The 70,586-nt window shown below is 39.9% G+C and overlaps 6 protein-coding genes across 8 annotated transcripts in view; 1 reads left to right on the forward strand and 5 right to left on the reverse strand.

Annotated features, from left to right (window-relative positions):
• Positions 1-5,343: 5,343 nt before the first annotated feature.
• Positions 5,344-16,513, reverse strand: eefsec (eukaryotic elongation factor, selenocysteine-tRNA-specific). The gene is made up of 7 exons (XM_034138774.1): positions 15,732-16,513; positions 14,349-14,556; positions 13,996-14,092; positions 13,400-13,564; positions 10,923-11,567; positions 9,283-9,439; positions 5,344-6,201 (listed from the first exon to the last, which is right to left on the reverse strand). The coding sequence occupies exons 1-7, from the start codon at positions 16,033-16,035 to the stop codon at positions 6,020-6,022; spliced, it is 1,758 nt and encodes a 585-aa protein (XP_033994665.1). The 5' UTR covers positions 16,036-16,513; the 3' UTR covers positions 5,344-6,019.
• Positions 16,514-16,627: 114 nt separating this feature from the next.
• On the forward strand, positions 16,628-22,346 carry ruvbl1 (RuvB-like AAA ATPase 1). Its single transcript, XM_034138775.1, has 11 exons — positions 16,628-16,938; positions 17,529-17,615; positions 17,992-18,124; positions 19,136-19,287; positions 19,601-19,690; positions 20,275-20,424; positions 20,536-20,599; positions 20,704-20,902; positions 21,017-21,119; positions 21,420-21,511; positions 21,964-22,346. Exons 1-11 carry the CDS (start codon positions 16,798-16,800, stop codon positions 22,121-22,123), a joined length of 1,371 nt encoding a protein of 456 aa, XP_033994666.1. The 5' UTR covers positions 16,628-16,797; the 3' UTR covers positions 22,124-22,346.
• A 14-nt stretch (positions 22,347-22,360) lies between these two features.
• Positions 22,361-24,154, reverse strand: mustn1a (musculoskeletal, embryonic nuclear protein 1a). Its single transcript, XM_034138776.1, has 3 exons — positions 23,968-24,154; positions 23,758-23,884; positions 22,361-23,311 (listed from the first exon to the last, which is right to left on the reverse strand). The coding sequence occupies exons 1-3, from the start codon at positions 23,974-23,976 to the stop codon at positions 23,205-23,207; spliced, it is 243 nt and encodes an 80-aa protein (XP_033994667.1). The 5' UTR covers positions 23,977-24,154; the 3' UTR covers positions 22,361-23,204.
• Positions 24,155-25,262: 1,108 nt separating this feature from the next.
• On the reverse strand, positions 25,263-29,302 carry rft1 (RFT1 homolog). Its single transcript, XM_034139066.1, has 10 exons — positions 29,240-29,302; positions 29,074-29,159; positions 28,821-28,943; positions 28,307-28,598; positions 28,093-28,227; positions 27,713-27,973; positions 27,484-27,628; positions 27,272-27,377; positions 26,096-26,345; positions 25,263-25,589 (listed from the first exon to the last, which is right to left on the reverse strand). The coding sequence occupies exons 1-10, from the start codon at positions 29,300-29,302 to the stop codon at positions 25,425-25,427; spliced, it is 1,626 nt and encodes a 541-aa protein (XP_033994957.1). The 3' UTR covers positions 25,263-25,424.
• An 818-nt stretch (positions 29,303-30,120) lies between these two features.
• prkcda (protein kinase C, delta a) lies at positions 30,121-45,339 on the reverse strand. Its single transcript, XM_034138921.1, has 18 exons — positions 45,193-45,339; positions 42,235-42,364; positions 41,904-42,103; positions 41,739-41,805; positions 40,840-40,996; positions 39,948-39,979; positions 39,698-39,783; positions 39,043-39,172; positions 38,860-38,960; positions 37,656-37,752; positions 36,533-36,663; positions 36,115-36,288; positions 35,920-36,011; positions 33,580-33,642; positions 32,634-32,772; positions 32,302-32,490; positions 31,302-31,430; positions 30,121-31,175 (listed from the first exon to the last, which is right to left on the reverse strand). The coding sequence occupies exons 2-18, from the start codon at positions 42,341-42,343 to the stop codon at positions 31,017-31,019; spliced, it is 2,055 nt and encodes a 684-aa protein (XP_033994812.1). The 5' UTR covers positions 42,344-42,364; positions 45,193-45,339; the 3' UTR covers positions 30,121-31,016.
• Positions 45,340-54,479: 9,140 nt separating this feature from the next.
• Positions 54,480-70,586, reverse strand: part of LOC117489867 (FYVE, RhoGEF and PH domain-containing protein 5-like) — a 21,201-nt gene continuing 5,094 nt past the window's right edge. Inside the window, exons 3-21 of one of the 3 annotated variants that reach the window (XM_034139422.1) lie at positions 68,248-68,401; positions 67,599-67,657; positions 67,461-67,491; positions 66,850-67,001; positions 66,581-66,737; positions 64,784-64,868; positions 64,622-64,672; positions 63,214-63,272; positions 61,163-61,234; positions 60,887-60,955; positions 59,495-59,578; positions 59,179-59,258; positions 58,938-59,034; positions 58,195-58,332; positions 57,961-58,063; positions 57,173-57,306; positions 56,922-57,047; positions 55,982-56,136; positions 54,480-55,574 (exon numbers count right to left, since the gene is read on the reverse strand). In XM_034139422.1, coding sequence (XP_033995313.1) covers positions 55,538-55,574; positions 55,982-56,136; positions 56,922-57,047; positions 57,173-57,306; positions 57,961-58,063; positions 58,195-58,332; positions 58,938-59,034; positions 59,179-59,258; positions 59,495-59,578; positions 60,887-60,955; positions 61,163-61,234; positions 63,214-63,272; positions 64,622-64,672; positions 64,784-64,868; positions 66,581-66,737; positions 66,850-67,001; positions 67,461-67,491; positions 67,599-67,657; positions 68,248-68,401 — 1,843 coding nt within the window. In that variant the 3' untranslated portion in view covers positions 54,480-55,537. Of the gene's footprint in view, positions 55,575-55,981; positions 56,137-56,921; positions 57,048-57,172; positions 57,307-57,960; positions 58,064-58,194; positions 58,333-58,937; positions 59,035-59,178; positions 59,259-59,494; positions 59,579-60,886; positions 60,956-61,162; positions 61,235-63,213; positions 63,273-64,621; positions 64,673-64,783; positions 64,872-66,580; positions 66,738-66,849; positions 67,002-67,460; positions 67,492-67,598; positions 67,658-68,247; positions 68,402-70,586 lie in introns of all 3 variants that reach the window. The other 2 variants (XM_034139423.1, XM_034139421.1) reach the window with 2 other exon arrangements.

Raw genomic sequence — 70,586 nt, forward strand, 5'->3', positions numbered from 1 at the left:
GCTGTATAATACATACATACATTAAATGAATATATATTTTGTATTTATCCACCTTCATAACAATAAGCCTGCAGAACAATAGAATAACTTTTGGTAGAGAGATAATTTAAAGCCGCTATTAATTAGCCATCGTCATTAAAGATTAAATGACAACATTTATCTGTACGTTTTGGGACAACCAAATAACTATGACTCCACTCTGCTGTTCTGGTCAGCTAATGGAGCAATTTAGCGTCTTTCAGCGTGTAGTTTTGGCTAAAGCTCAGTTCACCGTTCTCAGTCATTTTTGCAGCAGCAGCTGTTGTGAGCACAAAAATAAATCTATTTACACCCGATGCATCACAGAGTTTACAGACAAAGTTAGTGAATTGCTGTTATAGAGTGAATATAGTGGATATTTTCTCCCTATTAAGCACTTTTATGTTAGACACATTGACGTGAATAAGACACTCTTTGAACTTCACTGATAAATTAAACAAGTCGCTAAATATATTTTAGGCTCAGCGGATTTGGGAAAGCTAGCGATACAGGCTTTAGACACATAAGGAGTGAGTTAGGACTTTGTTTATGACTATCATGTTTGGTCCCTTATCTAAACACAACATCTACCTCTGGGTTGCAGCAGACCAAAAGGACTCCCCTTGAGACATTTCATTAGATTGTGAAACAAGCATGAAAATCCAAGAATAGCTGACATCTCTTTGACATGTCTTAAAGTGGAAGTGACTTTTTCACATGACCCTACACATCTCATGACCCCACCAGCAGCACTTTTAGTTGAACTGCACCCCCAGTTTAAAGCGCACGTCCCTGCAGCCTGAAGTCTCCTCAGCAGTAACACAACGCTCAAAAGGGAACAGCTTCAGGCTTTTCCTTCAAATTCATTACTATGTTGGTTTAGCATAATTATAGCGAAAAATGTTGTGCCGACAAACGACCTCAAACTAAAAGTTTAATACTAGTTTAAGCTCTACACTGAGCTGAACGCAATCTTGACAAAAATTCAGACTAAGAGAGTATAAGTAAAATCAACTGAATCCTATCGTTTTGCAGAAAATTTCAATTTGCTTGGGAAAAAAACACATTTTGAAAGACTTCAATGATGTTGGCATGTGTTATCTGGGATGTAATGTTTAACTTAATTTACATTCAGATAGTTTTAATAGTTATAAGGGATTATTGGCCATTAGATAAGTGACTATCAGTGTGTAATATGACATAACTGTCCACTTCATTAAATAAAAATAGAGAACAGAGTAATTTATAACATACGACTTGGCTTGTTTGATAATTTAAGCATGTACTTTTCTTTGTTTTCTGTAGTGTGTATTTCTTTGTTCTATTTCATGGGAGTAAAAAGGATGTGTTATTACCTGGTGTAGTAGAATAATAAATAAAGGGAGGCTGTAGGAGGTGCTTCCTCACTATTTCGCTAGTGTGAACATTTATCTCTGCCTCCTCCTCTTCTCTACAGTATGTGAACGTGAGTGACAGGGTACAGGCAGACATTTTTTAAGGTGATGCTGCAGGCGACCTCTGACCTGAACATCTGGACTCTGCTGAGCTCAGCTGTAATGATCGCTATTCTTCCCCCATCAGCCTCGGCCTTTCACTGACTGTCCTGAGGTGACGAGGAGAGAGATGAGAGGTTGACAGCAGCAGTGAGAACAAAAAAACAGTGTGTGTGTGTGTGTGTGTGTGTGTGTGTGTGTGTGTGTGTGTGTGTGTGTGTGTGTGTGTGTGTGTGTGTGTGTGTGTGTGTGTGTGTTTCAGGGTATGAAAGCAGAATATCAATACATTGCTTTTATTGAGGTGCCAGCACTAATTAGCATTTTTTTTGTCTGCGTAAATGAGACTAGAACAGAAGTGCAAACAATACAGTGGTTTTGTCTAAAACTAACTGACACACTTTGACTCAAAGAATCTGCACTGATATTAAAAATAGGTTCATTCAGAAATGTGAACAATGCCATAGAGAGACAAGTTCATTTGCAATTTAAATAGTCAGATTATAACTAACTCTATTAACGCTGTAATACCACAGCTAAGTGAGACAGATGGAGATTTGTCTCGATATTATTTGTATAAGCAGATCTACAATCCATGTCTGACTGTGCAGTCTGATAATATAAATGCAAACCCACAGAACGCAGAAAGACGTTAGCAGCAAGTGCTATCTGACAATGAAGCCAAAATACATTTTATTTAAACGGCATAAAATGTTTTTCTCTCAAAACTGCGTGTGTGTTAAATGATATTTTGGTTTAAGTTCAATAGTTTAAAAAATGGTTTGTAAATTGAATTTATTTATTCACATTTTCTGAATTGTGTGCTGGCTACGATTATTCTATCCAATAGGAGTTACAATAACTATAAGCAACAACCTGACCAGCTACACTGCACGCACACAATAAGGCATCAATAAATAAGAGTAGTATCATTAAAGTCACTTTGTTGCTAAAACTTAATGATTACTTTGAATGCAAGACACTTATATTTTTGATGATCTAACAAACTAAAAAAACATTTCAGCAACAGTGAAAGCAAGTCTGACATTGCACATCAATAAAGGTGTTATTGGCAGGCCTGTATTTACGACCACGATTTATAAAAGGCATTTTTTTTTTAAAGACTTTCACAGCTGATGGGGGGTGGGGTAGGAGATAAGCAGCGCCGGAAATGGAGGAGGCGCCTGAAAGAGGCTGTGGCGGTATTAATTAAACAATGCCCTTTTTAATCATAGCTAATTATATTTGCAGGCGAGGGTTGAGAGGAGCGAGGGGGCTGAGGGTGATTCTATCTGCGTCTGTGCTCATTAGCACGGTGGAGCTGTCTGATACAGCTTCTGTCATCATATAATCAGCAATAAACATAATCTATGTCCGAGGTGATACTGTTACAACTGGTATAGTAAAGACTAACACCTAACATAGCTGGTAAGAGATCAACCACACAAAAAGGAAGAAAAAGAGTACTTCTCAAGGTCCTTTCATGTGAGACAAATATGCCATCAAACAATACAAACTGTGAATATAATAGTCTGAAGTAAGACAGGAATATATTTTAGTGATGAGAGCATGTTAGCAGCCTAACCATCTCCCCACTGGTTAAATTGTTAATTAATGTTCCACCCATTTATCAGTCAAACGGCTTCTAATTAGTCTTTTCAATCTCTTCTGCCTTGAACCACAATTTAAACTCTATTCTTGCCCTCCTCCTTCTCCCTGTCAATAATCCTGCCTCTGTTCCCTTCCCTCTGTTTCTTTCTGCCTGTTATCTCTGTTCATCAGCGACCGTTTCACATCTATAAACATTCGGGAGCTCAAATGTTGACCCTCGACTCCCGGCTGACCTGGTGGTCACCAGCAAAAAGGGAACAGGGGTATTGGAGGGAAATAATCACGGCTGTGTCTTATCTCTGGAGTGAAAGAGGAGCCATTTTTAAAAGGAGAATATATGGAGTCTTATGGGGAATTATTTGAATCAAGCCATAAACGCAGGTCAAGATGAGCATGAGGAACAGCAGGTGTGTGTGATCACGTTCCCATGTCAGGTATAAACCTCTTGCCCTGGCTTGGTGACAGTGTGTGTGTGTGTGTGTGTGTGTGTGTGCGTTGAGGTGAGAACACACTCCCAGATGCAGTCCCATAGCCTTCCTGTCTTTAGCCTCCTGCCACAATCAGCTACGGCTCTAAAAGCAGCTTATGAACTCACCTAAGCTCGGAGACTGTGGTGTCTCTCTCTCCCCACACACACACTGTCACACAGACACAACAGGATTTGCATGCATGTTAAAACATAGTGGGGAAACGCGGTACACAGCCTTTGTGTTAATGAAACGTGAGAGGATCTTTATCAGACAAGGCGGTGGAAAATCTTCATCTTCTTACGAGACTCATTGGCAAATTGATTCAGTGTTTACAGTTATATCAAGAAAGAACTCATGATATTTTTTCAAATAAGTGTGTATGAAATATTTTAGTTTTAACATAAAGATTCTTCTTAGATATTTGATATGATGCTTATTAAATGAATACATTGTTTTTTTTAGATCTAAAATACTCCAACTGACTGTATTGCAGCAATTCAATCATATATATATATATATGTGCATGGTATTATTCTACCTGTGAAATTATGACATTAAGTTAAATATTTAGGAGCCTAAAAGATGATTTCTATGATTGTCTCATGAAGAGACGTCAGGCCAGGAATGGGCAGAGGAAAAGGTTTTAAATAAAAAGTAGAATGGATGGAGAATGAAAGAGCGGGAAAGAGAAATTGGAAAGACATAAGAGTAAAAAGCTAAATCATTTTTTTCCCTGTCTGGTTTTCTATAAGAGGAACGAGAGGAGATAAGACTAAAAGGACTGTCACTCAGAGGAACAATCCTTCCAGTGTCCCCTCTTGCTCCTGCGGCTCCTCCCTCTCTCTCCAATTTCCACAGATTCCTGCTAAGATAGAGTCGCTGTTCGCAGGGACAGTTTGCTGACATCATCCGCTACATACCGAGCGTCCTGCACTCTCACTGCACCGCCCCACGACACTTCTGAGACAGGATGGACACACACATACACAACACACTGACACAGGATAGGACTGGCTGATGAATAGCACCATCAACCACCCACGATATGTATTTTCATTCTTAAATGTTTTGTTACTATAACAGTTTTTTCATTTTTTACTGATTCATACATGGTAAATGAGAACATTTGCAAAACAAGAGGATGTCACGTGTACATAAAACAGCATCAATCTCTTAATACTCCAGTGTACGCTTCATTTATATTTATTTACTTTTTTATAGCCACTTCAAATCCAGTGACAAAATGATTATATATTACACAAAAAGTACACAATTACCAGAGATTATTTTTCTAAGACCATGTATTGATCATGCTTCGCAGGCCAGCGTAATATCATTCAGTAGTTTCTAACAGCATGCCTCAGTTCACTTCTTATGGATATTAGTTACCGTTGGGATTGTTTATGTATCGAATTGATTCTGGAAAGAGTGTAAGTGTGCATAACTCTCTTAAAATGTGCCCATTATGCTGTAAAGTACAGATGACAGCATAAACTAAACAGAGAGAACCGCAGGTTAGACACACATTAAAGTTTGGGGTTCACTATGAATGGGAATAGTATCTATTTTGACTGCTGTTGGTACTGCACCAACAAACTGCAGCTTGCTGGAGTGCTTCATATTTAAAAAGTATATATTTTGTACATAAACACTGTTTTGGGGTTTTTGTGGGGTTTGGGCCACAAGTATCTCGTCCATTTTTAAAGTTTTATTATGCAATATCAATGTTCACACAGAAAATATCAGTCAGAAACACATTTATAGCAAAGGTTTTGCTTTATTCGTTTTTTCTGAAAGCACTCATTCATCTTAAGAAACTTCTAGACTGGGATAACCTCTATCCTCGGCCAAATAAGGCTCTACAAACTGTCAATAAAGTCAAATGAAATGACAAAGGGAAATATTGCAATACGAACAAATCCTTTTGAAATCACACAGTCAATAAAACCCAAAATAAAACATGACCTTTATCCCAGCCAGAGAGCAAGAAGCGAGTGCAGTGACCTGTGGAAATCCTTGAGTAAGTATTTCTGTAATTCTAGCTGATGTGTTTTTGCCAATCAAGGCTCAGCGAAATCAGAAACATAATGAAAAAGAAGTTTGCTGCAAGTCAAAAGAATTGATTCAGACAAAACAGTACTGATTGGTTAAGACAACTCAAAAGCATCGGGAACAAAAAAGCTGCTTCCACCCTTGTGATGAAGCAAACTGGATTAAGTCCATCTCCATGAAGGGAGACAAAAAGAAAATGGTTTCACATGCGTTCAGCATTCCACAATCATTGCATTTCAGCAGACTGTCGCCATCACAAGAAAATGATCATACCCCTGATACAGAGGCCAGTATTCCCTTCACCTCTACATGACCTCTGGGACGGCCCTGTCTGAAGCACTAGGACACCATGACAGGCTGAAGTGGGGGCAACACCGGTCAAGACTGGACCATCTTTTTATGGGGATCGAAGACATACCGCTTGAAATGCAAGTGAATGCTGACAGGCTGGGAATCAGTTTTGGGTTCCTCTTCATTTGCTGCTCCTCCTTTGCTCCCACCCTTCCCTTTCTTCTTAGAGGTGGAGGATAACAACTGCTTGGTTTCTGGGCAGAGACCCTCTGAAGAAAAGATAAACAGGCAGGTCACGTAAAAAGGTTGATTATACAAAAAACAATCGTTGAATAAACAAATCCCCATATGTAATACATCTAGATTATAACTGTCCTACACTATGTGCAGTATTTAGGCCATCTCTGTACGTATATCTGATGCTTGATACTGATCTTTTCTTCCCTGTTATGTGTGCAGAGGCTAGGCGCTGTATCAGTGGAGCCTGTTCGGTGTGCTGACCTCGAGTTCAACTGATGCCTTCATCCTCCTGATGTAACGGATGAAAATGTGCAGAGGTCTCCTCAAATATCTGCGTTAGTCTGGCTCCTCCTGACTCTCCTCCTCCTTCTCAGCCCCACTGAGCTGTTCCCTGTGAACACTGAGCTCTACATGTTCCTGCTATCACACTCTCTTGTCTTTGTTTGCAGTTTTGCACACGGAAAGTTAGACATGTTCTGGGTAGACTCCTTTACACGCTGGCTGTTTGACGTCACGCACAATGGCGCCAGCATTCTTCTTGTTATCGTTATGCCAATGTGAGGGTTGTTATGGTTGCCGCGCAGACAGAAATCTCTTCTTGTTATCTACCATCAGCTGACAATGTCCGCTTACCACCACGGAACACACTCACACACCCAAACTTAAATGATGCGTGTTCAGATACAAGTGATAACAAGTTCACCTTTACACGTTTGTCCTCAAATAAATTACTTAATACAGGGTTCATACACTTTTTCACCAATGATTTTCAATGACTTTTCCATGACCAAAATAATTACTCTTTCTCAGCGGTACCACTGAAAATTGTTGATTTTAACATGGAACAGGAAAATAAGGTCTGCATATGAAACATGTTGTGCCTATCTAAAACAAATCAAATAGGCTTACTAGCTTCTACACGCTAAAGCAACTAAAATCTCTCACCAGCAAAATACCTCGACAGTTAAATGCCATTTTACGTTTCATTACTATGCGATACAGTATTTATTATCATTATAGTATTACTATTTCGGCGATTAGATCAAATATAAATTATATTTGATGCAACTTTAGTTACATTTCCATGACTTTTCCAAAACTTTGGGAAAAATATTGTTTTGCAAACTTTTCCAGGGCCTGGAATTTGCATTTTGAATTTCCATGACTTTTCCAGGTTTTTAATGACCGTAAGAGCCCTGTTAATATTTATATAAAGAAATGTCTCAGTTTTCTTACATAACAAGAATACTGTTCATATTTAAAAATGGAACGGGACTCTGCCTAAAGCATGATAATCAAGTTAAGTGCATTTGTAGCATTGAGCATTTGATTAGAGGCACACTCAAGGCAGTGTCCAAAATATACGAGCCAACTATGGTTATAAAATGGCGTTGATTAATTAAGTGGCCAAGTTGGCAGAAGGTTTATTTTGGAGGAGCAATATCATACCAGGTTTAAAACAGAGAAGAGGAGGGCCTGATAATCTTACTGTCCCTATACATTTTTGGGGATTTCTTTCTTTTATTTTTTGGGTCAAACAATGGTAATGGTATCCCCTTAAGCTGAAGGAAATGTTGATGAACATTTGTGGACCAAACCATTTTAATTGAATAATAGAGAAAAGCAGAAATAATGCAGATATGAGCAGAGTGACAGAAAATCAAGTAAGTCTGCATGAAAGCCTTCAACCTTATGTAAGCATCCTTATTAAAAGACTGCAAGTAAAAGAGAATTGGATAGAGCAACGGGAAGTCAACAGAAACGGGTACTGACAATTAGCAACAAGTCATGCAAAGACAAATTATGTATTTATATATATTTAAAGGAAAAGCACATACATTTGAGAAGTAAAGAAATTGTAAAGCTTTAAAAATGTCTAACTGCCAGAAAGCAAAACTTCAGAGTTAAAATGCCAGCAGTAAAGGTTAGCTGCACCTACTGTAAGACATTATGACATTGACGTCGGTGAAAGGTATTGTAGGATATATTGCCATCATTTCACCTATTTTTGCCCCAAAAAGGAGAAACTATGAGGTGTTATGTTTATATAGTGTTGGGCGATATGAGAGTAAGTACTGTGAAAGGGTGTAAATGTGTCCACCAGATTAGGCAACACAGTTTCCACAGGGGTATCTATTGTCGCATGATTTCAAAATCTTGCTGATTCACGATGGGCAGACATGAGAGAGGTTGATACAGAGCAGGAGGAGACATCCCAACCAACTCATGATGAGGAGGAACTCTATTACCAGACGCACACTGGAGTTTCTTTGACAGCGCGTTTTGAAATAAAAATAGAGCATATCCTGTTACACATTGTGTGAGTTTTATACTGCACATTGTAACGTCAGGTTGTTATTTATTTGTAGTTAACGTTCAATTCTGTAGCACTGGAAATTATACTTTGTTTTCAGGAAGCCCAAATCTAAAATCCCAAAATATTTTAGTGTTGTTTTACGTAAGCTGGGTTTTTTGTTTGTTTTTATGGACGTTCAATATAAAACAAAGTATAAAATGTGTTTGTTAGCCTCAAATTAATTTACAGAATAATAATAAGATAATAATTATAATAATAAGAACTACATTGTGATATGTGACATCTGTAACCTGACATAAAAAAAGTATGTTCACGTTTTTGTCAAATCGACTAACCCCATGTCCATGTGTGACGATGCGTGTGTTAGTATGTTTAAGACTTTTGAGTATGTGAGTCAGTGAAAAGGATGTAGGTGAGGTTCTCTTTCTAAATGTTTTTGTTTTCTCTTCCCTCCCGGTGCGGAGCAGTGGGTCCGAAGCAACAGAAGGTAAAATAAACACGGAACAGACTTCCCCCGGAACACAAGGCAATCCCCGGAGGAATTCTGGGAATGTGGCTCAGGATGTCGGGCCTACCACTCTTACCGCATCCTGAAAGACTGTCCGCAGAGCCCCCAACGTCCAAGGAAAGATAGAGGAAGTGCTCTCGGTGCGAGTCTTGCTGAAGAGGGAGGCTATGCAACATCATCAAAGTCACAGTAGATTGCTTTGCATGACACAGCCTGCATTAAACAGTGTCAGGAGCTACAGTAGTGTGATTGGTGGTGTCAAGTCTCACCTGAGGTTGTTCTTACCTTGCACTCGAATCTTGAACTTCCCGCTCTGTCCAAACCCACCCTCGATGACACCAGTCTCGCCCGTTGACAGTGTGACCTTTAACCCGATGAAGAGCTGGAGGTTGGTCTCCTTCTTGAACAGGTTGCGGCCAATCACAGTGTAATCATCGGTCACCTGAACACAACAGAGAGGAAGAGCGCTCCATGAGCTGCAGGACTAATGACAGATAAAGTGATTAGAAGTACTTCAAATGGTGTGGAAGCATGTGATCTAATCAGAGCTGTGAAAATGTCAGGATGTGCTTTAGTTTGATCTCATATTTCCTTCCTCTAATCTGGGTCTTGTGGGTTGTCATGATTTCACTGTGTCAGCATGGCAGAGTGAGGAAGAAGAGCTGATCTTCAGTCCTGTGTCCTCCTCAACTGCACCATTCGCCGCAAGCCGCATTCCTCGAAGCTCGCCGCCTGGATGTCTGGCATCCTCTCTTTCATCCCCCCTGCACATTTTATGCTATATTTGTTTGTATTTCTTTCTTATCATCCATCACTAAGTCGATCTTACCCGCCACTAATCTGATAACATGAGGGCACCGCTCTGTCTCCGACTCACCCCCTCGCGCCGGCTCTTCCTCTCTCTTCTGCCTAACCCTCATTCATTCTTGAACATTTGACCCCGACATCCCTCAAGCATGACTGATGCGCTGATAAAAAAAATACTGTTGCTGTACATGTCCGACAGACCGTATGAATTGTGACTGTATGAGCCCGTCATATCTCAACAATGCCAGAATGTGTTCTTTTACTCAAAGTCTAGAAACATAACTGGCTCTTTCTGAGAGACAGATGAAGTACACATGTAACTTTACATGACCAAGGACTGACCTCTTCTCACACGCTGTTTGACTCCTGAGTCACTGACTGGAGCTGTCAACAGCCTGAGGTGCTAACAGCAGGAAACTAGTTCATACACTTGACCCCTGACCTGAGTCTGACCCTGCACGAGGGCACACAGAAAACTTTAACTGTACAGTGCAGTATGACGAGTCATAACAAAAACATAAACTGTGAGGAGTTAGAGAGTTATAACACATTGAAAAACTCTTATATCTAATGTTGATTTCCAGAAGAAAACAACAGCATTAGATTAGATGAGATATGGATCGGTATGAACTGGAGCTCAGGATTGAGGATGGAGCGTGACAGCAGTAAAACAAGAACAACGGCGTGTGTAGAGAGAGAGAAAACGCTGAGTCTGATGGACTCACTCACACAGTCATGTGGTTATTCCTGATACCGCCGCTCAGGTGTGTCCAAACAGTGCCAACGTCTAACCGCTAGACAGGACGAGTGGCGTCAGTCTGCCACCCACGCACACCTCTGTCTCAAAGCACATGCTAAGGCATGCATACACATTCATGCCTCAAACTGTGATCACAAGGCCGGCGTGTTGTTTGTGTGTGCCTGTTTATGACTGTGCAATAGGGGCTCTGTCTGAGAGGCACGCTCCATTGACACCAGCAATGACAAACATCCAAAGAAGAACCAGAGCACTACAAGGCGATAGAAAGGGTAGAGGGGCACGGGCAACCCTCCGGGGTAAGGAGAGAGGAAAGTAAGGAAAAAAACCATTTAAATAAACGTCTTAGAGTTCAACTCACCCGTTCCACCTGGCCCTCCTTGTGTTTGGTCTTGAAGATGCGCAGGCGAGGCAGAGCAGACTCGGCATAGCCTTTATCTTCAAACCCTTGGAGGAGACGGCCTTGGAAGGCCAAGCGGCATGCATTGGCGTGAATGTCTGTGTCCAGCTTTGAGCCAATCACCAGGCAGAGTAAGGGGCATGTGACTGGCCGCTCAAACTCCAACAGGGCCCATTGCTCTGGGTCACACCCTGGACTCGCCTCTCCCTGAGCGATGACATATTCATCCTGGTGGAAGTACTCCCTCTCGAAGGTGAAGGGTGTATCCAGCGGGCAGGGCTGTGATGGAGGTTGGTTAGTGACTGAGGGGGGCTCTGAGGCACCCACGGGTGGCAAGCCAAAGAAGGTAACCCTCGCCATGACTGTCTCATGGCCCACGGTGATGTGGAACTTGGCTCGGGTGGATAGAGAGCCCTTGAAGTAGCCGATCTTCCTCACAGAGATGAGAGCTGCATAGAGGGTGCGCAGGGACCCTGGGGTGCACACCACACCCCGCTCTAACAGTTTGGGGTCAAACTGTGTCACGCACACACCCACACGATCCCCCTGCATGGCCCCCGACACCGGTCTCCGAAACATCTGCACCGACTTTATCTTCTTGGTCACCTGATGTCAGAGAGCATAGAAATATAATAAATAATAATATATTTCATAATCAACACACAGATTTCCAACAAAACTCAGAGAAAGATTTAAAGTATGTTACATTAAAGCTGCTAAAAGTGCAAGTGTTTTTCTGTTATTTTTGGTTTGAATTCTTTACATTTTAAATTGAAAACGTAGAAACTATATCATGGAATTCCGCATAAGATGAAATAACTGAATAACAGTTATTTAAATTTCAATGAAGACCACATCTCTTTAGAGTGGATTAGCGTGCATGTATTATGCTTTTTGATTACACTTACGATACACTGCATCTATGGTGCAACATCCATTGTCAAAAAATAAATACATATTGATGCATCAATAATAATGCATGCTTAATCATAATGTTTCATTGTTAGAGGCGGGTAAAGAGCGATGTATTTTCATTCATTTAAAAGCATTTATGCTGCATCATCAGTGACTAATGTCTGTCTTCTTTAGCAATAAAACCCTTAAAAAGGGGACAGCTCACCCTTAAATGACATATTCATATTTTCCTGGGAAGCTTCTCTTATGTATTTGTGGGTGCTTTGAACCAATGTACTTCTAACAAGTGAAAGCAGACCTGCACGGCCGGTATTTCAAACCCTGCAACTCACATCAACAACAACAATGTTGATCCTGTGAACTGTACCTTTAATGTATAAAAATGACATAATCAATCATGATAGAAAAGCAAGTTTAACAATATGTATTTGTTCCTTTTCTTACTTTGCATGCATCATATTGTTTCTTTATACCTTAAAGATACATTTCTAAAGTAGAACCGTATACCATTTACCACCAACAATAAAATGAAATGATGAGTATAAACATAAATATGTACTATACTGTTTTAACACATACAATGATACTGCATAGATTCATATTATAAGATATGTTATATTTATTTATTAATTTATCAGTTTTATTCCACTCATGGCAATTATTATAAAACAAAACATTGGACACTTTAAGCAGTTGTCTTTTTGTGTAGACCATGAGTAATGACTTTCATAGAAAGTGATATGAAAGTATCTCCACTGTACAGAGATGTTTTATAATATATTTAAAGGAAAAGGTCCTTAAGAGGGTTTTTGAAATGAAATGCACATACTTAAGTGTACACCTAATTAAATATGGACCGCTAGCAGTTAAGCTACTTCTTTCTTTAAAATATTACAGAGCTACATTTCAAAATACTGCATTACCCATAAATGCACATATTGTTTTGATCAAATTGGTCTTTAAAAATATATTTATGTCAAGTTTTGTTAACTTAATTAAAGTTTTTTTTTACTGTACATCCACAAACTAATCCCTTTTACGAATGAACGATTTAAAGTTATCTGTCCTGCTACATGTTTATCGTTCCAACTATGACTTGGGTATTCGGCATACCAACACATTTTCTGTTTGTTTTTGCTGTCCATCAAACACTGACCAACACAGCGGTATCTGCACAGGTTAAGGCTCGATATCAAATGACTGCTAGTTTAGCCATTTGCTGCCACCAAGAGGTGAACGTGAAAACTGCAGACACAGTTTTCTGAGCCTGGCTGATGGTGTGCATCTGCTCTGAATTACCAAACTCCTGGGCCGCCAAATCCACCCAGTCCCCTCATCCTCTCCTCACATTAAACTGACACATCCTCTGCACCCACTCGGACATCCCTCCCTCAGTCTGCCCACTTCCACTCAACTCCTCAACTTCCCAATCTCTGTGGTTTATCGAAAGAATTTCCAGCACTCAGTTACCTGCTTGTAAATATCAGAGATTCAGAATTCATGTCCAAGTTTTATAAACATACCTTTAGTGCTGGGATTTCCACAGTGTCATTGATGGCCAGCGACCCCTGCAGGATGGTGCCTGTCATGACTGTTCCCTGACCACGGATAGAGAAGCAATGGTCCACAGCCATCAGGAGGTCACCTTTGGGGTCTCTCTGGGGGAGGTACGTCTGTTTCTTCAAAAGCTGATACAGAGCACCAAGAGGGCAAGAAGAAAAATATATTTGATCACACAAAAGATAACCACTGTCATTATTCTGCAAGGGTACACGATTTTAAATGTTTTTTCTTTATTTTAGTTTGGGTGCTTTAGTATCATTTCATAAAGAGAATATGAATATATTATATATGATATGATATATAAAACAACAAATACAGGGATTAACAGTTTGCCTTTAACCACCGCCATTTTTTACTTTCAGTGTTTACTTTGTTGATTGAACAAATAATCTATTATGTTTTTTCATCTGAGGATTTTCTTAAGCATTTTATCACCAATTGACAATGACATCTGACATCGCAGCACTTGTTCTTAAGTGCATAAGTGAGAACTTATGTGCACTTTTGAGCTAAATGAGTAACAATGGAGGGGGACGAGTGTGTTTCCGGACTTTACCTCTATTAACTCTGGCACTGCTTGTGGCTCCTCTGTGTCAGGAGCCTCCGGGCCCCCAGGCTTCGCTGCCACAGCAATCACTGGACATTCCTTAAATCTGGCCAACAGAAAAACAGTTGTATTGAAAATATTTCATGCTTTGATGTTGAAGTAATGGATAAAGTTTCTTTGAATAAGAAACAAGTGGGTCTGACAGACAGACGCTGGAATGCAGGCAGGGAGACAGAATGTGTAATGAGTGAGGAAGTCTGACAGAGATTCAGTCCTGCCGGCCACCGGGAGTACGCGGGATGCCATAACCCACACTTCCACAGAATTCCCCACCATATTATTAAACTTGCATAAATGCCGACCTGGTGTTCTCCAGAGTTTTGTGCAGCCTCTTGGTCATTTTCTCAATGGCACTCTGTCTTTTGTTGGGAGGCAGCAGGTCGATCTTGTTGAGAACAACCACCATGCGAGGGCAGGTCAGCTCTCCTATCAGCAGACACTCTGCAGTCTGAGTCTGCACGCCTTTCACCACATCCACCACCAGCATCATCAGGTCAATGATTTGGGCACCTAGAGAAGGCAGAAAATGAAAAAACAATCATCAATAGGATGTAAGATATAACTGACTTGGATGAAAAGCCGCAAGCAGCTATGTAGGAACTGTGAGTAGAGACTATGAAGCCGACAACAGCAATATAAACAGGAATGGATATAGATACCTAAAAATAACAGTTGAACAAGAAGAGAAATTAGGGGAGGGGTGCACTGAAGCAAAGAGATGAAAACGGCTAGAGGGTTGAAACCAGAGCTGCAGCTCACTTGGTTGTCTTTCCTTTCCCTTTTTTCTTTTCCTGAGTTTGGCACACTCTCTTTCCTGTGTTCTCCTCTTTTCTCTCCTTCTATTTGGCTCCCTCTCTTTCCTGTGCTCTCCCCACTTGGGACAGAAGGGGAAGTTTAATGCATACCCCAATCCCCACACTTTCCTTCCTCCCTAATCTACAGCATGTGCCACCCCACTGGCTCATTGATTTAATTTAGAATGTTGTAACCCTGCACAGCAGTTTTTATTAAGTGCATTTAGTCTGATTTATTACCAAGACTTACTTATATCAGAGTCTGTGTATATTACACTCTTTAGGTTTTAAAAAGTCTGCTTATTCATTCATAGGGACACATATTGGGGACTAATAGAGAAAGCAGGTAATAGAGAAAGTGTCCCTCTGAGTTAGCGTTCTCATTATCTGCTCTTGAACCCACTGTAGTTATTTCTAACAATCCCAACATCTAAGTCAACATAGCAGGATCAACCCAGATGCTGGAAGAGAAAAGACTCCCTCTGCTGGATAGGTTCATGTGTGTGTGATAACAGTGAGGAGGATGTAGTGTAAGCAGAATGCTACTGTCACCACGACTGCATGTAAAAATGTACTAATGTACTTAAAGACTTCAAAGTAAAAGTGGTCAATGTAGAACACAATGAAAATAGTATTTTCTGTCAAACAGCTAGTCGATTATATGACTAACGATGTACGATGTTAGGTAGTGTAGTTGAATGTACAACAACATCGTAATCTATAAACTAACTAGTAACAAAGTAGAAGTATAAAGTAGCATTGAAATAAAAGGCTCAAGTAAAGCACCATACATTTGTACTGTACAGTTCTTGTGTGACTGCACATAGTTACATCCCACAACATGAGTGACATCTAGCACCAACACACTTGCAGAGAATTCAGAGAGCTCACCCCCAATGATAGTCCGAATAAGAGAGGCGTGTCCCGGACAATCCACCAGGGTAAACTGCAGATTGTCATACTGCTTCTGGCCTTCGCTGTCCCGCAGGTGGTCGGGAAGCTCCACCGTGAAGGAGGAGAAGCCGAGGTCAAGCGTGATGCCTCTCTCCCGGGACTGCGGGTTCTTGTCGAAGGCAGCCGTGGAGGCGGTGCTGCTCAGCGACCTGGCGAGCGATGTCTTCCCGCTGTCGACATGTCCGAGAACCCCAACGTTGAAATTCAACGTTTTTGTCCGACTGTCAGCCGACTCTGACATTTCTACACCAGTTGGATGTAATGTTAACCGGCTTGCGAATGTTGTTTACTCCGAGCTGGACCTTGAACTCAGCTCCAGCGTAAAACTGAGTTATTTGCTGTCTTTTCATTTGTTGACACACATAAAACACCTTCAACAACACGCTTTTGTAATTACAAAACATCTACAGCTATAAAAAAGACTTTAAAGTTACTTTAGCATTAAAACACATGAGATAAACGTCTTCCTCGTTGTCAGTGCTCTCCGTACTCGAGACAACATGCTAAAGCGGAACGGTTGTGTTCAGGAGCAAACAAATATAAAACAGCGGTTAACTGACCTGACATAAAATACACTTCATTAGAACTTCAATGTACAATGTCAATGGTGTGATGAATCCCCTCTATCAATAAGTTCTGCTTTCATTCGAGACTCTTATTTACACTTTGACAAGTTTCTAGCAGTTTCTACTACGACAAAAGCAAGTGAAACACAAGCGGAAATGAAAATGTCGATGACAATGATTGGCGTGGATTACAGCCAATGAATGTGTCGCGTCAGCCGACAGCAGCCAATAGTTTTACTTGACAGAGTTGGGCGGGACTTCAGGGTATCACTTCCGCTAATTCTCCCTAGTTACCCACATGGAAACCAATTTCCCTGTGTTTTGAGTTTCGGCGCCGATTGCAGCAGTGAGAATTACCTGACTCACGGGGGGTATTTGATTCGCAGTAAACCAGCCTTACCGTTTTTACTCCTCATATTTGTAAAGTAACAGTAACTATGAAGATCGAAGAGGTAAAAAGCACCACTAAAACTCAGCGGATCGCCACTCACAGTCACGTCAAGGGACTGGGGCTAGACGAGGCCGGGAATGCTAAACAGTCAGCATGTGGTCTGGTCGGCCAGGAGGCTGCAAGAGAGGTAATGTTCATGTTTCATTGCACTCGCTTTACTCTTGTATTGTTTAGTGGACCGCCACTAAGAGCTGAGGATATTTTGCAGCAATGATTTTGCTAATAGCAGGCAGGTGCACCACCAAGCTAGTTCCGTTAGCACTGTGGTGTCGCTGTTTCACACTAAGGTCAGAGGTGAGCTAAAGGGAAAGCACCTTAAATATAAATCACATTCATATTTTATTGTAAGAGAATGCATGTACTATTAATAAGTACATATTCTATTTCTATAAAGAGCATATTCACAAGTTGTCAACAGATATATAAATCTAGTCATCTTGATGTTCTGATTTCCAGTCTAAGGAGACACCTGACTTCTTAGGGATGCAATGCTGTCTAAAATATAGTATCACAGATGGATAGATTGGCCAGGGGTTTATTGTACTTTGGGGACAAAGCAGACATTTGAGTATATAGTATCTAAAAGCTATCAGCTTTGAATTAAATTGTAACTTGACTCAGACTGGGTATCCCACAACCAGCTACTTTTATTACATTCAATTCCTGTTTTCCATTGGATGTCTATATTCATTATGTTTAATTGTTTCCACTCTCCAGGCTTGTGGAATCATTGTCGATCTGATCCGTTCAAAGAAGATGTCTGGAAGGGCAGTGTTACTGGCAGGGCCACCTGGTACAGGAAAGGTAAGTGTGTAGTGTTCCTTCAATGGCAATAGTTTCAAGGCTTTTATTGTCATTTGTGCATAGCTACAGTGTAGTTATGACAATGAAAATATTAGGTCACAGGCTCCTCCAACAGTGCAACACAATAAACAGATAAAATAGTACAGGTAAATAAAATAAAAATAGAATAGAATAGAAAGTGCAGAATAGTCTATATACAGTAATTAGAATATTGATATATATGAGTTGCAAACAGATAAATGTTATGGATGTACTTTCAAAAGTTCAGGTGTTTAACAGTCTTGTGACCTGTGGGATGCAATAGAGCAGTATTGCTTAGTTTAATGTTGCCTCTTGTTGCTGCAGATGCTGACTCTTTTTTTATTTGATCCTCCAGACTGCCCTCGCGTTGGCTATGGCACAGGAGTTGGGAAACAAGGTGCCTTTCTGTCCCATGGTTGGCAGTGAAGTCTACTCGACAGAGATTAAAAAAACAGAAGTATTGATGGAGAATTTCAGGAGAGCTATTGGTGAGTGTCACTTAAATAAGAACTGGCTCCTTGGTCATCACTTATATCCCCCAAATCAGTCACTGGAACTGAGGTTTTGGTAGACCCTGATCTGTCAGGGCCTATCAAAAGTCTCATTGGCTGAACACAAGAGCAATTTTTAAATATGGGCAAAGATTTTATAAAAAGCAATAATAATGCCATCTTAAAGCAAATGTTTAAATTAAGGAAAATGCAGATAATAAACAGATGTCATCTTATCACCAGACTTTCTCTTAGCCGAAAAAGGTCTAATTTAAAACCGCAGCAGGGTCCATGGATTATCCTGACCTCTCCACTTCGTACAGAGTATGACTAGATTACACTCAGATTAACCAAGATTTATTTTCAATTTACTCTTCCTCTCTTGGTGTCAAACAACCTTATACAGTATGTTTAACTTATTCTTTCAGGGAAGAGTCATTGTTCAGAGAGAGCATGGTGTCCTAACACACACCGTTCTCATCAGCTGAAAGGCGAACTTGAGCGGATTTATGAGAATGTTGTTGGGAAGGAAGGCTGGATAAAGGGACGGGGTTGGTCTGACTGCTGATGGTACCTGTCGCAGGGTAGGAAATGGAGCTTAGGTAGAGGGAGAGGTGGTCATCAGCACCTTTTGCTCCTCCCCTAGAACAGGATACAGAGGGGGGTGGGGGTTTCATTTTGAAGTTGTCATCACTCTGCTGATAAGAGCGGACACTCCTCGCCTTACTCTTTGCTGTGTGACCCTCCCCACAGCAGATCAGCCACCTGTGTGCTGCTCATACTCCGTGCCGGTCTGCATGAAAGAGCAACAAGACTCGGATCACATTACACAAGATGATGCTCATACATATTAGTGGCACACGCACACATGCTCCCTCTCTGTAATAAAATGCTTTTTCCAGTAGACTGAAGGAAGTGGCGGCTTAGTTGACACAGGAATATAAAGACCAGATTGAGCTCTCACTCTGCACTGCGCCTGTGAGTGACTGTAATGTCGCCCACATTCAGGACTGCGTATCAAAGAAACAAAGGAGGTGTATGAAGGGGAGGTGACAGAGCTGACCCCCTGTGAGACAGAGAATCCCATGGGCGGCTACGGGAAAACCATCAGCCACGTCATCATTGGTCTGAAGACGGGCAAAGGCACGAAGCAGCTCAAGGTCAGACTGGAGCTGTAATCCTTTCCTTTCTTTTTTCTATTTACTGCATCTAAAGCACACAAGAGATGGTGCACTTATAAACCTAGTCAAAGTAAATACATTTATGGTACGTTGTCATTTTTTAAGGTACTTTGCACATGTGTTTAAGTTGTATATATCAGCAATAACATTCATCTTGCAACCAGATTGTGTTTGATATTATTCTCTCTTCCTCCAGTGGTATAGAGTATTTTTAAACCATTGTTGTCCCCAACACTGACCAGTTGTTAAGGAGCTGTTTCTTACATGAAAATGTTTTGTCTTGTTTCCTTAGCTCGACCCTAGTATTTATGAGAGTCTTCAGAAAGAGCGAGTGGAACAGGGAGACGTCATCTACATTGAAGCAAACAGTGGAGCTGTCAAGGTATTTTTTATGTCTTTCACGTGTTCATCCCTCCCTACTGTCACACATTTTATAAAAGTAGAAAGATATGTAAATACAATGCTTTAATTTAGTGATAAGTCACAAATGCAACATATTGCGACATATTTGATCAATTCAAATGTCAGTGTATTCTGTCATCTTGCCTGTCTTCTTCAGTCCTTCATGGTGGTGTCCTTTCATCTCTTTCAGCCCTGCTGCATTTCTCCTGTACTCTGAATCAAGCCTTTCTCATTCCTGCAGCTCTTCATGCTCCCTGTATCTCTCCATCTCCCTCAATGCTTCTTTGACAGGCCACGATGACGGCTCCTTTAGTCGGTGCAGGTGGGCTAGGGAGCGCAAGTCAGGAGGGCTGGACCACACATTTGTTACTGTTGAAAGCTGTATCATGACGTGCCCTCTGAAGCCCTTTGATCCCTCAGCTTGCTCCTGGCACTGGGTTCAATCATACACCTGCTCTGGCTCCTTCTCTTCTTTCACTGTCCAGAGCAATGTGGCCATTACTCCCTGTGGGTCAAATGTAAATTAATGTTATTAATACATATTGTTATACTGTGTCTTTACAGAGACAAGGTCGTTGTGACACCTTTGCTACAGAGTTCGACCTGGAGGCAGAGGAGTATGTGCCGCTGCCTAAAGGTGATGTCCACAAAAAGAAGGAGATAGTCCAAGACGTCACACTGCATGACCTTGATATTGCAAATGCCAGACCCCAGGTATGTTACTGCAAAAGCCTTGTCATTTACTGTAGCTGCTTACATTAACAAAATAGTACCAGTTTACAGCTATTCCCTACAAGTTTACAAATAATTACTGTTGGATTTCAGGGAGGCCAGGACATTCTCTCCATGATGGGACAGCTGATGAAGCCAAAAAAGACAGAAATCACAGGTAAAGGAAACCTGAACGCTTCACAGTCTAGTCTACATCCCCAGCTGGATTAACGACTAGTTGACTTGTGTTTGATTCATTACCGTTTTCTCTTCTGGTTATAGATAAGCTTCGTAATGAGATCAACAAGGTGGTGAACCGCTACATCGACCAGGGCGTAGCTGAGCTGGTTCCTGGTGTTCTGTTTGTGGACGAGGTGCACATGCTGGACATCGAATGCTTCACATACCTCCACAGAGCGCTGGAGAGCACCATCGCCCCTATCGTTGTGTTTGCCTCCAACAGAGGAAACTGTTTAATTAGGTAGGAGGTCTAAAGCGTTTTAGGTGGAAAGAAACAACATTTTTAAAACACAACAGATATGATATTTTTTTGATGTAAAATGTGTAGTATTCAAAGTGATTTGTTTCTCAACAGGGGGACAGAGGACATCTGCTCTCCACACGGGATTCCTCTTGACTTGCTAGACAGAGTCATGATAATCCGCACAATGTTGTACACATCACAGGAGATGAAGCAGGTGAGTCTTGACATCTAAGTACCTCCAGTTCAGTGTAGAACATTTGGGTAGAGACTTTTGCCCTAACAATAGGGGCATTTATAAAATATTGGGAATAGTAATTAATACATAAAGTGACTGTTTTTCAATTGAAAGCCCTGATTATTAATAAAAACATAATATTGCTGTTCCAAAGAGAAGTGGCCGGCAATCACTTGCATGTCCGGAAACTTCTAACAACATTTGTTGTCCCTAAATCACAGTTTTTTTGGTGCCTTCTGACATTTCTTAGGGTGTCACTAATGATGTTGTGGTTTGTAGATCATCAAGATCCGTTCTCAGACTGAGGGGATCACCGTTAGCGAGGAAGCACTTACACACCTGGCAGAGATCGGCACCAAGACCACCCTCAGGTAAGACTAAACTTTGCAGAGTGTGTCATAATGGAGTGAAGACGTTGGCAGCTTTACATTGATTGCCCACAGTGGTTTCATAGAAAATTATTTTAACACCTGAACAGGCAATTATCAAGTAAGGTATAATGTTTTTTTTCACCTAAACATTTTTTTTAAAGATACTTCAAGAAACGTTTGACTCTTAATAAAACAGTCTCAGTGTAGTTCTGATGCCTTTATATGGCCTTCTGAAGTAAACAAGACGATTGACAATTTCTATATACAGTAGTTATTCTAAATGTTAGTTATGGGTGCCACTGGTAGTTCTGGTAAATTCAGATGAAACTCCTTCAGCTAAGTATCATACATTATTTTCAGTATCGTACATTTAGGACCTGCAACTTCTCCTTGAAGTGGCTTATACTGTATATGCATGTGAGATCATACTGTTACTTCCTGTTTCCTCTCAGGTACGCTGCCCAGCTGCTGACTCCAGCCAGCCTGCTGGGCCGTGTTCAGGGAAAAGAGAATGTGGAGAGGGAGCAGATAGAGGAAATCAACGAGCTGTTCTACGACGCCAAGTCTTCTGCCAAAATCCTCCAAGATCAACATCACAAATTCATGAAATAGACTAAGAATATTATCTTTTTCTTTCACGACTCAAAGGGCTGGTGTTCATCCAGCTGTTAAATGTTTGGCTTTGATTCTTTTGTACGCTTTTTCTCAATCTTTACCCTCCATATGGCTCATTCTAGAGTTGCCGCCTCATCTACTGTAGTAGTTTTGTTCTAATAAAGTTTTATTCACTCAGTACGTTCATGAAAATATTTTTTGGAATAAAAAGAAAAAATAACTCATTGTCATTTATATTTTTGAACGGTTTATTACATCAATGGACAATTATAATATTGCTGGCACTTCTTACAATGAAAAGTAGAATGGGTGAGACGGAATGGGAAGTCTTGTCACAACAGATTTCCAAAAAAAGTCTTGCAGTTTCGCTCGTGTTTCTCATTATTACCCTGCACCCGGAAAGAGTAGATAAATGCTTTGTGACAAAAACTGCAAGAAAAAAATCGTTATGTTATAAAAAATAAAGAAAACAAACTAGTATATTGGAACAAGTTTTTCAATGTATTTGTTTAAATATAATACAAATGACAGGACCGTTATGTTGAGTTGTGTATTTCTATTGGCTCATATTACATTTTTAAAAATCTTTTTTTTTTGCAACACTTTTGACAAAAATTAGTCTTTTAACTTTATATTTTTAACATGAAGGATTGTAGTAATTGGACAGATATGAAGTCATCAGAGCAAATGTTAGCATTTAGCTCGCCAGACCCGCCACCGTGTGTCCCGTAGGAAAACACTACTTTTTCTTACTAATCTTATTTCTTTTTTGAAATGAATAGACCACCCAGTAGAATCTTCCTGTGTGTCTGGTTTATACAAAGAAACACGATGAAAAATTGTTAGCTTTCTCATTAGTTCAGGCAGAAATATTGAACAACTGAAGAAGTTAACTATCACTATAATACACATTCCATAACCAAACATAATTAAGTGTTTTGTAAGTGTTTAACACAGGCTTTAGGATATTGAAGAACACAAAAAAAAAGAGTATTTTACCGAGGCTTTTAGTGGACTAAAGCACAGCTGGAAAACCAACAGATTCCAAACATGTGTTGTCCAATCATGGTCAGGGAGCCTACTGCTTCTTCCTGATTATTGGTGGACCTGAGCGTGCGTTGAGAACAGTCTCCGTTCCTGACCTCGCTCCACTGAACACAGAGGGAGCTGCTTTACCAACTTTCTCTGTGAAGAAGGACAAACAACAATTTCATTGTTAATGTGGGAGAGAGAGGGGCAATGTCATTTTGTAGATATGCTCTGACACACACACACACACACACACACACACACACACACACACACACACACACACACACACACACACACACACACACACACACACACACACACACACACACACACACACACACACACACACACACACACACACACACACACACACACAAAATCCCACTGGGAGACTGTTTGAAAGGAATCTCCCATCATTAAACCCCCCTGTTCTCTCTGTATATGGAGTGGAAACTTCAGCATCATGAGGAAACGCCCCTCGCACAAACTCACTGCCATGGTGTGATTTAACCAGATGCAGAAAGCTTTCCATCTGTATGACTAGTGTCAAATCAGGATTCCATGTGTGTTTATCATGGTGTTTAGGTGTGTGTCCTCACCGCACTCCTGCATAACTTCAGTCGTCTTGCTCTTCGCCGGCCCACTTCTGCCAAGTTTGTTTATTGTTTCAGTCAGATCCTCTTCGCTCACCTCAGGACGCTGCATTTCATCTTCTTCCTGCCCTGGCTGGAAGGAGTACAAATATGAGACATCACACATATGAGACTTGTGCAGAAAGTCTTTAATAATATAAGAGAGTGTCCTCCTACCTGAGACATGTTGGTTGAGCAGTTGTAGAAAATATCCTCTCTTGTCAGCTTTCTCTCTCTTTCTCTTGTGAGTCCAGCCCAACACACACACTGGCATATATACACACCCTAGCAGTGATTCTCCAGAGGACAATAAATCTGTTCTTGAGACTAATACATGACGTAATAGGTGTATACGCTCCTCCTCCTTTCTGTCTCTGTGTTCTCTCATGTTTCTGCTGTCCTCCCTGCTGCTTCAAAAGGAAATGATGAGATCACTGCTACAACTTTTGGCATTACATTTCCTCAAATAAATCCCAATGATGTAAGAATATGGCAATGTCTCACTCTACATTCACCACCTGGTAATTAGCAAGCCAAGCCATTTGGACTCAAAGTTCAAAAGGTGTGACTCAAAAGATAAGTAACTTTCTATCAAGCTTCCCAATAAAGTTAGACCATGGCTGACTCAAGTGTTAATACATGTACAAAACGAGCACAGAGAAGAATGTTGTTCCCACCCCTTCCTGCTCATTCTCCATAATTACATCATTATTCAGCCCTCAGGGACCCTTATTTCAGCGGTCATAAGTACAAAGGAAGGATTAACGAGTAACAAAAAGTGTTTCCAAGCAACATGTCAAACAATGGCTGAACTGAAACCTACCTACGGTTCATAAAGTACAAATATGTCAAAAAGCTGGTGCATATTCCCTTACAGAAGATATTTGTATCAATGAAATTGTCAGCACACAGTTTAAACACAAAACAATGATTAACCAACATTATAATAGTTTTGTACCATTATGCTTTGTCAGTGGAGTTCGAAACAGATGTCCCCCTGCTTATTTACCTTGTCGAAAACTAAGCATGTGAGCAAAATAATGGATGTTAAGTTTAAAATAGACTTCCAAAAAAATTCAACCTTTGGGCTGTTAACAGCTTAAACATTTCATGTTTTTACTTCATAAGTAATTACAACACCACAAATATAAATGTTTTTTTTTTTTTTTTTACTATATGGCAATATTCCGTTAACAAAATCATCATTCTCAAAAATACATTCATTTCAAGTAGATCAGCATTATCTAATACAACATATATCATCATGACATGTTTGTATTGTATTTGTATTTAAATGGGCCAACACAGGATCTCACACACACACACACACACACACACACACACACACACACACACACACACACACACACACACACACACACCACACACACACACACACACACACACACACACACACACACACACACACACACACACACACACACACACACACACACACACACACACACACACACACACACACACACACACACACACACACACACACACACACACACACACAGTCAGTTTAAAAAAAGTTGTTCCCTTGATGCTTTCACGCAGTCAGTAAGTGTCAATCAGCAGCTCTTGTTAGAAGCTTTCTTCCAGTTCAGTCCACCAATTTCCATTTCATTTTAAGTGTGTTTCTTTCCGTATTTGGGCAAGAGCTGAGTCCTTATGAACTGAATTAGCCGAGTCTCTGTGAGAAGAACAGCCACTAACACACCGAGAAGACACGCTGCTCCAACACTGATATGGACGAGCCTTAGCAACCAGCCGCTGTCACAGCAGAACACGCCCTGCAGCCAGAGAGTAAAGAAGCACAAGTTAGGGCTCTGATTTGCACAGGCTCCAATACAGATTAGGCATAAACAACATTAACATCTCATGTCACGATTATCCTGCCCAAAATAGTTCAAATTCAACATATTATCCAAAATATGCCTACATCTTTAATAATGACCCAATAACTTACTGGAATCATTTAGTTAGAAAACAATAATTGTATTGCCTCACAGATAGGACACACATTTTTGGTGAATATGCTTTTTAGTGAAAAACAATCCCATGGTATAAATAGAGTATAAATACTTTTTAAAGAAACTTTTTGGGAGTAAGTTCTTTTTTTGGAAACCAGGCTTTACTTTTCGCTTTGCTACCATAAAAGCCAGCTAGACAACTTTATTGCGAATTCCCCAAAAATCATGTATCATCCCATCTCTAGGAGTGATTATATAGAATACATAAAACTGAAATGCATTGGTTGATATTAAGAGATCAAACTTGTCACGCGACTCTCTCGTACCTCAGACAGCGCTGTGACAACGGCACTGACAGCCAGAGCCAGCAGGAGGAGCGGGGAGGGCAGCAGGCCCTGCAGAGGTTTCCACTGACTGGACAGGAAGTAGCGGTGAATGTAAAGAACACTGTGCAAGATGCGGAGGCCCATGTTAAGGCAGTTTGCCAGTATGAAGCCCACACTGCCAGCCCACCATGTCAGCATGTAGGACAGGAACAGGAAAGACAGGGAGAGAGCCAGCATCACCAAGTTATACCTGAGGACAAAACACAAATAGGGATTTAACTTACAGGTTACATGAATAAAAGCATGAAAATGTAGAAATACTGAAACCTATGTAATCCCCCTGTATGACATTCAGAATGTAGGAAAATGAGAACACATCAAGCAACACTGAACCCAAACATAAAAGAGGGAGGTAGGTGCACATAAAATAAATACATAAGTTAATATAAAAACGAATAACATGCAAATATAGGAGGTGATATCATCTAGGCCAGTGCTTCTCAAAGTGTGGTCCGCGGAACACTGGTGGTCCGTGAGCGCCCCCTAGTGGTCCATGAGTATATTGGTACAATTTCACATTTGAAATAAATAAATACATTTAAGTTTTCCGCACTCTCGCGGGAATATCTCCGCAATGGAGCGAGCTTAAGTTTCTTTGGATTGCATGATATAGCCCAGCGCAACACCTTCATCACACATGTTGCCACTTGTTTGTACAATTTGCAGGCGATTTGTAATCTGTTCTAGAAAAACGATGTGTTTTTGGATATTTGTGGAGTTAGGTGGTCCGCGAGTGATTTTTTATTGGTAAAGTGGTCCTTGGTATGAAAAAGTTTGAGAAACACTGATCTAGGCAGATAAAACAGATAAACGTGCAAAATATCACAAAAATCTGTGCATCTAAATATTTTAAATAACATTACTAAAACAAATATACTATATTTGGAAATGGCAAGCTAACCTTGAGGGGAAGGCTGTTAAAAAGCAGAAGGCTGATAACCTACAATCACCCTTGGTTTTCATTGTGGTCAAGAAACAGCTAAAAGGTTTTGATCAGCTGATCTTAGTGGCTTGGCTGTAAGGTTGGGACATTATTTAATGTAACCGCGAGCTATACCACGGATGGCCATGTAGGTAGTTTATATCAAACTGAATGTATATTTCTACATAACTTACTTGTCAACCTCTCGTTGGCTCATGGCAGCAAATACAAAGCACTCCGTGACACCATTCACAGCGAGAAGGAGAACATAGCTGCTGTAGAATCGCAGCAAAGTGGGCCCTTAAACCAAGAAGAAGAACAAACAGAGAGCAGTGACTAAGAACGCTATACAAAGCTAATTTTGTCACATATATCCAATACAACAAGTTCGTTGAGGCTCTGTTACCTGCCCCACTGCTTAGCAGCGAGCCACCATAAAGGTCCAGAGCCAAGTGAGAGTAGGCGTAGCCGAACACTGAGATGATCAGACCGACCACCAGCACCAGTTTCAGCAGACACTCCAGGACCTCTGCTGCAATCGCAACGTCTTCCTGTAAAAGAAACCCACAACATCTAAGTAAACCAATGCTTCATTTCTTGGAAGACTTATTTTTGATCATTTTCAAGAATCACACCTGTTTCTGACTTTTGACATCACGTCCCCGCTCCAGCACTTTGGCAAAGAAGATATAAAAGCTTTCCTCGATAGGCAAGAAGATAAAGCGAGCCACCATGGAGCCCAGATTGTTGACGATATCATAAACTCCCTGGTCTCCGAAGCTGAGGACGTTTAAGAAGGTCATGACGTAGCGCTCTCCCTCTGTCAAGATCTGCTTTAAGAAGGACTGCTTGAAGAAGCTCCATGTGAGCTGGGCCAGACTCCAATCAACCAACGGCTATGAACAGAGAACAAGATGAGCATTAGTACTGTATGGTAACACCTTTAACTTCCAGGTTGGTTTTATAAAAATAGATTATGAATATTAAATAGTGCTTTATTGTGTTGCCGTACTACCTCTCCTTTTGCTCTACGGGGCAAGAGATCTTTGACACTGTGCAGGGGAAAACCCTTCTCCTCTGCTTCTTTAGAGCCCAAGAAACGAATGAAGTAAACAGCGTAGCACAGCACCAGGAATCCTGTGTACACCAACTAAGAAAAAAACTGTTCAAATCATTGCATAGAGTTAGTTATTACAGGAATAATGGGTGATTATCAGCAAATGTCTTACGTGAGCAGCAGAGAAGATGTAAAGGCCCCATTCACGGGCAAACATCACCATCACCACAGTTATGCTGCACTTAGCGATCATTGCTAAACTCTCAGCGACCACTTTCAGACGGACAAACATGTGAGCTTGAGCCAGGACCCAGAGGGGCTCGGCCAGGAGCTCCTGCAGTCCTGACAGAGCAAATAGCACCACAGCAGGGCCGTAGTAAGGGATGGTCTGGGGGTCTGGGACCTCCAGCAGCCAGAGCCATACACAGATCAGCAGGGCAGCCCACAATGCACCAAGAGGCAACCTGAGAGGTAAGAAAGACAACACAAGACACGCAGGAAAGCATCAAAGCTTAATAATGTTTTTTTTTTCTACTTTCAGACATTAACTTACATAAAACACTCCCAAAAAGAGGTGAAATTGTATTATCGTTATAATTATTTTGCATCTTTATTATCGTGCAGTAGAACTAAACCAAATACACAAGTTTAGAAGCACTTTACCCATTTCATAAAACCCAACTCACGTCAGCCATAGCAGGTTGATAACTTGTCTCCAGCTGTGGTTCTTCCCAGAAACCCCACTTAGACAGGCTCTCCGGAAAGCTTCTCTGGATAGAAACACTAATGTGGAGTACAGTAGTGTAAGCCTGCACAATAAAGACACAGACACACAATGTTACAGCAGCTGATGCAGTGCGATGTGTTGGCATTGTGCTATTTTTCTTATATAGGCTGGTTGCCCTGTTCTCACAACTCAGCACCTGTCAGCATCCTTACCTGACGTTGACAACACCTATCAGTTCTTTGGACACAAACCGCAAGGTAAATGCATTCAGGAAGAAGGTGAGGACACGGAACATCACCTAAGATAGAACAAATTATATTAGTCGTCGGTAAATGTAACACACTGGGCTGATATATCCCGACTGTGAGCCCCCTGTACCTGTAACAACACATTATACGATGCAAGAGTGGACGCATTCTTCAGTACATCCTGAGAACTCATCCTGGACTTCCTCTGACTCGACTTAAAAGCGCTAAGTCAACAACTTATCTGCTGCTTTCTACAAAGAAAACTCAATATGGAGTCATGCTGCCAACCCCGTCTGTGGTGGCAGCTTTAAAACTTATAATAATAGCGCGTTAATCCTAACGAAAAGTTTGAAATGAGATGTGCTGAACAGCAGCAGAGGCTAGAAGCAGCATACTAGTAGTAACACTTCCGTACACATTTTACGGAACTACGTTGCGCGGTGACGTCAGAGAGTGTTACGTCCAATGAGGTGTCGCTAGAGGGCGTAACCTTCCTTTTAATCATCGTAGGTCAGTGAAGTCTGACAGAAAAGGAGAAATTACTTGATTCTTGTAATAACTTGCAGTGTTGGCTGCTTAATATGTATCCTTTGGAGAAAAAAAATAGCACATAAACTTATATGCATTTATGTTAAGCTAAACTTAAACTATTCACCATTTCCTTTTTATTTATAGATTAATGGCAGACAGTCATGTATTGTGCCTACAATAACCATCCCTTTATTTAAATGTTATCAGTAGTTTTATTTATAGGCTGTTGGATATCTTATTATTCCTACTAAAAACTTTATTAGAGAAATGATAAACCAACAAAAATAATTCTGCAATAAATACATTTTACATACACAATTATATTAAAAACACATTTAAAATGATACCAAAATGAATATCCAAATGGGATTATTAAAATACAACAGTAAGAAACCTTCATATTACGTGTCTGCTTGCACCCTCTGAAGTTGCATCTTGATTTGCGGATGTTTTTTATTTCTTTGAAATAGCACACCAGACTTGGGAGTTGATTGTTTTTTTAATCAGATGTAAAAGATGGAGACAGTAAAAAAAAAGGACATCCTTAAGAGAACCAATATACATGTTACAGCAATATACATATACATTGTCTATTTACAGCATTTAAATGACTCCCCACTCATTGTTTGAAGTCACGTACCTTTACTTGACCTTTTGTACCCGACTGCAGCCCCCCTACAATGACAGGGCTTTCAACTCATCTGAGACCAGCTGTTAAAATGTGTTCTTTACATGGCACTGGAGAGTCTACCCTCACAAGTTCTTCTTGTCATTAAGACGTGATTAATCCAGTCAAAGACAAAATAGATAACAATCATCATTAATCTGTATGTATAGATTAACAGGGTTTGGTTGCTCTGAGATTTGTATACATGCACTCAACTCATTCACACAAAAAATATCTACATTTTAAGTAAACAGTATAATTTATTCCTATAGGTTTCTATCCCTCAAATACATATTTATTCCCATTCTGGTTGAATGAACTGTTACCAAAAAGGAACACACAATGGCTGCAGATGATAACGCTGATGTCAAGTGCCAGGTAAGGATTTCAAGGGCAGGAGATTGAACTGAACTCTTGTCTTTGAAATCCTTATATTGCTCATATTATTACTCAAAAAGGCTTAAAACGAACTAGACATATAATAAACATGCACACAAACACAATAACATCAATATGTACAGTAAAAGGGCCCCGCTTCTACTCTCATTATTTCTACACGTACCCAAGGAGAATAGTTTGTGCTTAAAACAAGGTCACAGAAATACTGATTGTGGAACAGCTCACTGTAATCTTAACTATGTGACAGAACAAGGGGAATGCTCGTAAGCAGGAGAGATGTTACCCAGGTCTGTCAAATGTCATCGCAACGTCACTTTTCTAAAAGTTGCTCCATCCTAGCGTTGATGAATGAAAAGCCAGCGAATGCCGCCTGATCCATGGAGTCTATGAAGTTCTTATCGCTGTAGGAGAGACGAGGCTTCTCGCTGAGGAACTCCCGGTCAAAGTTGCTGCAATCATTCGGTGCTTTCTGTAATTTGGTAATAAATGTTTTTCAGCAAAATATAAAACGGGCATTCATCGTAAATTATAAACATAGCACATGATTCATATTTTTTCATAATTGAATCCTCAACGACATGATTCTGGGGCTTACCACTTTGGGTTTGAAGGGGGGTTCAATCTCTCTCTTCTCTAAGGCCTGCCAGTTGATGGTCTTGAAGAAGGGGTGTAGTCGGATATTACCCACGATTCCTAATCTGCAAGTTGGGTCTCTCTCGAACAACTGCAGGGAGTCAGTAAAAGTAAGTAATGAAGAGTGAATAAAAAAAACAGCAGCTTTTAATACATAAATAACAAGATTCAACAGGATTTGAATAGATTTCTTTAACCAAAAAGCTGAAGTATTCTCCTTAAGGGGTAGTTTGGATTTTTTGAATGAGGGTTGCATGAGGCTTTAATACGTACTTATTGTATTACTTAGTGTAGATGAAGGGCAGCACGCTTTGAATTAGGAGAAACACACAGTATGGGCAAGGAGCTGAGCACTGTACTGATTTGGACGGGGGCAGCCGCAAAATGATTTAAAATCAAAAACAATATCAGTCAAAAACAGTATTTTCACCCGGCAGAACACTAATGCTATGTCCAAATCTGCCATGAAAGGTTTTTTTTTCGTGATTCAGAACTAACCAAAGTTACACATTAAAAATAACTAACCAATCGAGACAGCCGAACAGGCAACTGGTCTGAAAGTGAAATTAGTGGGGTATTTTTGTTAAATGAGTCTGGTAGCTGTGACAAGAACATTGATTGATGTAACAGCTTTAGTTCCCTGTAGGAAAGGGATTGTTTTACAGCTAAATAAAACTGTAAAAATGTTCCTAATAAAGCATACTCTAAAACTAACATACATTTTTGAATACTTTGCTTAGCTTCCTTAATGTACTTCAGTCTGTTTTTGCAAACTGGAGGCTTACTGGCGGCCTTCTACTGTAGGTATTCCAGGTTATACCATAAAGATGGAAAAGCACCTCATACAACCCCATGTCGCTTTAAATCCAAAACATAAAATAATCAAAAATGGAGACGCCAGATTAACCCAGGAGCAGAAATGGTGCCCTTTGACTTCAGTATTGAAAGGTTGTGATACAGACCCGCTCAAGCAGGTCCTTGGCCTCCTTGTTGATCCAGCGTGGAAAGTGGGGGGTGTCCATGCGGATGGACTCAAACAGCTCATCCTCGTCATCTCCATGGAAAGGCGACTGACCGACCAGCATTTCGTACAGCAACACCCCAAACGACCACCAGTCCACGGAGAATGAGTATTTCTGTCCCAGCAGGATCTGAGTTGAAACAAAGTATTATAAATAAGAATAATTTAGAAATTCAGTGACATGTGTTTTTTATGCTGAATTATGAAACCAAATCAGGTGCACAGTTAAATATGTCAGGACAAGAAAGCAGATCTGAGTATGAAACACTATACCTCTGGGGCGATGTAGTCAGGAGTACCGCAGAAAGTTGTAGCACGATTCTCTCCAAACACGTTCTCCTTGCACATGCCGAAGTCGGCGATTTTTATGTGTCCCTCATGATCCAGCATCACATTGTCTAATTTAAGATCTCTGGAAACAAAGAAAATCACATCATGATCGGTGAAAAAATCAAGTTATTTGAAGATGGTAATAACTTGGTAGTTTGCAATTATATAACGTTCGATATGACAGTTTTGGTTTTATCAGAATTAACTTAAAATGCCACTTAATGGTTGCACCTTTTAAATGGAAAGAGGATTTAATATGGGACAAAAAAAGAGTGCCTAAAAAGTTCAGCAAGTGGGGAATGTGAAATGAAACACCACTTAAGCCAGAAAACCATATCAGTGAGTTTGAAAGTCTTATGCATTAATTGTTGCATTTAATTGACAATTATTTTCAAAGCAGACCTTAAAATCCAAGTTTACATTTTATTACCAGGCAGCCGCTGGTTTAACTCCTTTTATCACAATTATAAAAATAGAAATGTTACAGACATCTAAATCTTGCCTTGGGTACGTAATCAATCAATGTGAATATTTAGACCAATGTTCATGTTGTTTTTTACTAGAAACTGTAGAAGTTATTACTGCTCTTACATGTTTATGTGATTTTGAGATAGCTTTTTACTGCAAGAAATGAACAAATTCACAGTTTCCTAAACAGTCCTTGTTCCAAACTGCATGACCACACAATGGTAATGAAACTTTAGAAAAAAATGTGTTAGAATGTGTGGGATTACTTAACAAGCGACTTTGTAGTGTCCCCATTTACTTTCTCATTGCAATTGTAATTGTACTTTATTATGGTAAAACATGAAAACGAATTAGTGTATGCACTGTACATCCAGAGTTAATACATATTTTGATAATAATAATGAATACAGGTATTTCTGACCTGTAGATGATCCCTTTGGTGTGTAAGAACTGAAGACCACAGATGATCTCAGCAGAGTAGAACCTGGGGAGACAAACATGGCGAAGAGAGACAGATATCAACTACTCATCTCTGGTGGAAAGCTACAGGTCCGCGCTGCTGCCATCTCACTGAGAGTTGGCAGCTGGACACTGGTGTCACTGCAGACTCAGTTCAGTGTAGAGCTGAATTATTGAGGAGGACATTTGTATGGAGTAGCAGAGAGGTGAATAACGCTCTGAAACCTGAGAGGCGCGGTTAGAGGAAAAATTAGCCTCTCTCTATCTCTGACCTGCTTCACTTGTCATCTGTGTCAAGGGAAACAAATGAGTCCTGAGAAGAGATAGAACAGCCTCTGCTCTAACCCTGTAAATCCCTGTTCCTTGTAAATGCACAACTAACAAGCACTTCAAAGTTTTATCCACTGAGTATCTCTCACGTAAAACCCTTACACATACAACCGCCTTAGAACAAGTTAGCAGGTGCACACATATACAGTTCATTGTACGATACGATATATTATCCAAGAAATCACAGTGCTACATTATATAATAAAATAAAACCACAGAACCTGCGGTCCCATTACGCATGTCAACTCCTCCATTTGCTTATTTCAAACTATCTCTCTAATAAAGACTAAACTGGCTTAAAATAATAAAATAAACTCACATGACAAACACAAAATGAACACTTGGTCCCCCAAAGTGCTCTTAAACAAAATTAAACATTTGGCAAAGGGGTATAGAGGGTGAGTTATTCTTTGGTCATTTACTGCCAATCCAGTTTCTAAAAGATCTTTGTTAATAAAACTGCAAGGTAACAACATATTAGCTATTATATAACAGCTACATATAAGTTTAAAATGAGTTACAACTCCTCTCTCATTCGACCTAAACCCACAATGTGGAGCTGTGGACAATGATTTCATAACGTAAAAATTGAAGGTCTTGTGCATATATTGTACAATGAGTCGATAATGTAATTATGGCCTACAGGCCTAGAGGCTGCTCTACTGCCTGAACAACTAAGTTTCTGTAGTATGCAACTCTCTACAGTACTGGGTCGACAGGTTAGCAGTAGCCACTGGGAGAAGAGGCACTTTTTGCTGTAAAAGAGGTCATCTGAAACTCTACCGTTCATCAGATGCCCAAGGGAAAATACAATATAACCGAATGCATTAGATACTTTAAATTCCACTGCGACAACTTGGAAGCCAGGCACCAACTTAATTATTATTCTAAGATAATGAAGCAGCCCACTCTCTTTCTCCTCACTCACTAAGGGGGAATTATCCTTCCAGGCTGAATACAGTCACTGAGTGAGGAGGATTTTAGCAGATGCCAACACAAGATCAGGTGTCTGTGTTTGCTAAGAGGAGAATTACTCCTGTCATCTCCTGAGCCCAGGACAAAGTGTAACTACAGGGAATGCAATGAGAAACCCCATTGTAATGTCAGGGTTCAACCTGCTTTTGAAACACAAAAACCAGTATGTTCAAAAATAATACAAGTGTGTAAGAATGATAATGATACATGTATTGATAGTCTGGACATTCTTCAAGACAAACCACAAGCTTCACAACAGTGAATGCATTGAAGTCTGCTTTGCAATTTGTGACACTAATACAAAAAAAATCTAGTGTAACAGTTACACTTATTTTTCTTTCCTTAAGGTGCTCAAAATGATTAAAAGAAATGTCAACAATTGAAAAAACTACAGATGGTAGCACTAATGGTCCTTGAGGTCAAACATTTATTTTTTCGACAAGATAAAAGATAAAAAGTTGACACTATTTAAGTTGGAAAATGTTACACAATAGTAGGTGTAAAAGTACTTATTTCACTTCCGTCTCTGTAAATGTAAGACTTTTTGAAAACGTACTTGGCGCTGGCACATGTGCCACCGAGCTTTGGGCTTTAAAACACTCTTTACCGGGGTGCTATTGTTTTTTTTCTGGAGGGATTCCCAGAGTGTGATGAGTAGAGAGGTGGGTGGAAGTAACCGATACCTCCCGATACAAACATAAGAGACTCACTGAGAGCTTCTTAGTCCATACAAGGCCAGTCTGCCAGTGCAGCAGCTAATAGACTCCAGCCCCAGTCCATCAGAGTTCACTATAAACTAATAAAAAACCATAATGGGAGAGAGTCACACGAGGAGAGTAAACACAAGTTCTATCTGCTTTCCATCAGCTCAGTGATACTGTTCTGTGGGTCTCTGCACAGCTGCAGAGACACTAGAGCACTGAGCAATGATGGCAGGTAGTGTGTGTTTTTTCAAATAAAGTCTGTGTGTTATATCTTTGTGACAGGCGTGACTCACATGGATCTGTAGAGTTCAAAGCGGCCTTTCTCCTGAATGTGAAACATCAGGTCTCCTCCGTTCAGATACTCCATCACAAAGAACAGATGCTCCTGTTGACAATGTTTACTTTGAGTATTGAGGATTCAATTTACACTAATGATGATGAATACAATAAATAAACAGTAAGACACTAATAAGATGGAAGTGGACTACCTTGGTATGGAAGGTGGAGTAAAGGTGTGTGAGGAAGGGGTTTTCCCAGGCTAATGCCAAGACCCTCTTCTCAACCATAGTGCACTCCACATCGTCATCCATCAGCACGACATCTTTCTTCAGAGCCTTCACTGCAAAGTACTCGCCACGACCCTTCAGCTCTGCCAGGAGAACCTGTGAGGTGAAGAGGGGAAGAAAATAATTGTTGACTGTTTTCTATCTAATTTCAAGCATGAACCTTCTCTTGTCAAGAGATCAGAGTTACATATTTTTGATGTATGCTATCATTTCAATTAGAGGCCTATTTTGCCAGTATATGAGACAGTTGCCTGGAGTGTGGTTGATTCACTTCTGGTTATCCTCTCACTCTTTGATTGTTTGTCGAATAGCAGTCTCACAGTGAGATGGTTTTTAATACCTTTCCAAAGCTGCCTTTTCCCAGGACCTTGTGGAAAACGAAGTCGTCAACATTGATGCGCGTCAAATGGGTAATACGAGACTGAGGCCGTGGGTTGGAGTCCTCCCACAATCTGCCATAGGGAGATCCATCTGATGGAGAAACAATTACTAATTAGCACACATAAAAATGGCTTATTCAAATAACTAGTTATAAACCGATTTTTTTAGCCCAACATCAGTATTGTCTGATAACTGCCTTGATACTGCCATGAGGACATCTACAAAAAGGGGACATTTGCCGATCACAGTGTTAATCTGTTGTGTCCCATCATTTTTATGCAGGCTAAATGTACTTCAACTTAAATTATTTGCGCTTACACTTGGACAAAGCTGGCATACCAAGCTATTCATTTGGAGAATAAGCCAGTGTCTGGACAAGACTCTGGCATGATGTAATAGAGACAACTGGTGCCACGCACACATGTCGATTGTTTACAAATAAAAAGGAAAGAAAATGTCAGTCATGTGGGAGTGTTTCACGCCTCAAAGGAAAATCAGCCACCTGCAGTTTCTATGACACCTTTCTATCTATAAATTCGGCGGCAATCATATCTTGGAGAAATATTCACTTCCATTTTCCAGCACTATATGCTCTTGCGTCAAAAGGACAGGGAGTGCAGGGAAATAGACTGAGCTGCAACAAGACATAGATGCTCCAGATATCTCAAGTATTAAGTAGTAGTCACAGTATCTCTAGAATTAAGTATAGTTATCGATAGTTAGAAAGTAAAGTCATTCTAAATGTAAAAGAAGGCTAAAATAAAGGTGGTTTAATTAATTAGTTTGATCAAATGTGTACTCATTCAAATATAGAATAGGGCTAGTGGTTTATAAACGTATTTGTTATATTTCTATAGTTAAAATGTATCAGTTTTTCTAGCACAGAAGGGGGATAGCTCAGAACAAAAACACATAAATAACAAAAACAGAAAAAAACCATCCCAGTATTTCATAGAATTGGTGCATTTCTACAAAATTATCTTAGACATTGAACATATTTGTATATTATTCTGTAAGTTTATAACTAGTACAGAGCCTATACAGCTCACATGAATGTATGTGACTACAGAGCACTGACTGACCATTGATATCCAGTCCAGAAAGCTTGTTAACTTCATCGTAGATTCCAATATCAGAGAGGTCAGCCAGGTTTGGATCTGAACGTCTTGTGGACGATTTCTGATGCAAAAGAGAAAGTAAAAATAAGCATGAAACAGAAACACAAATAGTTCCCCAGCAATGATTACTCATCTAGCTGTGCTATATCCCATTTGCACACGATAAACAATGACTGTCTTCTTTGACTGTAAAAAGAGAACAAGGTAACTGAAAGGTTCCACATTGAGCCAGTCCTTAAACACACCAGGGCAGGAAGCTAATATGTTAGCCAGCAATAAACTGATTGTTATGTAATCACTACATCATATTGTGTAAAGCAATCTACAGATGTGCTGTAGCAGGGTTAGGACTGGTATTCATAATATAAATAGGCTGAAATAAGTGCTAGATTTAAATGGGGTCAAGGTTACAGCTGGGATGGGGGTCAGGCTAACATCCTGGTTAGGTTCACCACTGACCCTGTGTTGAAGATGTATTTAGGTCAATCACCAAACTATCTCCTAATATAAACATGTTTTATAAACGCTTTCTACATGTTTCTTGTCACTCTTTTGCTTTATCCCACACGTGATCTACAGCTTCTTCAACATGCATGCAAAATAATAACCAATCATTTCTGTTACCATCATTTGTATTTGTGCCGGATCTTTTAGCAGATCATATAATGTAGACATGTAGTTGATCCGATGTTTTTAACAGTTTCTTTTCGTTTTTTGTCATGCACTATAACTTTATCATTAAGAAAACATTATTATAACTATTGTAGCTTTGCTGGTTTGTCATGTAACACTCTTGAACTCCAGATGCTCAAATTCAGTTTTACCAAGCTCCCTTATACTCTCCTGTACTGAATAGAAAACAGTGCAATTTTTTACATAATGCTTGTGTCTTTTTACCTAGGGCAGGGCATTGAAATGTTTTAAGATCTTATCTACAATTGAGTTTAGATTCTGGTCAACAAGTTCCATTAATGTTCCTCAAACTAATCTTGGTATACTAATAGCTGAGTATAATGTTATGAAATATCCACAATATCTTAAAAAGCATTGGTATGATTATCTGGTATCTTAAGAAAGACTTGTCATTGAAATTCTTTGGATTTTTCTTGGACATGAGACTTGATTGAAGCATTCATTGAATGATTTGTGACAGTCTGCAGGAACTCACCTGGCTGACTTGTGTAAGTGCCTCAGCTAGTAGTTTCTGGTTGATACCACAGAGGTTGGCCACCTTATCCTGACACTTGTGATGGACATTCATGGCACAATCTACAAATGGGAAAACAACAAATTGTTTAAGAACAAAGTACACCGACACTCCAACAAAGAGTGCATCATATTGGCACTGTACCTTCACACTTGAGTCCTTGTTTGACAAGACCCCACAGCAGACTTCCACAGTGGTCGCAAAAGGTGGGACTCATGTAGTTATGGTTCTTGAAACGGTGGGGCATGTCAATTTTAAAGCGCTCCTTCTGGAACTGTGGGGACAAACGGGACACATCATCTCCATGAATAACCCAAGGCAGAGGATCTCTAATTAGTCGCCTGTGATAGCTCGCAGGCCTCCGCACCTGCTTCATTTTCTATTTCCTGTTTGCTTTATGGTCTGCTTCCCTCTCTTAGCTTGAACTGTCAGAAGTGACTAGACTGTTGGATATGAAGTTCCTGGTTTGTTGCCAGGTCTACCTCTGCACTGATTTAGAGTAGTTCCCTGAGACCACACCCCATGTGTGTGCTTGAATCAACCATTATCTAGATCAGTTGGTCTTTGATCATCTTTATCCAAAAATATTAATAATCATTCAAAAGCCTTCTGATTGGATGTGGACCCTGACTGGTGTCTTCTATTCCATTAGAGGACCATCATCCTTCCAACTGGTATGGTAGGATACTTTACTACAACAAAACACCAGAGTGAGAAAAGCCCACACTTAAATGAAATTGTGAGACATATGGAGTACGCTAACAGTACATGGTGTACTGCACAAATATGTGATACGTACCAAAGTATCCCGACTGTTGGCAGCAGTACCGGTACATCTGCCGATGATTTTGTCTATGCATTTCTTGTGGATGGCTGCATTGCACTCTGATAGAAAACCAAGATGAAAGAGATTTGTACACTTTGATTCAGGAACATATTGTGTACAATGTCGAGGCAAATGAACAGTGAAGTATGTATTTTTCAATCAGTAGCTTGCCATTTCAAGAATTGCACAAAGCACAGGTGTTTTTATATTATTGTACACTTACGTCTGCATTTATAGCCTTGCTTGTTGAGTCCCCTGTGGGAGGCAAAGTTAGTCAAATAGGTCAGTCTGTAAAGTTGTTTGATCATGTGACTGTGAATGGTGTGCTGATTATTCACTTAGTTAGTGATAATGAACAGCTGCAGTACAACCAAGCTGATTTGTGTCTCAGGGTTTCCTTTTTAAATAAACTTCCTCTCCAGATACCAAGTTTAGAAGCACATCTATAGCCATTAAACAATGACAAACAACTTCTAAAACATCAAGAATGGGTTAAAGGTGCGGTAGGTAAGTTTGAGAAACCAGCTCGAGTGCGCTAGAATTTGAAAATACACAACCGGAAAAAATCTGCCACTTCCTTACAGAGCCCCTCCTCCAACACACACGAACGCGCACATGACCAATGAGGGCACGAGATAAGTTTGTGCACAGATGGAAGGCTGACAGGCAGGTAGGCCATCCAGTTACTTTAGCCGGGCCGGCTCAAATGATTGGTCGTGCTTTTTACAGTATTACGGCTTCCACAGATGACATTTTTTTATTAATTTTTTGTCAAAGCACTTAAGATATTCATTGCTATCGGGATGTTAAGAGCATTCCATGGAATATAACAAAAAGTGTATCTCGAGCCGGTTTCTCAAACTTACCTACCCCACCTTTAACCTCATTGGCTTTATCATTAACATTATTAGCAACCAGTTTGTCAAATGTTCTTCAACATAAACCAGCCATCGAGTGTTGAATGCCTCCAAATATGAGGAAGTTCCTAAATACTCTGTTGTTAATTTCACTGTGTCGTTCTGTCTGCTCTATCAGTTAATCTCCTCTTTGGTTTACAAGTTCCCCTTAGTTGCCTTGAAGGTTTGTTTATAGAGCGGGAAATAGGTTGAACTAACCAGACAAATTCTCGACACACAGAGCAGAAAGTGGGCTGTCTGAAGAACGTGGCGCTGAACTCATGGTTCTTTATTAAGTGGACCTTGGCCTGTTTGATGGCCCCACGTCTGCGATGCAGTGTAGGACCCTCTTCATCCTTGGCAGCCTCCTTACTCTCTGTAGGATACGAAGAGAAACACACATCAGTCCTCCCACAATACTGCAATGGAAATAAACTGATAGCCTTAATGATAACCAATGTGGACCCAGTGAATTGGTCACATATGAAGCCTGTGAATGATAAAGTTAATGAAGGGAAAATACTGACAAATGGCTGGACAGTGTTTGTAAGTAGGGATGTTTAAAAATCAAAGAAATAACAACTACGATGAAATTATAAAAATAGGCCTGTCGCCGGCGCAAAGCATTTAAAAAACATGAGGTAACCAATGTGTACCCCATACTACCAATCTGGTAATGTGGTAGTAGCACTGACTACTTCTAATACTACTACAAACATGTGACAATAACAATATGTAATTTAGTAAAATGATACCAGACATCTCCAACTAGTTCCCTAAAAAAATGTTGGGTTTAGTTTGTTTTTTTGTAAAATCCTGTTTGATTATCTGTCGTTGAACTAAAATGATTTTTTTAAAGAATCTGATGACATTTGGTAGGTTGTTTGGATATTACATTCTAGAAATAAATAATTATTAAGAAAAAACATGTTGTGTTGTTTTGTAATATTAAAAATGTAGTGTAATAAAGGAATAATTAGGATATAAAACCAACCAAAGAGAAGATTTGGTGATTATATTCAAAATGTTAAGAAATCAATGCTAACCAGAAAGCTACAGAAAGTAGCTACCGAAGCAGAGAAAAAAGAAATACAATGATTCCAATGTATTTCCAATACCTGAATCCACTTCCTCCAGGAAATACTGCACTGCCATCATCACTTTACCAGAAGGATGAAGATCCACCTGAACACAGGAACACTCAGTTAGACACACAGAAGGTTACACTCAGACAGCCTGAAAGATTGCACTACAGGAAAAGAGGACAATCTGTAATGACCTACCCAGAATTCAGCGCGCCCGTTGGCTTTCTTACAGCGCTCAGCAAGGACAGACACTCCCACGGTGACCTCAGCCAGCGGCTCCTCTGCTGTCTTCATCAGCAGTATCTCCAGCACACGACCCTCGTAGATGTGGGCATCAAAAAAGGCTTTCCAAGCCGGGTACATGGTGGGTTTCCGCTGTAACAGGGTCTTACCTCGTTCTAGGGAAAGGTAGATAAACACAGGGACAACAAATAAGTATTTTGTTTTCAAATGTAGTAAATAAGAAGGAAGTTGCAGAAAGTACTTCCGTAAAAGACAGTTTGGTGTATGCTAAGGAATAGTTTCTCACCGGTTGTCAGAGCTTCCTTCAACTTGATGGCACAGAAAGGCGGGTCGGCCAGAGGAGGAAGGACGCCCAAGTCGTAAGCATTGAAGGCGATCCTCAAGAAAGGAGCCATGGTGACGACTACCAAGGTCACCTGTTTTTAGAAACAGACAAACACAGCGTTACCCTGGTGACATTTATATATAATTAGTTAAACACAAAGCAAGTTTTGTATCATCTTACCCACTTCTCACATCCCAAACACACACATTACACACAAAAAGAGCTGGAATATATGACAATAGTGTCAAGAGATCAATAAAATCCTTGTGCCGGGCACAAGCTGCTGCATTCATGATTTGCTGTTTGCATAAGCTCTCATGTGCCACAGATGGAACCACAAGTGTTTCTGTAACAGCCTTTGCTTCACCAGTTTTGTGCAATGGAAAAGGTGACGCCCATACAGTAAGTCTCACACATGAACTTCAATGGCACTTCAGTCGCACGCATGCTGTCTTGCATGTTTTGTCCACACCTTGAAGTATAAAATACAACCACAATGTCAATGTGCCTCTGTTAAGCTTCTGTGGCTTATTTAGTTCCCTGTCACTGTGCCTGTTTGACTGTGTAGCTTCTAAAAGGCAACAGTGGAGGTGTTTTCCTGTACTATAAAGGCTGAGCAAGCCTCAACATGTCGCTAATCCAAACACAAGCATGCAGTGCACCACAGTAGGCCTCGCTGGTATTCAGAATACTGAACTCATAACCACCCACACTGAGACCAGAAAAGTAAGACACAAAAAAAGCAAGGGAAAAGAAAAGTTTGCACAAAGAGTGGAGTGTGATGAACGACCATATTCACTCACTCCCCCACTGCTGCTGTGAGCTGTGATGTCAGGGTTTTGGGAGTTAATCAATAGCAAACCCTGACTTATTGAGGGCGGTAGTGATTGATTTCCCAGCAAACTGTCCATGTGCAGCTTCGATTTGTTCCATCTGTTCAATTCAGTAGTTATGTCCCAGGCACCAGTATAATGTAACTACTACCTACATTTAGAATGCTCCTTTTAAACAACCTACTAACTGATAACTGCAGTAATGACCAACACAAAAGTGTTGTAAGTAAGTTGGGGAGGGGACTACACATCCTCCACTGTGACAGGAAAAAAGAGAGAAGTAAATAACAGTAAAAATGAGCGGGAGCTTGTTCAGTGAACTGCTGTATATATGGTTGTTATGACCACCTCACAGTGTAAGCATGTGCAGTATCACTAACATGACAGCTCACAATATCATAGCACACCCCTCTCAGACTTGAATATGCACTTTTTCTTCATGACTCAGGATATATAATAAAGGACGTGTCACATATTTTGTCCCATGCAGTAATCAGCTGCTTAACAAGAATTCAGCACCTTTTTAAACTCATACACAATGTCCTTTATCAATTTCTGACAATATGTTTTGTGAGTTTGTGACATATTATGTTTTGTTCTTGGGCTTGTTAAAAGATTATTTTGTGCTCTCTATGAAAAGCAAATCCCCCAACGGGCAATAAAGATTTCATTCATTCATTAAAATGGCAGCCAGCACTGTTACTGATGGTGATGGAAAACATTTCTCACATGTTCTTTTCTGAGTCAGAGACACATACACACGGTTTACCTCTGCTTTAACATATTGCAACAAGTTTTGAAGCCTGAAGACTTAACAACTTTACAAAACAATACAATAGTCCAGAACAGCTGTTACAGTAAGTTATACAAACACATGACCATATAACCATGTGAGGAAAATGAGCATCAACCAATCAGTGCATCTGATTTTCATCTTGCAACGTTTCTCTCTCGAAAGGATGTGGTTGATTGTCACTTTCAGAAGTCACTCAGTTCAAGTCTCAGAAGACAGTTAGACACCAGATTTTTAGGATGCATACCTGTCAATATAAAATGTTGTTATATTAGGAAAGACTCCGTTTTATTTGCTGTCCAGACCTGCCCACATTCCTCCTCATCTTTGTACTGACAACATTTTCTGTGGCCTGAACTGGAATTACATACAGCTACCGCACAATTGATTACTAATAGTTAACACTGCGTTTATAGCAGTCAAGTTATACTTGTTGACATATTTCACATGTGCTTTTATTGAATTAGTCAGTTGATTTGTTAAATTACTTTATATACGTTTTCTGTTTTAATTAGGGCTTTTTGATGATTGGGCCAAATCACCCAATGTCGCCAATACTGTTTTAATAGTAACCACTTATTGAGTACATGTTTGCCATGCTTCCTATTTTAAAGCATCACAATGCCAGGGGGGTAGGGGCAGACCTGACCTGTCATTATGAAGGGAACAGACACAGATGCAGTAAACACAGATATACTGTAGGCCTATGTGCTGTTAGTTTTACCCAATCTACAAATTACAAATAACTAAGTGTAAAGTGACCCCACTGTATTAATGAAGGGTCACACATTTTGAGAGCTAGCATAGCATTAAGTGGTGGCCCGTATCGATCGGTTGACCGAGCCGTAACACTTCACCTGTCAGTGTCTGATAAACTAAGAACACTTTTTTTTTCTTCATAGCAGACCCTGGGACACCATAACATCTGACAGGTAGCAGGTTTTGTCCCATTTCGGTTTATTTTAACAAGACGAACAACGGAAAAACTTGGTCGCAAATATTATTTTATTCAGAGAAACTAGTCTAGTTGGTAAACGTTAGTGACACTGTTCTAATGGCCGTACAATATCTGTTTCCATTCGCCTACTGTTGTGTGTGTGGACGTTACTGTAAGTTACCGAACGTTTTCAGTCGTTAGCGACAACGGTTACAGTTTGTTTCCCCATAGAAATACGAAGAGTGAGTAGTTTGAGCAACTTTTTTTGCAAACTTTAAATATTAAAACAACCCAAATCTTGTCGAAAACTCGACAACATCTAATTAAATAATAATAATTAATAAAAGCAAGCTCACCTCAAACTCGGGGCTGTCTTTATCGCCGCAGCACGACGAAATGTGCTCTCTCTCTCTTCCTCTCGTTTATCGCTCTGTGATTCCGGGGATTGAGGAAGTGTGTGTGCGCGCCCGCAGAGGCTTTCTCGGCAAACTGTGACGTTTACCTGACACACACACACACACACACACACACACACACACACACACACACACACACACACACACATACACACACACACACACACACACACACACACACACACACACACATACACACACACACACACACACACACACACACACACACACACACAGAGAGAGAGGGAGCGGTCTGTGCCCCAGTATTTCGAATGCACCCAGTTGCCCTATTTTGAATAGAGGCCCTGTCAGTTATTACAGTTCTATTTTCCACTTGAGTTCACCTTTACCCACAATTAGACTAGGTTTCAGCCACACACATATTATTTTCCATTAAACCCCCTGGCTGATTCAAATGTGTGTACATCACTGCAGACCTGTTGCTCACTTGAATTGTTTTAGATAAAGGTCTGCATTGCTGGTGACGGTGCCCTAGATTACTGCTGCAGCATACAGTAGCTTGGTATGAAGGGGAAGATATGTGTTTTTGTTTTCTTTAAACCTGTTCGGTTGGCAGGGGGTGGGGTCACGTGGAAGTGTGCTAGCTGTGGGGGTAGTTTTGAGGTTTTTGAGCTAGGTTTTTGCCAGCGAGGAGGTGGCAGATTTGGCAGCCAAAGGATCTTTTCTTATTCTAAGCTGACACACACACTCCAAATTATCCATATCCTTTATTTATTTAATGTTTGCACTCACCCCCTCACAAACACACCCTATACACATACCAATACATGTGAAAGGGCAGCAATTATCATCTGATGAAACTGTAGTGAAATGTTGGCACACTACACCGAAATGAGGAATGCATCAGATACATTCCTGCAGGGTGAGTCATAAGTAAATGTTTATGTGCAGTTTAAAGGTATAATCATGCTGAAATAGTGCAAAGTAAATTCAATGTGAATCCTGCCATGAACCAGCTGACTGTGCGCAGGTGTGTCAGTGTTGACTTACCTCCTCTGAGGATTTACATAACAGGCACATTTTGAGTCACGTCAGACACACGATGTCTACAGTGGAAATTAAAAACAACATTCCCCGATTGCTCATCTCACAGACAGATGCACATTAAAAACTCAGTGATCCATATCCCTGCTGTTCCAGGTCCACCTTGAGCAAACGCAAACGCAAACGCAAACACACACACACACACACACACACACACACACACACACACACACACACACACACACACACACACACACACACACACACACACTGCTGAATAACCATGAAGTGAATTGAGTCAACTGCATCTCCAACAACATTGAGTGTCTTCTCAGGTTTAGATGTCTTAATGTAGATATTTATACTGCATTTAATTGATCCATTGGATATCCATCAATATATTTAACTAAAACCCAAAAATGTCAACCGTGGCACTGGGGGTAAAGTCAAGGAATCACCAAAGTGTAATTTCCTGGGGACTGTAAATGTCTGGAGCTGAGTTTCCTGGAAATATATTTGATTATGATGAATAACTGAACGGACCTTCACGGTACAGACCATGGGGACAGTGACACTTTTGGCCCCCTCACCTACAAAACGATACTCAAAAGGACATGTAGGAACCAGGAGAAGGGTCAAAATGATTAAATACTTATAAAACAAATTCAAATAGACACAATTAAACTGCAGAAAGAAACAAAAAAACTTCAAGAAGGGACTGAACATCAATAAATAGACACAGAATAACACATAAGCTGAAGCACAGTTAGCTTATATGGCACATTTGTAATTCTAGAGAGAAAGAATCCTGCTCTGTTCTGGACATATGAACATGGAACTCTGCTGGATCTCCATACCAACTGAGGCCTCTCTGCTGTTCATTTCACACAAACTTGCTGGAGAGAGAGCATTAGAAAACCTACAGAGAAAAAGTTCAAATTATGAACACTAACATGTCTTCTAGACAACACCTCATTGCTGAGATGGAGCTTGTCCATACTGTATCTAAACTGACCCCAGAGGAGAGAAAGGTGGAGGTCATAAGACAAATGTATGTGGAGCTCAAAGCAGTGGAGATGGAGCGCAGACAAACAGCTGCTCTGGAGACCCTGGCAAAAAGTGAGAGGGACAGAGAAGAGACTCAAAAAGTGACCGAAAGTCTCAAGAAAGCAAGCATGGAGAAAGACAGGAGGAGGCAGGAGGCCCCAAAGGAAAGACAGCAGAACCAGTTGAAGCAAGAGAGGCTTCAGTGGCAACAGGTGATGCTGAAGGGGGTCAAAGGCCCAACTCACAACTTCCTCGCTCTGAATGAAGAGCAGGAGAAGAGACGAGAGGAGGCTGACAGCCTGACCCCCGACATGAAGTCACCTCAGAGAAAGAAGAAGACTCTCCACAACAACTGGGTTGCAGAGAAAGAAATGTACAGTAGGCCTGTCGTTGATGACGCCACTTATCTCCTGTTGGCTGCCAAACCAAACCCAAAGTCTGATGGTATGTATCATCAGGGTTGGAAAGGATACGTAAAAAATGTAATCCATTACACTGAAAAAACAGAGTATCAAAATGTAAAAGTAATGTAACCTGATTACTTTTCGTTACTTTTGGATTACCTAAATATGAAGTGCAAAGCAAATAAAAACAAGAGAAAACAAACAACAGTAACTTGTTGTTTACTTAAGTGTATGTAAGAATGTAACCTTGGAAAAGAGAAACCAAGATATTTCATATAAAAAATGTAGTAACAGTAATAAATGACAAATGCTGTTACATTACAAAAGCTTAATACATTCATCAAAAGCATAGACTGTTTTTTTGTTTAATAGATCAGTTGTCTACCTGCTGCATTAAAAAATAAATGTATTTGAAATAAAGAAGAATTAAAGTAGCCTAAATATAATCTACCCATAATATATGGATCTTTATTTCAAAATGTATTGTAACATTTTAATCCTGCTAGTAATCTCTCTTTTTTTTTAATGCAACAGTTATCTGATTACTTCTGTGGCCTTGTGTTTAACTTTGAATTAACATGCAACTCAACTTGTATCTTCTTTTATCTGAAGGAAAAACAGCTGAGGTCAGAGAGACCCTGCAGTCCATGCAGAAGGACAGACTCTCAGTTGAACACTGGGTTGGAAAGTACCAGCAGAACCACGAGAAGAAGCGGGTTAAACGCCGGCTGAAAGCAGAGGCTCAACACGAAGAATACATCGCCTCCAAGAGCCATGGCCCCCAGCAATCCGTGCTCGATGAACTGTTGGACTGGTCCGTCTGCTAAAATCAACCTAAAATCCACTTTCTAACAGATTCGTTTTATTGTTATTGTTATTTACCTTGTTTCATTGTTTTCTTTATTGTTTGTTCTTTAGTAAAAATGGGTTGAACAAGAAAAGTGTCTACAAAAACTGGCTTGCAGAGAAAGAAATGGAGACCGAGCGTGTCACTGATAACTCCAACTATCTCCTCCTTCCTGCGAAACCAAACCCAAAGTCTAATGGTATGTCTCATCAGGGTTGGGAGGGTTACTTTAAAATGTAATCCGTTACAATAACTAGTTACACGTCAACAATTGTACTCAGTAACTTAATCTAAGTATCAAAATATAAAAGTTATGTTACCTGATTATATTCCGTCACTTTTGGATTACGTCAATATGAAGTGCAATGCAAATAAAAACAAGAGAAAATAAACAACAATAAGATGATTTTCAATTAAGTGTATGTAACAATGTAACCTAAGAAAAGAGAAACCAAGATATTTCATATAAAAAATGTGGTAAAAGTTAGAGTTCACAAATGCTGTTTAAGCTTAATACATTAATCTAAAGCATAGACTGTATTTTCGTTTTAATAAATCAGGTGTCTACTACTGCATTCAAAAATAAATGTATTTAAAATAAAGAAGAATTAAAGTAGCCTAAATATAAACCATGAAGAAAATTATTTCAGTACATCTACCTATAATATATCAATCGTTATTTCAAAATGTATTGTAAAAAAAATGTAACAGTAATCTGATTACTTATCTTTTTAATGAAATTGTAATCGAATACAGTTTCATTTTTTTGGTAACCTGATTATATTATGTCGTTATGTGTAATCAATCAATCAACAACTTTATTAATCCCGCAAGGGGCAATTGGTTATGAGCAGCAGTTTATGTCATGTACACAGGCAGGAACATACAAGAAGAAAACACACACAGATACACCCGGGAGCACAGATGTGGATAATTCCAATCCGGTACTCCGCAAGCCTGTGTGTCATATCCTCTACTGTGGCCTTGTGTTTAACTTTTAATCAACATGCAAGTCAACTTGTATCTTCTTTTATCTGAAGGAAAAACAGCTGAGGTCAGAGAGACCCTGCAGTCCATGCAGAAGGACAGACTCTCAGTTGAACACTGGGTTGGAAAGTACCAGCAGAACCAGGAGAAGAAGCAGGAGAAACGCCGGCTGAAAGCAGAGGCTCAACACGAAGAATACATCGCCTCCAAGAGCCATGGCTCCCAGCAATCCGTGCTCGATGAACTGTTGGACTGGCCCGTCTGCTAAAAACAGCAGCTTGAAATCCAGATCTAACAGATTTCATGTTTTCTTTATTGTTTTTTCTTAAAGTGTTCATTTTAAAACCTGAAATTGTTCTGTCTCCTCTCTTACATAAACGTTGGTTAAGATGTGTGTAAATATACTGACGAGCAGTACTGGTAAGTAACTAAGTACATTTACTCAAGTACTGTCCTTAAGTACAATTTTGAGGTACGTATTTCCATTTAATGCTACTTTGTTCTTCTACTCCACTACAACTCAGAGTTTAATATTGTACTTTTACTCTTCTACATTCATGTACAGTAGTACCTTTAGTTACTTTGCAGATATAGCTTAATGATAAACAATAAGATCAATACTAAGAAAATCTTTAGATACACCCAGATTGATTTCACACACTCTGGTACTTATACTTTTACTTAAGTACAAGATCTGAGTACTTCTTCCACATCTGCTGAAGTGATGTCTATGTCATACTTTGCGTGGTGAAGTAAAAAAAGATAGCAATCTAATAGTTGTCAGCAGCCTTGAACTTTCACAGTGACTTAAGGAAATGAATGAGCCTTACCAAGAAACAAAATATAAGTTAAATTAAACGCTGTTTTTGTTTGGACTACGCAAAATTAACGAATAATTCGTTTTTTTCTCTTAGACCATTAACAGAAAAGCAACTGCAATGTTGTTTACCTTATTAAATGGTTAAATGGAGACAGCTAAATTCAAATGCATCACTCTAAAGTCAATTTGTTTTTAGTTTAACCATTAGAAGCCTGTGTTAAAGATAATAATAACTTAAATTGATATATTGGCTTTCATAAACCACATGTAGATGTGATAGCAAAGGGACGACAAACCACTTTCTTGATATATTAGAGGATTTTTGTTTGCTTCAGAAAAAGTCACGGCATCTGGCTGCTGGCCCCACAATGAAATAATGAAAGACAGTGTTGATATATAAATATGTTTTTAGTTATGGGGAATCATCAAAAAAGGTCCCAAAATAAATCCCAATTGTCGGAGGTTTTAAGAATAGTGCATACTTTTAAATAATGGGCAACTAAAATGAATTTGGATGTAGTAATCTGAAAAGGTAACATCCCTCTTAGGTAAGTCCAAACCACACACTATGAAATAAGTCAACCCAGTTATCAATCAATCAACCAATGTTTATTTATATAGCCCAATATCACAAATGTTACATTTGTCTCAGTGGACTTCACAGTTTGTACAGAATGACAATATGACACCCTCTGTCCTTGGACCCTCACATCGTACAAGGAAAAACTTCCAAAGAAACCCCCACAGTTTAAAGGGAAAAATGAGAGAAACCTCTGGGAGAGCAACAGAGGAGGGATCCCTCTCCCAGGACGGACAGACGTGCAATAGATGCCGTGTGTAAATTGAAAAGATAATACATTTACAACATAGGTAGACCAAATGTTTGGAAATGCATGTGTCTATAATAAGAGGATGAATCCACGAGGATGTCAACAATCCTGTGAGAGCCATCAGGGAAGTAGTATGATGAGAGTCAGGCAGGACCGCAGAGACAGGTTCAGCCACGACTCGAAATCCAGGACTCAGGATGCAGGACTCAGGATCCAGGACTCAGGATCCAGGACTCAGGACCACAGCAACAGGATCAGCCACGACTCAGGATCCCGGCGTAGATAGACACCAAAAATAAATTTGGGGGAAGCTGGGTTATTCGGAACATGAGAGTACACAGGTACAGACAGACAGAAGGAAGAAGTAATGTCCCCCCCCGACAGTCTAAGCCTATAGCAGCAAAACTAGGGGCTGAATCTAATCAGCCCTAACTAAGCTTTATCAAAAAGGAAGGTCTTAAGCGCACTCTTAAAAACGGATAGGGTGTCTGCCGCCCGAACACAAACTGGAAGCTGATTCCACAAAAGTGGAGCTTGATAAGAAAAGGCTCTGGCTCCCATTGTACTTTTAGAGACTCTAGGAACAACCAACAACACTGCATTCTTGGAACGCAATGGACAGTAGGGTATAATGAGTTCTTTAAGGTAAGATGGCGCATGCCCATTAAGGGCTTTGTAGGCGAGAAGAAGAATTTTTAATTCCATCCTGTGTTCTATAGGGAGCCAGTGTAAGGCAGCCAGAACAGGAGTAATGTGGTCCCTTTTCCTAACTCTGGTTAGTGCACGTGCTGCAACATTTTGAATCAGCTGAAGCGACTCATTATTTTATGTCAGAAAATGTGATTCCATATTTCATTTAGATTTGGCCTAACGAGAAGCTTTGCACAGGTGCACCATTACAAGCCAATCAGAGCAGACTGTGTTTTTTGGGAGAGAGGCTTAGAGACACAGACGTTAAAACAGAGCGTTTGAGACAGAGCGAGACTGCAGCTATAATCACACAGATAACCATTGATTTAAGTATTGAAGCTTCATTTATTGAAAGGGCAGATAAAGTGGATAGGTCATTATGGATAGGTCATTGTTGAGTTACACTGCGTGATGAGTAATTATTATGAAAGAAATAATTACACATTAGGCCTGGCAATGTGATCAAAATTGTCCCCTTGTAATGCTCAGAGGCATGCCAATGGTGTTTTTCAAACAAAAAAAGTTATAAACAGTTACATAGCCTATTTAATGGCAAGCATCATGGCAGAGTTGTACATCTTTGGATTGCCTATTACCTCATTGGCCGCCACATTGTGATGTTACTGTGTTTCTCCATACATTGATTCTGTTTTGAGCTTTCGCAGCAGGCCACTGGAGTTTATTCCCTGGCATTCTCGACAATCCTCATTGCCATACGATTCTAAGGGCCCGTGACTGACAGGGGCCCAAACAATTGTTTAAGTAACCAATGTGATTATCTTTTCATGGGGCCCAAAATCCCTGGTGGCGCCCCTGTTGCCATATAAGCACAATACTCATTTTCACTACCAGTCAGTGCACTATTTCTGTTCTTTATGCCAAGTTAAGTTAAGCAGCTACTGCTTTACATTGAGAATTAAACATATGCCCTAACATTGTATACAGCTCTCTGACTAACTCTGTCCTAGCTCATATTCTCCCGACAGATTTTTCCTCCCTCAGTAACAGCTGCTAGTCCTGCTGACACGTGTTTAAACTTCTCTCTCCTTATGACAGATTGGTCACAAGAGAATGGAAAAGACGATGCGACTCCATGTTCAGACAGCAGGGATAATAAATGCTCAGTGTGCTGAAGGCTGTGTTTTTTCTCAGTTTATCCTGTTGGGAGAGAGTGGGCTATTTAAAGCTTCAATGGAGGTGGAATAGGTGTAACATTGACTTGGCAGTGTAGGCTGCAAAGAGTTTGCAAAGTGGGACATAAGAGAGTGTCCCTCTATTTTTCCTTCCTCTACACTTTTTTTTCTCTACCTCTCCTCATCTCTGAAGGGCGCAGAAAGAAACAATACGAGTTTCAGTCCCAGAAATGTCAAGTCAATGTCAAGTGGACACAGCTTTTTTCCCTTATGTGCTATTTATCTGTCTTTTTATTTTAATCTCAAGCTGTTGCATAATAAAGTCTTTCCTTAAGCCCTGAGGAGCTTCCACCCACACAACACTGTGAAAGATGAGAAGGCAACCTGTTGTTACTCACAATATCAACACAAATATTGCATCCCTTCTCAGACTAAAACTGTAAATGGCCACAAAGTTTGTCTCTAAAAGCAGTCCACATGACTCAACTGACAGGGCGTCGTGTGTGATAAAAACCATAGATGAGGAAGTTCATTTCAGTTACTTTGGCATCGGCTCTTAATGACTCCTGAGGTTGAGCACATATAACAGAGCTGAATGCATCCGACCTTATTGAGTAGGCTGTGTGTGTCATTGATTATTTGCTTCTCTCTGCATTGCTCCTGCCTGCAGCGATATGGAAGTAAGCTTGGGTTATGACACTGTTGCTGCCCCTCTGAAAAGTGTTTTTCAACTGGACTGTAGTTTAGTATTTACTCTTCACCCTGCTGAAGTCACCATTTTCCTGCTACTTGCTGATTGAAATCATGAGCATAGATGGTGAACATTAACACATGAATGTCCTCTTTAGTGTATTACTAGACAAATTGTGCATTTTGCTCTGAGCACCAAACAACAGCAAATTAAGAGGGTGAATTACAACAGAACGATTAAGGAAGGAACAAGTGCAGGAAGGGTAGAGAAATAAGGACATTTAAAAAAAACTATCATCAGAAAGGATTTTTTGTGAATGTGTGCATTGAGTTTTAACCAACAGCAACAAATAAAAGAAAATATAACTCAGATTTTAGAAAAAGAGTTGAGCTACTGAGTAGAGAGAAGGGGAAATTGGGGCTAGGGGAGGGAGAGCAGAGTGATAAATGATCTGTCCTCTAAATAGAACGAAGTGTCTGCAACTTTTCATGAGCCCCAGAAAGCAAACTTTCTGCCTAACATCATTCTGGGTCAGGCAGCCTCGGGGGGAGAAGAGAAGCAGAGCAGGCCCTTCTTTGGCCGCACAGCACACCGGACTGCACAGTGTGTCCCCGAGCAGCTCAACATGTTGTCTGAAACGATCTCTCACTGGCAGTTTCATCAGACCAGGACACACATTTACTACATACTGTATCAGTGCAGACTCAAATGGGGCGAGCTAATGTTTCCATTTTCAATGTATGTACTTAGCTCATGAACAAGGACACAGTGACAGGAATTCAATGCCAGCCTGTGGTACTTTAATGTTTAGTCCACCTGCCATCTGGAGGACATGAGGAGTATCGAGAGAAAACACAGACACAGACTGTTTCCACCGATAAAGCCTCCTTTACTTTGCTTAAACATAATAGTGTTAGAAACTCAAGCTGAATAATTCATCAGTTACAGTACGAAGTCCAAGACGCTGATTATGTAGATCAGTTAAATCAGGGATCCATGGTTCAGTCCAGGGGAAAAAAACATCTGTATTGAGTCTTTATACAAATAAGAATTTACATTCTAACTGTGCTAGGTATTTAAACAATAAAGACATAATTGACAATATTGAATATAGTGTGTAGGGTAAATTAAGTACAGTAGCTGAAGCTTTTGGCCTCCATGATGGAGTACAGTATACTCGTATTTCTTTTACTGGTTCAATCATTTTTAGTGCAAAAAAGCATAAATGGAAGGACCATCTCCAACAATACAGTGCAGCGCAAAGCCACATCTATGCATCCAGTGGAAGAACATGTGTTGAAATGAAGGCCTAACTTAGCTAGCATAGATACTTTTTCACTGAAGTTTAGGGGATTCCACATCTGGGCAAGTGTTAGTATTTTTCACGCCTCCCAGGAAATTAAGTTTTTGAAATATTTATTAATTGAAAAAGTAGTTAAAATCATAGAATATATTTATTTTCCAAAAATCTATTATGTTCCCCATGATTTGAAGGAATGTCTCTGATGAGCCGCTGGGGGAAATACAGGCCACATCGATGTAATGTTCCACACTGGCAGGTATCTGGGCCAACGCCTCTCGTGGCTCACACCTGCTGTAACAGCAGGCAGGGACACTGGAGGGGGACAAAGTAGGTAATCGTGTCCTCTTTCAAAGAACACCATGTCTTCTTTTTTTCAGTCCAGCCAGACATGTAACATATTGCAATGCAGACATAATCAAATGTCTTTTTTATGACTCCCAATCGTCTCGTTTTGGTTTCACAGTCTATCTGTAGCAGAAGAAAGGTGGAGGACTTCCATATCTGGCAACCCACCCGGAGTGGCTGATACTATAAAACGGTGGCTTCCTCCATGGCATTTACCCACCTGTATGAGGAGAGGATTCAACATTAGAAGAGAAACAGCATGAACTGCAGTATTTGTTAAAGAGTATTTTCAGTCTGCCTCACAAAGACACTCCCAACTCTGTGCCTGTCAGCATGACATATAGCTACTTTATTAACTGAGCTAATTTTAAAGCGTGCTGCTGGATTTGAAAAATGATTGTATTTTGTCCTAGAGGAGTACTAACTTTAGATTCTTTATAAACTCCACACATTGCTGCTATCCAATTCTGGCCCAATAAAACAATGTATGACTCACCAAGTTATGTTAAATATAGGAACATGAGCAGAAGATTATCATCAGTAACAACACAGTGATTCATCAGACTAATATATTCAAATTGTCATTCTTTAAAGATTTAGAAAATAGCTAGAAGACCTTCTTCTCACCTCTGGGCTGTGTAGGTATCCTCAGCTCTAAAGGAGTAATACAAAGTGTTTTTGTGGTAAAGCTGGAAGACGTTGGCCTCCTCCTCGCCCCACTGCTTCTCAGGTAGCTTCACTGTGAATCCCAGCAGAGGTAAACTCTCGGATGCTACTTTCTCCTGCAGACAGAAAATTCATCAGATGAATAGAAATGGATTATAAATGACTGTACAGCGATGTTACTGTGGGCATTTCAGCACTTTTAATTCTGCTGACCTTAAGACCTCACTGAGTGAAGTCTGTTTAAAGGAATTCCTTAAAGCGACCCATGTTTTTATGCATGCCTCACATTGAATGAAGAAGCAAACAATGAAATAAGTCTTGATGCATTGAAGTAGAGAAGGTTTTATTTAACAGCAACACTATATCAAAGTGTCCGCTAACAAACCCCTCACAGTATACTGTAACTTGTTCAGTATAATTCAAGTCTCATTTGTATAGTACTTATAATAAATACTTTATATAATATATAATAAAACTTATGCTCATTACACCCCAAATACATGCATTTTAGCTAAAAGCTTACTACTTAAAACACGCCCCATAGACTCACACACGAGCTACTCGTCTGTTCGAGTCAAAATCGCTTTAAATAGTAACATTTGTAGCAAAAATGATTGTGTTTGGGAAGTAATGAGCATAAGACTATAAAGATGAGCCTTGCAAATTGACATTGTTATATAGTTTTGCCCTTGCTAAACTCTTACTTCAATTCATCAAGACTCTTTCAGGTTATTGATTCTTTGTTCACAGTGGAGGCGAAAATAACAACGTTTTCTTCAAGAGTTCAAGGTAACTTGGGGTTTGGTAATTGTTATACAAATGGTAACTTTTTGGGTGAAGTATTCCTATAAGTGTGAATTTGTGCTGTTCAGGTTAAAGGGGACTGCATTTTTCCCATCACCTCTTGGGCTCGGTAGGTGTAAAGCACCTTGTCTCTCAGGAGGAACCAAAGTCTCTTCCAGTTCCTCTTGGTTTTCTTGCTGCGCTGCAGAGCGCCACTGATGGAGCCTTCCTCTGTCACTGTCACCTGCACACAACGGGAGCAGGATAAATATAAATGTTCCTCATACAACATGGCTGTCATCCACATCATCAACTATTCAGTAATCTGCACTGTGCCATGAACATGACCCCTTAATGTTGCGGGCGTACCTGGGTAATGGACATGGTGCCTTTCCGATGTCTCCAGATGTTTGGAGGATGGATGTTTTGGAACACGGCAGAGAGAGGACGACTGGAGCGGTTTGGACGAGGGCTACCTCTTACTTCTGCAGACACATCTCCCCCTGCAGAGATAAAAGATGTAACTTTAATCACAGCAGGGACGAAGACGAGACAAAACGCTATACTGACTAACATCATGGCAGGTTAAGTCAGCAAACTTGGTGCCTGTACAGCAGTGACTATATATTTTATGGTTGAATCATAACGACCATATGCATGAGTAACAATAGAAACAATTGTGGTGACTTTTTTTCCACCACATTTAAACATGTTATTGAGAAGATCTTTAGTTAAAAAATTAACCTCAGCCACAGTGTTTTACAGTTGTCTATATGTTAAAGGCTTACTACTCAAACTGGAGGGAAATCTCCCAACTCAGACATGCAAGACAGATTTAAATTCAGTTATATATATTTTAGTTTGGGCTTGTTTCATAGCTTTTACATGATCCTTTTCCTATACCCAAAGACTGTAAAGTAAGTAAAGATAATGTTTTTACTGTGCAACAAGTACTGTATTAGTAGCCCATGACTTTTCTTTTACAGTGCTAGTTCCTTTTTGTAAATAAATGTTTTCTTATAGAATAAACGTTCTGTCAGTCGGATTTCAGTCCACTCTAAGTGGGGCCAAAGAATAGCAATACTTAATGTGTGGGCAGAGTGAAAATCAAAGGGATAGATGAATTGTAAAAATGTATTCAAACAAAGTTTCCCCACCTCTCTTCTTTAGCTCGTTGTAACAGTGATCACACACTTTGGCCATGCGGTCTTTCATGTATTTCAGTGGGTATCTGTTTCTGGAGCAGCTCCGACAAACAATCTGTGTCAAACATAAATTAAAGCACAAGCAGATGAAAAACAAACACACATTTAGCACACTCTGGTCAAAGACACAAGGGGTTTCCTCGCACATTTTTATAGAGCACTGCATTTCATGTGTGTGTGACTCACTCTTCCGCAGCCATGGCAGTGGTGTCTGCGCAGAGTGAGGCTGAAATCGGAGGTGCAGTTCATGCACATCATCACTTGTGAGACTGGGACGAGTGTCGGGGCTTTCTCTCCCAGAGTCAGACGCAGACCCTCTCTGGCCTGGAACAAACACACAGAAACAGAGAAACATGTTGACGGTCATTGTTGATAATGACTTATAACATCAATCTCATTCTGGCTGGGTGAGGATAAGCATGACAAATGTAAGAGTAATGACTTAATGGTAGATACTACATTTGAATTGATTACATCTTACAACTTTTTATTATCCCCAGGAAACCTCCCAATATCATTACTTGCAGTTATGCTGCAGTTAGTTACTTTAATAAGAAAAACTTTAGGTCATATTTGCTGAAACTGTAACAATTTCTTGACCTTACTAATTGAGTCATCATGTTCCTCTGGTGAAACGTTGGTGCATCTGAGTGCTAATAAAGTGGGGTTTACTGGCTCAGAGTATGAAACAAACTCAAGACATATATTGACAATTTCCAAACATTATGGCAAAGCACAATGCAAAGCACTACAGGTGAGTAGGCTAAACAAATATCTACAGGGTTAGATATTACCAGGAATGTCCTCGACTATATTTCTTACATTTAGGAAATCATTTATTTGATGGTTCTAAGTAGTTAGGTTAAATATGCAAATGACACAATTCCCTTTTTCAAACTTTTGGAACATTTAAGAGAAATGTTGCTCACCTCTCCTGAGCAGCGGTTGAAGGCCACAGACCCCCTTTCATGTTCACTCACAGCGCGGCTCAGAGTGTAAAACCAGTCTTCTCTTTCAAGGAAGGAACTGCAAAAAATACACAAAAACATCACCACAGTATTAAACACTAAAGTACTAAACACGCTGATTTTGCAAGTAAGTTTTACATTTTAATCACTACCATCACAGATACTAGCTATTATTCAAACAGCACACAGTACAGTGACCTACGTTGCAGACAAAGTGATGGAGATGTCTGGTACTTCAATCCTCAGTGCGTTTTGGACATCATCCATTATGGGTTTACTGAGCTGGGAAATCAATAAGCAGCATGTCAAGACCAGGAAGTAGAAGTTTACAGCCGGACAGTTAGAAAATAGCATATGTATTTACCATCTCACATTCCTTTTAACAGGAACATCTATATATAAATACTTTTATGGCCATAGTTACTACACATGTACTGTCAGATTTAACTGCATATATACTTCTGTGGGATTTCGAAAGGATATAAAACAGATCAGGCCAATCAAGGAAAGATGCAGACCTTCATGCCAGTGAGTGGCAGGTTATTCTTCAGTCTGTATTTCCCGTCCTGCTGAGGGTATGTGTACAGCAGCACATCATTCATCTAAAAACAAACACAGCAGATAAGCACATGCAGATCAGAGGACATGTTAAGAGGATTAAAAAAGTAAAATAGCTGTAATAGTCAGCTGCTCACTCCATCACGTTTGTACGTGCATCATTTCTCCAGTAGTGGGCACTGTTATACAAAAATATACTTCAGTGAGTTCACAGTTGATTCACTGATTCACCACCTCCATAAAATAATGATTTTCATACTTCACTTGGATGTTTGAGCTTCACTGTGCACAATAATGGATGTGCAGAGAAGGCTGTGTTAAATTCATGCACCGAAGTAAACGATTTTCTTTGTGGGGGATCTATAAAGTGAAAACCCCTAGCTGGAATTTTTACGATCCAACATGAATAGGTTACGTCTGTAAACAAATAACCAAGCACTTGATATCAAACTGGATCATTAATTTCTGTAGCATTGTTACAGTGTGGGTTGTAATAATTTGTTATGAGACTAGAAGACCATGTTTTATTATTCCGTCTCAAACATTAACAGCTCAGAAACATGTGATCAGCAGCAGGGTTTATAACTGGCATGAGAAAAGTTACGCAGCGCTGATTACCAACATTTCTCCAGAAGAGACATTTACAAGCTCTTTTAGTGTCGAGGCCAGACTGCAAATTTAAAAACGCCACAGGAGAGAAAATCAATGCTCTATGGTAACGTTCTATGGATAATTTGCGATGGGGTTTAATTTTTCTAATCTCTTTTGATTTTATAAATCCAGAACGATCTCTATGTTTTGATTTTTCTCAAACTTGTGTAGTGTTTCCTCTGCCTCCTAGACCCACTGTTGTTTTTAACCATCTCTTTTATTTAATACAGGATGTTGTGATGACCTTGCTGTGACAGGCGGTGAAATATAACACAAATACATTGTTAGTTTAAACACACAACATTAAACAACGTTATTGATTAGATCCTTCTCCCTACTGTACAACCCAGTTTACTTTAGCACAGTCAGCTGACTGCACTGTCTTTATTAAAGTTGCTTTATGACACATCAAACTAATAATGAACTAACAGAGTTTAAGTAATAAAAGGTCACAGGTGCACATGGATAAGGAGCTGGTGTTGACCTTCCCTGTGCTGTCAGTAAAGAACTGGCTCAGGAAGTCAGCATTCAGAAACATCCTGCCAGGAAACCTGCTCTTAATAGCTCAGTCTGGACATAGAAACAAGGCAGACAGAAAATGCATGACTCTACATTTTACACAGAGATGTCTTAAGAACCTTAAATAACCACTGGCACAGGTGTCTGTTAACTTAAAACTACAAACAGGAAGCAGCATTTACCAAAAACAGATGTCGCGGCTGATGACTCTTCCTGCTGACCTTCATCAAGGTGCCCTCCTTCACAAAGACCTGAACAGAAAAACACAGGACCAGACTGAGCACTTCACGAGTCATCTGACCATGACACAGAGGCCATCTGCGGTAATTAATGTTGTTTTAAATCAGGCTGGGGATTCCCAGCTGAATGATTGTTCAAAGGGCAGCACAGGGTGGTGCAGGGCAGACAGGGTGGGCTGGCAGAGAAACAATGCTGTTATCAGAGTCATGGAGTCATACCCTGCCCGGCTGCAGCAGGTCCCGCTGGCCTCGAACACTGTACTCTATGTTGACCAGACGCAACAGGTTCTCCTGACACACAAAGACAGATAAAGAACAGGAAGAGAATTGAGGTAACAAAAACAAAACAATGAAAGAGTACTTAACCTGTCATTTTCCTGTGAACCCTTTCTTTTGCTTTTCTGTTTTCTCTACTGTCTTCGTCTGGATATGCAATTGTTATTGCCATATTAATGAGAAAATGTATTTGGTTGGTATGTATTCCTATCTGGAACAATTGCAGCTATAAACTTTTTCTCTGACTATGTACTGAGCTAAATGCAAGGTCAACATCCTAAACCCTCTCAATAAAAACTCTTTAGATACATGCTTATGTTTGTTTGCATACTCCTGAATGTTGAAGGCTCCAAGCTGTGAATATGACCCAATTTAAGAGTGGCAGCTTTGATAAAAGCTACTCGAGTTTTATGTATTTCTAATGTCCATTTAGGGATGCTATCAAAGATGAGCTCAAACTGTAAATGCAGAGATGTGTGGCATTGGTTAATTGCTATATCCCTGTCCCTATACATTTTGTAATACTTTTTGTGGGAGAAACTTCTGTGTAGCAATGCAGTGGGAGTCACCGACTCAGGAAGGAGACACGGGGAGAGCTGGAGCTTTGATGTCAAACACTGATGGTTTATTAGGAGCTTTGGCCGGAGAATTCACAAAACAAGTCCAAAAGCCAGAGGTTCTGACTTCACGGTAGAGTTGCCACGTCAATTCTGAAGAACTCTACCCCAGACCCATGTATTTAGCTAGTTCAGAGAGAATAATCAACATTGTGCATAACAAGATAGAATGATAACACCTCTATCAGCTGACGCCAACAGGCAGGAACAGGGAGACAAAACACTGAGAGCACAGCAGCCAAGGTTACAGGTGCGTGTGCTCAGTCAGGACAGCATGAACTGATAAACTGGGTCAAAGTTAGGGGCCTTGGAAAATATTTCCCCAACACTTTTTGTAGTCTAAATGGTAAGGAAATGTGCTTCAATGCTTCCTCTCTTATCTCCTTTAGCCTAGGTAAAACTGGACCATCCTTTACGAAATGAAAGAGATAATGCTAGAGCAACACATCTCAATAACATCCGCTCTTGGATTGGAATAATTGAAAACATCCTTTGTAGGAGGTGTGATTTTGTTTGGAAAGGAATAAGTTGAATTGTACATCAGTGACCATGTTAAAGTGAATGTGTTTTAATAAAACATCCTTAGTATGTGCAGTCAGTTTCTTTTAGCACCTCGTTTTCTCTTACCCTGAGTCCTGATGAATATTCCTTTACAACTCAACTGTGGTTTCAAAGAAGGTGGATTCTCGTGCAAATACCTGCTTATTAGCACTAACCTAGTAAAGCTGTGGTCAATGGGGATGTAGTGAATAGGTTTTAGAACTGTTCCTGCTGGTAGCGCTAAAGCAAAATAGGTGTACCACCAAAGCCATAATGGTTCATCCTCTTGAGACCATGAATGTCTGTACCATATTTGATGTCAATCTATCCAATAGTAATCGAGATATTTACTGCACCAAGCCTTACTAGTTAGAAACAGGGAATGGTTATATGGTAAAAATGTAGTGTATGATTTATATTTATATTATAACTTAAGTTTTACTTTGATGAAAATACTCTCATATTTCTCCCTGTGTTTATACTTAGTCAAACCTGTACTGTGAAAAGCAGAAAGTGACGCGACATTTACTCAGAGAGCGGTTAACTTTCCTTCATGAATAATCTGTTTGCATAATGACTTAAACTTTAGGGGGATGACTGGGCAGGGATAATCTGAAAGTTATAGTGGACCTGTATGATATATCTACAGAAGAGTCTTTTGGACAAACAGAAACAACTCATATAAGTACTAAGGTTAGACATTCTAGAGATATGTGTTTACATGTCTGTGTGTTTATAACTGGCCATTGTTTAGGTTTAAAAAAACGTGTGTAATTGTTTATTCCTATGTTTGTATGTTGGGTTCAAGAGTTACATATGCCTACATGTGAAACTTACCCCATGTTTCAGGCTGTCATTCGCTTGATCTGCAATGTCAGACACTACAGCCACAGCAGCTGTAAAAGACAAACAGAGAGAGAGGGGAATCAGGAAAACCCTATATGAACTGCCTTTGTTCTGTTTTGAAATGTTTATTTAGCCTGTGTTGAAGAATGACAATAAGTGTTCTTTGAATCATTGAGGAAATAAACAAAGAAAATAACTATGCATGAGAGAAAATCTAAATGTAATGAGACACATTTCCAGGCCAAAATACTTAGAATATCACCACGTGCTGATTATCACCAAAATGTACTTAAAAATGGCACATAAACATACTAAAATCACCTAACCTTACATTTTGATAAAAGCATTTGTCAAAAGACAAACATCAAAGACAGGACACATACCTCTTTCACTTCTTGGTAAAAAACAAGGTAATCATGAATCATAATCTCATTGTGAAACCTGACATGATGAATCCTGTATTTTTCTAAATCATTCTCAATGTTTCACTCATCTACAATGATAGCGAGCAAGAGAGCTTTTTACAGTTGTTTGTGAATATTTTACCGACAACTTATTGTGGGTTTTTTGATCCTATGTCCCTTTCTTTTCCTTTTCTATGTAGAAGGTCACCAAACATAAAGCCTGAAATGAGAGCCTGGACGTGACAACTTCTCTGGAGTCTGGGGGCTCCCTTATTAGAGATAGGAGATGGGGTTACTGCAACTGGTTTTCTCATGAATTACACATCACAGGCTCCACACAGAAGAGTTGTGAAAGGACTGTTTGGTGGGTTTCCACCACAAACAAAACATCTAAACTGGCTCTCTAATGGCCGGCTCTCAATGCCAAATGAGAGACAATACATTCCCAGAGCACACAGAGTCACAAACACAGGCCAGTAAAGCCTTGATTATGCTCAAGCGAAGCACCTTGGGGCGGCCCTTCACAGATGTTGCCCGAGCTACGAGCACACACCAAGGCATGTTTGTTGCAGTATTCTCCGTACGGTGTGTACAAACAAAACATTCTGTGAAGAAGCAGAAGTCAACAAGTGCACGGCAAAACGCCAAAGCGCAAACCTCAATGCTATGGAGGAATCGTATATCAAATATTCATGGCTTTACTCTATACAATCAAGAAAGGAGTGAAGCATTATAAAGAAAACAAATATTTGAATCCTTGGAAGGTTGAATATCCTGTATACAATAAGGCAGACATATTAACTCAATTATTGGCTTTTAAGACCTCCTGGATTACATTTTTTTAACACAAATTGGCCTCCTTGAAAATGCTAGGACATGTTAACAATAGAAAATAATTCATTATTTAACTTCTTAATTAAAGTTATCTGCTTTGTCAGTAGGTCTGACATAAGAGTAAACAAGTGCCTACAGTAGTTACTTTTTGTTGACAGTACCTTGGGTGTCTTTATATTCCTTGGAATCAGGAGAGAGGTTGTTCAGGTAATCTGTAGGAGGAGGTGAGATCAAATGAATGAGTGCCAAAATATACTGCTATGTTGAATTAGATTTAGATTTTTTAATCATAAAGTATGCTTAGTCGTTTACAAAAGACTCACCAGTGAGGAGCATGCGGTACTGAGCCACACGCACGATGACCTGCAGCAGCTGATGTTTCAGAGAGACTTTCTCCCCAGCTGGACTCTGCTATTGAGGAAAAAAAAAACAATTCAACATTTACAATGTATCACTGCCGCACACACAGTAAGGGCCAGATCTATTGTAGAAATCTACATGGACTTGGCCACAGAACATGACAGATTAACTCAAACAGCCGGTGGTTCACTGTATGTAAATAAAACGTGTGTGTGTGTGTGTGCGTGTGTGTGTGCGTGTGTGTGTGCGTGTGTGTGTGCGTGTGTGTGTGCGTGTGCGTGTGTGCGAAAATTAGCACAACAATTATTTTCATTACTAATTAATCTGCAGATTATTTCCTAAATACATCATTTGGTCTATTACATTTCAGAAAAAAAGTAAAAACCCAAATTATTTAGTTCAACATAATACAAAAGAAAAAGAAGCTGGACATATCTAAAATCTAATAAGAGCATAGTCTGCCATTTCTGAATGAAAAATGTATTAATCAATTATCGAAAAGTACCCGATTGTTTTTCTAGTGATTAACAAACATTGCATCTTTAGTGAAAATCCTGCATGTCTCTCTCTATGCATCAACACCCTCTTTTTCAAGAATCACTTTATCTTTAGAGCAAACTGCCGAGCACTGCAATTCTTCCTGCCAAGTGTTCTCATCTGTGGTCTATAAAATGGACGGAAAATATAAAAAACTCTTTTGTCACTGGCTGGGTAATATTTGATGGCTCAGTGGATACTGAACATAGTCTGCAGTCTCCCTGTTGAACTGTAAAGCATAATATTATGAATCCTACTTCATTTAAATGTTATATTGTCTTAATAGCTTCCCTGACTGACTGGTTTTAATTGAGACCAATTATTTCTCCTCACTAAAGTGTATTGTTTGGGTATGTTGGGGAATGCAACCAACATTATTTTAAGATCCCCCTGTTTTTAAAGTGACGTCCAATTAATGGTTGCACCGAGTGGCTCGTGCCGACAACTTTACATCTAAATCTGCGTTCTATGTTTTTCCTTTGGGTGTCATGACTGTTTCTTTTAACACAGTGTGAAGTAGATGTTGCTTTAAGTTAAATCATACTTGTATTCACTTAGCTGTCTGCCTTTTGCTTTAACCTTTGAAGGGTTTGCATATGTTTGCTTTAAGTCACAAGTGCTCTTCCACACGCACAAAGACCAATAACAACACTTCGCCATCCCCAATCTTTGCCACAAATAACACACTTTATCCTTGTCATTGCACACAAACAAACACACTGAAATCTGCTGATAAGAGATAATGTGATGAGATAAGTGAGACTCTTGATGCTATCACAGATGTTGAAAGCATACTGTCAAAGTTATATTTAATATGAACCTCTGCAGCTTTACACCACCTAGTCAATTGATGAATATTAACATATTTTAACCATTTCAAAGGTTCACAGTACTCCTGTTTTCCTGTTGTTCACACATTTAAGCAGTCAGCACACATTTACTTGTACCGTATAGTACTGTACAAACATAAACACAGTTAATACAAGTATAATCTTTTGGTAAGCAGAGTTATTCATAATGGTTGTATGCCTTCCCATGAGAAGAGGATAAGGCTTTTCATTTCCAGAGAATATAGATAAGATATCTACTGATATAGTGCTGTTTGTGGGTGTCTAACTTGTAACATTGTATGGTTTCAAACATAGATTTCCTTTGACTGCGGTAAGTGTTTAATTTTGTATTTTGTGATTAGAAAAAGAGAAACACTATGCTGTAGGACTGACCTCAAACTGGTGAACAATGGCAGCAAAGGCAGGTGAAGTTCGGCAGCTGTCGTCCAGCAGGTTCATACTGCGATCATAGTGGCCGATGTAAGTGGTGAAAACCAAGAACTCTGCCTTCCTGGAGAGGTAGATGTCTGCAATCCTCTGGCTCTCCTCCCTGAATGATGGAGACACAGAGGGGATGAGGGAGAAGATGTGTTGAAGGTAATTTGTATTAGCATATGTCTGCACCTCAGTATTAACAGAGCTGGACAGAGTTCGTGTCTCACCAGTGTCGGATCCGATTCTCCAGCTCGGTGAGGATTCGGCGGTGCAGGGTGTAAACATCAGGCAGCTCATTGAGAATCTCACGAAGCCTCTCTTCGTCCAACACAGGCTCCCCCTCGTCCCCGACTGCTGCACCCACTGCTTCTCGAAAGTCCTGGGATATGGGCAATTATTTTCTCTGTTTATGTTTAAAATCTCACTCATTTTTGCATTTCTCCCCTGTTTTCCCATCCCTTTTATAATAGTGTAACACAAATATATCTGAGATCAGGAAGTACATGAGATATTTTATCGAGAAATGTTTTCACTGGTAAGGAGACCTGAGCTGAGGTGGCATGGGTCAGTGTCTCTAAAATAGGACATTTGCGAAATTGGAATTTGTGGGCCAAGTATAGCAGCAATACAGCTGATATCATGGATAGTAGTACAACTGCTGTGACACACAACATAAGTAGCATTTAATAAAACTGCATTCATACAGTACAGAGCTCATCCAGCCTGTTGAAGCCTAAACTAGAATCTACTGTAATCTGTTCCCTCTCATAGGGAATATCTAGATACATATAAGGAAGTTATTGAAATAATGAAAATAAATATATTACAGATCACTTACTTCCTGGAGGAGCTTGAGGGCTTTCACATGTCTGCGGACAGAGAAATAAAAACACAATCAAACAGTGAAGTGTAGGGTACCTGATTAGTTTGAATTAGCAGATGTTTCAGAAGGAAAATCATTTGACATGTTACTTACAATCTTTCTGTATCCACCAGCTCTTTTGCGACGTAAAAGGCTCTGGATCGGCCATCAGGCTGTAAACAGTCATATTTGTAACTTGTTATAAGCCCAGGGTTAGGAGGAGCTGAAGCATTTTGGCACCAGTTCAATCAATATAGCTGGCTCCCCTCTCCACATTGTCTCCAAGGGGCAATCAAATTCTAAATAATGAGGAAAACCTAGCAGTAGCCCATTAACCTCCATTAACCCACATTAAAATCCTTCCTTGTGAGAGCAATTTAGCAATTGCCCAAGGTGAAAAACAGTTCACTTTGTTTAACTTGTTTGGTTTTATCTCAAATTGTTATTTCTACCCACCATTTGGAGAAGGGTGACACAAAACAAAGAAATAAAATGATCATTATAATAAGTATTATATATTAACACGATCAATTAATCAAAGTAAAAGTTTTTGAAGATTTTCATTTAAATGAATGTCTATTAAGTCACAATAATTTGCTACATGAGGTAACACAATGGATATCCAACCCATGACTACCAATGAAAGCCCTTGCATGTGCATGATGCAAACTTGATGTCTTAAAAATAAGAAATTCAATACAGAATATCTTGAATATTAAAACAGAAATCTAAAAGTCTAAAACATGTTAAAACATTAACCCACCTGTCTGTCATAAAGGCTGTCTGCACCTCCCTCTTCCTCCTCAGAGGTGCGTCCTTGGTCTTCCTCACCCCCCATCTTTCCCCTGACATCGCGCACTGAGACAGTCTGTGGAGCGACGGCCACTGAACACACGTTGTAGGCTTCTGTGTAGGCACTGGTGAGGAAGAAAGGGGCTATGGTGAAATACAGCATGGCTACAAAACATGCAAATAGCAAGTGAACAGGAATTGGGATATGTCAACACTGACTCAAAAAACAAACGTCTGCAGTATAACATATCCAAATGTAATCCAGTGTTTCCAAACCATTTCAGCTTGTCAAACTCAAAAGGAAAAAAGGATTGTCAAAAAGGATTGTATAATTGTTCCCCGTAAATACAGGTTATACCTTGGTGTGGATTTTTAGATTTTAAAGAAATTCTAAAGAAACATTTTGGGAAATACATTTTCATGCCTTTCTTTGAAAAGTTAGATGAGAAAATGAATACCACTCTTATGTCTTTGTATAAATATGAAGCCTATTAGCTAGGCTTAGCACAAAATCTGGAAACAGGGGAGAACAGGTATCCTTGCTCTGGCCTAGGGGAACAGATCCATCTTTGAGCACCTCTAAAATTCACAGATTAACAAGAAACCTGGGAAAAAACGTACATTTGTACAAGAGACATAAACATTCTTCTTTTTTTCCTTTGATCAACTTTAAGGTATCGACCGAAATAACCCCATCCCAATGTGACGACCCCTCCACACCACGAGGGGTGCCGTTGGCTGTGTGTGTGTGATTGCAGGAACCAGTGCCTGATGAGCTGCACCTGTCTGATGAGCATTTCCAGTCAATTTGCATTCAATTATCTTCAAACCCAGATCAAGAAAGAAACAACTATGTGTATGGTTTGGCTCACAGCCAATTATGGCAATATTTTACACAACTGGATTTTCAACTTCTATTCACATGATGGGGATCAAATGAAGCACTCGGTTGGTATTGGTATTACTATGAGAGTACTAGTATAGAATACAATCTCAGTGGTTTAATAATATAAGCTGTGTTCAGCACCCGAACCTCCATCCATGTGAGAATAAATCAGATGAGTTTCATCCAAACCATCTTTATGGTCCTCTGTGGTTGTCTACTGAAATATCACTTTAATAAACATATGCAGCGTTAGAAGAAAATGTGAATAGATAAAACATTGCTGGTCCTATAAACTTATCATAAAACGCCTGCAGTGACAACTGTACCCAACCAGGGACGCATATCGGTATTTTATGCTACAAGATTCTCTTCTGCAGGAAGCCATAATGAATATGCTAATAGCTGCGGCTCAGTGGGGAGTGTAAGCTATGCAAATAAAAACACGTATTTAGTTACAGTAGTGATGTAGTAGTCCTTTATGTGACCGATTGCCTTGCCAATGTTCCTGCCATGTTTTACTCCGAGCATCGTTGGATTTAACCCCACTGAGATGCAAATGAGCTAAGTATGAACAGCATATGTGAGCAGTTCAGATCCCTGCATCACACACATTAGAGCTGCACGGCCCATTACTGTTCACTGGATCAAACTTTGGATGAGACACCAGGGGGTGTTTCCCCTCAACCTCAAACTACATGGATGGTTTTCTACATTAGGGTTTTCTAAGACTCCACAGAAACTGCCTCTGTAACCCTCACAGTCCTGCTGGATGAAGGCTGGAGGTGAAATATGTGGAGATATATTACAGTAGGAGATAAAAAATATCCATTTCCTTTTGCCTGAGGTTCATCTGTGAGCCTGTATGTCTTCTAGTGATGGCAGTGATGGGACAATGATCTCCAAACTATGATCAGCTATTATTGCTACTTCAGGCTACTGCACAACAACAGTCTCAAACAGTGACTCTGCTGTCCTCCAGATGTTGCTTTGCTGGATTGCAGGTGCTGTGATTACTGAAAGTTTAGAGTGTAAACTAATTATGATAATTTAAAGGTGTTTCATAAATTAGCAGGCATATGTGAGAGCTCTTTATGTATAAGCAATGTTATAAAAATGAGCTAGTGCTTAATGATTCATTAAATGTTCTAAAAAACGTTGACGTGTTACTTGAACTAACAGTAGTAGGGGAACATTTGTCAGATTTCATGTAGTCAAGACGGTGATTGTATGCAGAGGAGTACCATTAAAATATGCAATACAATAATGAAAGAAAAAATAAGAGCCAAAAACATTATTTAAAAAGGCACCTTATTTACATATACAGTATCCTGTGAAAAATAGCATGCCAAAATAGTTTTCACTAGACATATAATAATTCACCAGAGGGGACCTGCAGTGAGCCCAATTTGAAGGCACAGTATAGT

This window comes from Trematomus bernacchii, unplaced genomic scaffold (assembly GCF_902827165.1).
Source record: "Trematomus bernacchii unplaced genomic scaffold, fTreBer1.1, whole genome shotgun sequence".
NCBI lineage: Eukaryota > Metazoa > Chordata > Actinopteri > Perciformes > Nototheniidae > Trematomus > Trematomus bernacchii.

What these genes read in the sequence shown, in the direction of transcription:
- eefsec (XM_034138774.1), bottom strand. Translation starts at nt 16,035, where the DNA reads ATGTCAGAGTCGGCTGACAGTCGGACAAAAACGTTGAATTTCAACGTT. An exon ending in TGGAAATCCCAGCACTAAAG is followed by an intron (nt 11,568 to 13,399) that starts GTATGTTTATAA and finishes CTCTGACATCAG; the next exon opens with GTGACCAAGAAGATAAAGTC. An exon ending in GTTCAAGATTCGAGTGCAAG is followed by an intron (nt 6,202 to 9,282) that starts GTAAGAACAACC and finishes TCTTTTCTTCAG; the next exon opens with AGGGTCTCTGCCCAGAAACC.
- ruvbl1 (XM_034138775.1), top strand. Translation starts at nt 16,798, where the DNA reads ATGAAGATCGAAGAGGTAAAAAGCACCACTAAAACTCAGCGGATCGCC. An exon ending in AAGGCACGAAGCAGCTCAAG is followed by an intron (nt 19,288 to 19,600) that starts GTCAGACTGGAG and finishes TTGTTTCCTTAG; the next exon opens with CTCGACCCTAGTATTTATGA. An exon ending in CATCACAGGAGATGAAGCAG is followed by an intron (nt 21,120 to 21,419) that starts GTGAGTCTTGAC and finishes TGTGGTTTGTAG; the next exon opens with ATCATCAAGATCCGTTCTCA.
- mustn1a (XM_034138776.1), bottom strand. An exon ending in TGAAGTTATGCAGGAGTGCG is followed by an intron (nt 23,312 to 23,757) that starts GTGAGGACACAC and finishes CCTTCTTCACAG; the next exon opens with AGAAAGTTGGTAAAGCAGCT.
- rft1 (XM_034139066.1), bottom strand. Translation starts at nt 29,302, where the DNA reads ATGAGTTCTCAGGATGTACTGAAGAATGCGTCCACTCTTGCATCGTAT. An exon ending in CGTATAATGTGTTGTTACAG is followed by an intron (nt 29,160 to 29,239) that starts GTACAGGGGGCT and finishes GTTCTATCTTAG; the next exon opens with GTGATGTTCCGTGTCCTCAC. An exon ending in AGCCAACGAGAGGTTGACAA is followed by an intron (nt 26,346 to 27,271) that starts GTAAGTTATGTA and finishes TTTTGTCCTCAG; the next exon opens with GTATAACTTGGTGATGCTGG.
- prkcda (XM_034138921.1), bottom strand. Translation starts at nt 42,343, where the DNA reads ATGGCTCCTTTCTTGAGGATCGCCTTCAATGCTTACGACTTGGGCGTC. An exon ending in GCAAGGCTATAAATGCAGAC is followed by an intron (nt 39,784 to 39,947) that starts GTAAGTGTACAA and finishes GTTTTCTATCAG; the next exon opens with AGTGCAATGCAGCCATCCAC. An exon ending in CACTTACACAAGTCAGCCAG is followed by an intron (nt 37,753 to 38,859) that starts GTGAGTTCCTGC and finishes CTTTTGCATCAG; the next exon opens with AAATCGTCCACAAGACGTTC.